Here is a 70,735-nt window from a genome sequence, read left to right on the forward strand (position 1 = left end):
CTTTAACAATACATCGGGTAGAACAGAAAGTAGCAGCCGCTGCAACAGAGCGGCTGGGCAAAACGTTGAGGGCGGATGAAGAGGCCAATCCGTACCCCCTCCCTCCGTCGGTCCAACAATTCACCATGAAGGCACCCGGGGGATGGGGAGAGGGGGCACGACCCAGTGCACCTCCTCTACCCCTGGAAACTCCCGAGGGAGAGGCGGCAGGCGAGGGGAGAAATAAGAATCCATTTTTGAAAGATATGCGACTCGAATCAGGGGGGTCGGAGAGAGCAGGACTCTGGGCAAAAATAGCAGGGGAGGCGTTACGTGAAGGTGATGTGGGGGCAGCGACAGAGCTTGTAGGCGCCTTCCCCGTGGTGTACTCTCCACCAGACGCCCAGGGCCAGATAACTGTTACTATGACAAATCTGGACTGGAAAATACTGACCCAATTGCGTGCCACGGTAAATGAGTCAGGAATACGTGGGGAGCCAACGAAACAGATGTTAGACTATCTGTGGTCCACTAACGTGTTGCTCCCCGGCGATATTCGTAATATCATGAAACTAATACTGACGCAGCATCAGATCCTGCTGTTTAATGCCCATTGGCATTCAGCTTGTCAGGAGGCAGTCGCGGTGCAGCGTCAGCCCGGAGATCCATTATACGGGGTCACGCTGGAGGAGCTTTTGGGGGTCGGTGCATACAATCGCTTGGAGGCCCAGGCCCTAATGGGGCCGGATAAGGCAAAAGCGACCATGACGCTAGCTAGGAGAGCACTGGACCAAATTAGGGAGCCTGGAGGAATGCCCTCCTATATGTCCATCAAGCAAGGGCGAGACGAAGCGTTTGGAACATTTATTGATAGGGTTGCCGCAGCTATACAGGTAGCTGGGTTACCCGAATATCTCAAAGGCCCTATTCTTAAACAATGCGCCCTTCAAAATTGTAATCAAACCTCTCGAAATGTTCTAAATACGCTGCCCAGTACCTGGACTATAGAAGAGGCTCTTGATCGATTGTCGCGGATACCGATAGGCTCGCAAGCGCTATTGGTTGACGCTATTCGAAAGGTAGGGGAAAGTATTACTCAGGGACTGCAGGCTAGTCAGTCGCAGGTATTCGCCGCCCTTGCCCCCCTGCAAAGTGGAAAAGGACCTCACTCGTCGAGAAGACCTGCACTACGCTGCTATCGGTGTGGCATCGCGGGTCATATAAAGAGGCAATGTGGGACGGCTAATGTGTGGTGTCCCTCTTGCCGATCTGATACGCATAATGAAACCGCTTGCCGGCGGAAGACCCAGGGAAACGGGAAGACCAGCGGGAACCGCCGCCCCGCGATGACACAAAAAGCGGCTTTCCCCTCAACAGCGGCGGCAGCTGCGGAGACTCCAACCGAGACGAATCCTTTCACCTCCAACCAGCCACCAGAGGGAGCCTGGGGATTGGACTTGGCAACCGCAGTAAATGTGACTTTGATGGACAATAAGCCTGTTGGGGTGAAAACAGGCGTTATGGGACCTGTAAAAATTAATAATGAGCCTGTTGGAGCACTTCTGATTGGAAGGTCATCGGCGACATTAAATGGGGCTTTAGTGTTAACAGGACTTATTGATAAGGACTTTACTGGGGAGATACAAATTATGGTATCAGCCATGTTCCCTCCGCTACATATACCGAAGGGAACTCGATTGGCTCAATTCTGCCTGTCTCTTGCCAAAGCGACTGATCCCTTCCGCACCTGTTTGTTCGGGGTCCCAATAGGGAACAAGGAGGAGCTGAAACAACTGTTAGCACCATATTCCGCAAGTACTGATTTGTTCGATCTTTCGTCCAACCTCTCCGACGCCGTTGTGGCGGCGCTAGTGGCTCTGAACACGAGCTTGCCATGGGATCCCCAGGAACTGGATTTGTTGGGATCAGTGGCGGTAGGGAACACCAGTAATAACTGGACACAGACGTGCTTTATGTGGAATAAAGGAAAACAAAATATGACTCAATGGACTAATGTGACCTCTCACACAAGGGGGTTCGAAGCTAATAGCAGCTATTGCGGGTACAACGACACCACCAACACCACCATGGGGGCATACGGGAACAAGTCAAGCACATGGCCAAGGCAAACTGCTAAGGCCTTACCACCTGGTATATTCCTGATCTGTGGAGATCGAGCCTGGCAGGGAATCCCAGCAAATGCGCACGGGGGGCCATGCTATTTGGGACGCTTGACTTTGTTTGCCCCTGACCTACACAGTCAAGAATTGCGAAACATTACTCAACAATGGAAACGACGGACGAGACGCAGTCTCAAAAACTTTGGGGAGTGACTGCGATAACCAGGTCGAACTCTGGGGTCCTGCTGAAAGGTTCTTTTCAGCGGCACTTGTGCCTGGAGTGGCTGTGGCTCATGCTATGGCTAGTCTAGGGAAACTAGCTTGTTGGGCTGTAAAACAAGCAAATGTGACATTTGAAAAAAAAAAAAAAAAAAAAAAAAAAAAAAAAAAAAAAAGGGAGAGAGAGAAACTAGCTTGCACATTTTAGGTCTGTGAAATTTTGTGAGAATTTTTTCCTGCACTGGACAGTTGAGAGAAAAAAAAAAAAAAGGAAAGAAAAAAAAAAAAAAAAAAAAAAAAAAAAAAAAAAGCACATAGGGAATTATGTTAATTGTGTTTGTGTCTTTAGGCAAAGCTGTGGAAGTCTTGAAATGTCACAGTAGTAAATAACTTTTATTACTTTGGCTAATTCTTTTTCTGTTGGAACACTGAATTCTGTGCATATGTATATATGAACACAAATTGAAGGCCTCTACCTCCTGGAGTATACAACTTGGTTTGTTTACCTCCACATGATTTTTTTTTTTTTTTAAGTTCAGTGTGGAGACTTGAAACTTGAATGTCCCTTCCAACTTTTATATTTAAAACAAGACTAGAAAATTGAAGACTGTTTTTCACCTGTACATAGAAATATTAAAGGGTGGTCTTAAAATTTGAACATTGGTCTGGAGAAAAACCATGGTGTTTGTTATGGACAATTAACTGTTAAAGTTATTGTAAGTTATCTGTATTTAGCAGAGTATTTTCAACGAGTGATCTGAGCTGAAATTGGAGACTATTAGTAAGTTATGTTTGGAAGTTTTAACTTCAATGAAGTAATTATTTGCTGTGAAAGAGACGAACATTGAATGACTGAACAAAGAGGGTGCAATATCTTTGTTTTTTATGAGGCTCCTGAGAATAAAACCAACTGAAGCATTTCAATTCACTTGAATGAGAAACGTGTTTAATTAAAAGAGCCCAAGAAGACACTGGTATGAAAGGTAAAATCTCAGAGGTTGGTCAGTTAATGTGGCACACTTGCTGGTCACTTTGTAAAATGTAGATTTGAAGTACAGTGGTGAAAACATTAAATGTGACTACGCAGATGCTCACAGAAATGGCCCAGGACCTGGACAGCTTGCGACACGCTGTGTTACAGAACAGAGCGGCGATTGATTTTCTACTGCTGGCACAGGGCCACGGGTGTGAAGAGCTCGAAGGAATGTGCTGTTTTAATCTCTCGGACCATGGCGAGTCAATCCACGAGCAACTGAAATGGCTGAGAGACCACACCAAGAAGATAGTGGTCCAAGATAATTGGCTTGATAGACTGTTTGCAAATTGGTTTGGGAACATGGGGGGTTGGATATTGGGTCTGATAAAAGAAGGGCTACGCTTACTGCTAATAATTGTCCTAATTATAGTAGCGGCGCGAGTAGTATTTAGTTGCCTAATAAAAAGGCTCGAGCAGTTAACTAGTAGGGTTTTTCTAGCAACAGTAATAGCATGTGTAAGGTGTAATTGCTCGAAAAAGAAAAAAAAAAAAAAAAAAAAAAAAAAAAAAAAAAAAAAAAAAAGGGGTCAATGCCACACGTGCTCCTTATTGCAATGCATCTCTTTGCTGTCATTATACAAACTATAATAGCATCCTTCCTTGCGCCAGGAGCCGCTCTGCTCGGCTGTGGGATCGACTGTGGAACGGACGCCCCTAGGTGCACCCCGAGCATTTTTTCCTCGGAGGGGTCTCCACTCTCAGCCGCTCACCACGGGAGCAGACAAGGACCTCCTGAAGCTGCACACAAATTATTTTCAGTGATATTGTCTTGTGGTATGAATGAGAAGTGCAAGAGGCCTCTCTGCGTGATTGTGTGATTGTGTGATTGTGCTGTGCGAGTAAGAAGCAGTATCGCTGCGAAGCAACATTCCTAGCGCTTAGTGGCTTGTTGACTGATGTAGATTCTAGTAGGCACACTACTTTACAATCGTAGTTCTGCATGAGATTTTTGACCCTGTTGCTTATTGTACCTTGCTTATTGCAGTGTGTGCGGTGATTGATAGAAAAATCTATAGAAAGCTTTTGGTTCAAAATAAAAACGGGGGAATTGTTGAGGACTGGCTCGCTGCGCGTAATCACATTGATATCATGCAGCTGCAAGATAAGGAAATGGCGGATTACCGCACCCAGCTGGTCTAGAAAAACAAGAGCAAAGGCACGTACGCAAGGCTTGTCTGGGAACTCTTGTGAGAAATCCCAGGCAGCTTGTCTGGGAACTCTTGTGAGAAATCCCAGGCAATTAGAAACAATGATAGTAGAGGGCATACTGCCCTGGGAGTTATAGTTAGATTAGAAAGGGGAACTAGCGGATAGAAGAATGCGGAACTAACAGATAGGGCAGTAGATGACGCTTACCAATAAGGAGCTTGGCTTTTGCAATATGTATGAGCTAATTATCCTGTACACGATAAAAGACAATTGAGCTATCCATTAAAGCTGAAGCATACTTAACACTCATATTGAGCGTTTGTGTCTTCCCTCCGTCGACAACAAGTCCAGAGAGTGCACTAGCACCACTGGGGAATGCAGTGCAGTGAGTCCAGTGAGTACACTGGCACCAATGGGGATGCAGTGCAGTGAGTCAAGAGAGTGCACTGGCACCACTGGGGATGCACTGCAGTGAGCCCAGAGAGTGCACTGGCACCACTGGGGATGCGGTGCCGGGAGTCCAGAGAGTGCACTGGCACCACTGGGGATGCAGTGCAGTGAGTCCAGAGAGTGCACTGGCACCACTGGGGATGCAGTGCAGTGAGTCCAGAGAGTGCACTAGCACCACTGGGGATGCACTGCAGTGAGTCCAGAGAGTGCTCTGGCACCACTGGGGATGCAGTGCAGTGAGTCCAGAGAGTGCACTGGCACCACCGGGGATGTGTTGCCGGGAGTCCAGAGAGTGCACTGGCACCACTGGGGATGCAGTGCAGTGAGTCCACAGACTGCACTGGAACCACTGAGAATGCACTTCAGTGAGTCCAGAGAGTGCACTGGCACCACTGGGGATGCACTGCAGTGAGTCCACAGAGTGCACTAGCACCACTGGGGAATGCAGTGCAGTGAGTCCAGTGAGTACACTGGCACCAATGGGGATGCAGTGCAGTGAGTCAAGAGAGTGCACTGGCACCACTGGGGATGCACTGCAGTGAGCCCAGAGAGTGCACTGGCACCACTGGGGATGCGGTGCCGGGAGTCCAGAGAGTGCACTGGCACCACTGGGGATGCAGTGCAGTGAGTCCAGAGAGTGCACTGGCACCACTGGGGATGCAGTGCAGTGAGTCCAGAGAGTGCACTAGCACCACTGGGGATGCACTGCAGTGAGTCCAGAGAGTGCTCTGGCACCACTGGGGATGCAGTGCAGTGAGTCCAGAGAGTGCACTGGCACCACCGGGGATGTGTTGCCAGGAGTCCAGAGAGTGCACTGGCACCACTGGGGATGCAGTGCAGTGAGTCCAGAGAGTGCACTGGCACCACTGGGGATGCAGTGCAGTGAGTCAAGAGAGTGCACTGGCACCACTGGGGATGCACAGCAGTGAGCCCAGAGAGTGCACTGGCACCACTGGGGATGCGGTGCCGGGAGTCCAGAGAGTGCACTGGCACCACTGGGGATGCGGTGCAGTGAGTCCAGAGAGTGCACTGGCACCACTGAGAATGCACTTCAGTGAGTCCAGAGAGTGCACTGGTACCACTGGGGATGCAGTGCAGTGAGTCCAGAGAGTGCACTAGCACCACTGGGGATGCAGTGCAGTGAATCCAGTGAGTGCACTGGCACCACTGGGGATGCAGTGCAGTGAGTCAAGAGAGTGCACTGGCACCACTGGGGATGCACAGCAGTGAGCCCAGAGAGTGCACTGGCACCACTGGGGATGCGGTGCCGGGAGTCCAGAGAGTGCACTGGCACCACTGGGGATGCAGTGCAGTGAGTCCAGAGAGTGCACTGGCACCACTGGGGATGCACTGCAGTGAGTCCAGAGAGTGCACTGGCACCACTGGGGATGCACTGCAGTGAGTCCAGAGAGTGCTCTGGCACCACTGGGGATGCAGTGCAGTGAGTCAAGAGAGTGCACTGGCACCACTGGGGATGCAGTGCAGTGAGTCCAGAGAGTGCACTGGCACCACTGGTGATGCACTGCAGTTACTCCAGAGAGTGCACTGGCACCACTGGGGATGCGGTGCGGTGAGACCAGAGAGTGCACTGGCACCACTGGGGATGCAGTGCAGTCAGTCCAGTGAGTGTACTGGCACCACTGGGGATGCACTGCAGTGAGTCCAGAGAGTGCACTGGCACCACTGGGGATGCAGTGCAGTGAGTCCAGAGAGTGCACTGGCACCACTGGGGATGCACTGCAGTGAGTCCAGAGAGTGCACTAGCACCACTGGGGATGCACTGCAGTGAGTCCACAGAGTGCACTAGCACCACTGGGGATGCAGTGCAGTGAGTCCAGAGAGTGCACTGGCACCACTGGGGATGCACTTCAGTGAGTCCAGAGAGTGCACTGGCACCACTGGGGATGCAGTTCAGTGAGTCCAGAGAGTGCACTGGCACCACTGGGGATGCAGTGCAGTGAGTCCAGAGAGTGCACTGGCAACACTGGGGTTGCAGTGCAGTGAGTCCAGAGAGTGCACTGGCACCACTGGGGATGCAGTGCAGTGAGTCCAGAGTGTGCACTGGCACCACTGGGGATGCAGTGCAGTGAGTCCAGAGATTGCACTGGCACCACTGGGGATGCAGTGCAGTGAGTCCAGAGAGTGCACAGGCAGCACTGGGGATGCAGTGCAGTGAGTCCAGAGAGTGCACTGGCACTACTGGGGATGCAGTGCAGTGAGTCCAGAGAGTGCACTGGCACCACTGGGGATGCAGTGCAGTGAGTCCAGTGAGTGTACTGGCACCACTGGGGATGCACTGCAGTGAGTCCAGAGAGTGCACTGGCACCACTGAGAATGCACTTCAGTGAGTCCAGAGAGTGCACTGGCACCACTGGGGATGCAGTGCAGTGAGTCCAGAGAGTGCACTGGCACCACTGAGAATGCACTTCAGTGAGTCCAAAGAGTGCACTGGCACCACTGGGGATGCACTGCAGTGAGTCCAGAGAGTGCACTAGCACCACTGGGAATGCAGTACAGTGAGTCCAGTGAGTGCACTGGCACCACTGGGGATGCAGTGCAGTGAGTCCAGAGAGTGCACTGGCACCACTGGGGATGCAGTGCAGTGAGTCCAGAGAGTGCACTGGTACAACTTGGGATGCAGTGCAGTGAGTCCAGTGAGTGCACTGGCACCACTGGGGATGCACTGCAGTGAGTCCAGAGAGTGCACTGGCACCACTGGGGATGCACTGCTGTGAGTCCAGAGAGTGCACTGGCAGCAGTGGAGATGCACTGCAGTGAGTCCAGAGAGTGCACTGGCACCACTGGGGATGCACTGCAGTGAGTCCAGAGAGTGCAGTGGCACCACTGGGGATGCAGTGCAGTGAGTCCAGAGAGTGCACTGGCACCACTGGGGATGCACTGCAGTGAGTCCAGAGAGTGCACTGGCACCACTGGGGATGCAGTGCAGTGAGTCCAGAGAGTGCACTGGCAGCACTGGGGATGCAGTGCAGTGAGTCCAGAGAGTGCACAGGCACCACTGGGGATGCACTGCAGTGAGTCCAGAGAGCGCACTGGCACCACTGGGGATGCAGTGCAGTGAGTCCACAGAGTGCACTGGAACCACTGAGAATGCACTTCAGTGAGTCCAGAGAGTGCACTGGCACCACTGGGGATGCACTGCAGTGAGTCCAGAGAGTGCACTAGCACCACTGGGGAATGCAGTGCAGTGAGTCCAGTGAGTACACTGGCACCACTGGGGATGCAGTGCAGTGAGTCAAGAGAGTGCACTGGCACCACTGGGGATGCACTGCAGTGAGCCCAGAGAGTGCACTGGCACCACTTGGGATGCGGTGCCGGGAGTCCAGAGAGTGCTTTGGCACCACTGGGGATGCACTGCAGTGAGTCCAGAGAGTGCACTGGCACCACTCAGGGTGCAGTGCGGTGAGTCCAGAGAATGCACTGGCACCAATGGGGATGCAGTGCAGTGAGTCCAGAGAGCGCACTGGCTCCACTGGGATGCAGTGCAGTCATTCCTGTGAGTGTACTGGCACCACTGGGGATGCAGTGCAGTGAGTCCAGAGAGTGCACTGGCACCACTGAGAATGCACTTCAGTGAGTCCAGAGAGTGCACTGGCACCACTGGGGATGCAGTGCAGTGAGTCCAGAGAGTGCACTGGCACCTACGGGGATGCACTGCAGTGAGTCCAGAGAGTGCACTGGCACCACTGTGGATGCACTGCAGTGAGTCCAGAGAGTGCACTGGCACCACTGGGGATGCACTGCAGTGAGTCCAGAGAGTGCACTGGCACCACTGGGGATGCACTGCAGTGAGTCCAGAGAGTGCACTGGCACCACTGGGGATGCACTTCAGTGACTCCAGAGAGTGCACTGGTACCACTGGGCATGCAGTGCAGTGACTCCAGAGAGTGCACTGGCACCACTGGGGATGCACTTCAGTGACTCCAGAGAGTGCACTGGCACCACTGGGGATGCAGTGCAGTGAGTCCACAGATTGCACTGGCACCACTGGGGCTGCAGTGCAGTGAGTCCAGAGAGTGCACGGGCACCAGTGGGGATGCAGTGCAGTGAGTCCAGAGAGTGCACTGGCACCACTGGGGATGCAGTACAGTGAGTCCAGAGAGTGCACTGGCACCACTTGGGATGCACTGCAGTGAGTCCAGAGAGTGCACTGGCACCACTGGGGATGCACTACAGTGAGTCCAGAGATTGCACTGGCACCACTGGGGATGCAGTGCAGTGAGTCCAGAGAGTGCACTGGCACCACTGGGCATGCAGTGCAGTGAGTCCAGAGAGTGCACTGGCACCACTGGGGATGCACTTCAGTGACTCCAGAGAGTGCACTGGCACCACTGGGGATGCAGTGCAGTGAGTCCAGAGAGTGCACTGGCACCACTGGGGATGCTGTGCAGTGAGTCCAGAGATTGCACTGGCACCACCGGGGCTGCAGTGCAGTGAGTCCAGAGAGTGCACTGGCACCACTGGGGATGCAGTTTATTGAGTCCAGAGAGTGCACTGGCACCACTGGTGATGCAGTACAGTGAGTCCAGAGAGTGCACTGGCACCACTGGGGATGCACTGCAGTGAGTCCAGAGAGTGCACTGGCACCACTGGGGATGCACTACAGTGAGTCCAGAGATTGCACTGGCACCACTGGGGATGCAGTGCACTGAGTCCAGAGAGTGCACTGGCACCACTGGGGATGCAGTGCAGTGAGTCCAGAGAGTGCACTGGCAGCACAGAGGATGCAGTGCAGTGAGTCCAGAGAGTGCACTGACACCACTGGGGATGCAGTGCAGTGAGTCCAGAGAGTGCACTGGCACCACTGGGGATGCAGTGCAGTGAGTCCAGAGAGTGCTCTGGCACCACCGGGGCTGCAGTGTAGTGAGTCCAGAGAGTGCACTGGCACCACTGGGGATGCAGTGCAGTGAGTCCAGAGAGTGCACTGGCACCACTGGTGATGCAGTACAGTGAGTCCAGAGAGTGCACTGGCACCACTGGGGATTCACTGCAGTGAGTCCAGAGAGTGCACTGGCACCACTGGGGATGCACTACAGTGAGTCCAGAGATTGCACTGGCACCACTGGGGATGCAGTGCACTGAGTCCAGAGAGTGCACTGGCACCACTGGGGATGCACTGCAGTGAGTCCACAGAGTGCACTGGCAGCACAGAGGATGCAGTGCAGTGAGTCCAGAGAGTGCACTGACACCACTGGGGATGCACTGCAGTGAGTCCAGAGAGTACACTGGCACCACTGGGGATGCAGTGCAGTGAGTCCAGAGAGTTCACTGGCACCACTGGGGATGCAGTCCAGTGAGTCCAGTGAGTGCACTGGCACCACTGGGGATGCAGTGCAGTGACTGCAGAGAGTACACTGGCACCACCGGGGATTCACTGCAGTGAGTCCAGAGAGTGCACTGGCACCACCTGTGATGCAGTGCAGTGAGTCCAGTGAGTGCACTGGCACCACTGGGGATGCAGTGCTGTGACTCCAGAGAGCACACTGGCACCACTGGGGATGCAGTGCAGTCAGTCCAGTGAGTGCACTGGTACCACTGGGGATGCAGTACAGTGAGTCCAGAGAGTGCACTGACACCACTGGGGATGCACTGCAGTGAGTCCAGACAGTGCGCTGGCACCACTGGAGATGCAGTGCTGTGACTCCAGAGAGCGCACTGGCACCACTGGGAATGCAGTGCAGTGAGTGCAGAGAGTGCACTGGCACCACTGGGGATGCACTTCAGTGAGTTCAGAGAGTGCACTGGCACCACTGGGGATGGGTTTCAAGCCAACTGCATTAACCGCTCATGCTTCTTTCTTATGAGACGTTAGTAAACCAATTACATAGCCTTGTCAAGACTAAATCACAGGTAAAAATCCTGTACATCTCATGTGGCCAACCACTCCCAACTAGGATTCCAAGAACCAGGAGTTTCGGTGAAAATAGGGCTAGTGCTATTAGAGGGGTGATTATTAGGGTAAGCCCTAAGCTGTCTTTAATGGAGAAGTATGGGTGGAATGGGATTTTGTCGCAGTCTGATACGATTCCTAGTGGGTTATTTGAGCCTGATTCGTGTAGGAAGGTTAGGTGGACTAGGGTGATTCCTGCAATTAGGAAGGGCAGTAGGAAGTGGATGGCGAAGAATCGGGTTAAGGTTGGATTGTCTACTGAGAATCCTCCTCAGGCTCATTCTACTAGAGTTTGCCCAATGTACGGGATGGCTGAGAATAGGTTGGTGATTACGGTGGCCCCTCAGAATGACATTTGTCCTCATGGTAGGACATACCCTACGAAGGCAGTTGCTATTAGGGTGAGTAGGAGGATTACTCCTGTGTTTCAGGTTTCTTTGTATAGGTAGGAGCCGTAGTAGAGGCCTCGTCCGATGTGTAAGTAGATGCAGATAAAGAAGAGCGAAGCACCGTTGGCGTGGAGGTTGCGGATGAGCCATCCGTACTGGACGTCTCGGCATGTGTGAGCTACTGAGGAGAAGGCGAGTGAAGTGTCTGCGGTGTAGTGTATGGCTAGTAGCAGGCCTGTTAGGATTTGTGTGGCTAAGCAGATGGCTAGAAGGGAGCCGAAGTTTCATCAGGCAGAGATGTTGGAGGGGGCGGGTAGGTCGATTAGGGAGTTGTTGATTATTTTTAGTAGGGGATGGGATTTGCGGATGTTAGGGGCCATTAGTGAGTCTGTGTGTTATTAGGATTATTACCAGGATGGAGAGGGCGAAGGATCCTAGGTAGGCCTTAATTAGCCCTGTGTGTATTGAGGTTGCGGCTTTGCTTGCGGCTACTTGTAGTTCAGCAAGGCCCTCTGGCCCTATTTTTTTGAGTCAGGAGAGGTCGATCAAGTGTAGGGCAATGTTTTGTCCCTTTTCTAGTAGGTTTTTGGAGAAGAATCGGTGTACTAGGGGGTTGAAGTACCCTAATGCAGAGGAGAAGTTTATGAGGGGGTTTGGTTTGGGGTGAGTGAGGGTGTGTGTTATGTTCGATAGTTCTAGGGCTAGGATGATTCCTAGGATTGTTATGAGGATGGCAGCAGTTTTGGTGATAAGGGGTATGGTTATTGGGGGGGTTTTGGTTGGTGTGATGAAAGAGGTAATGATTATTCCTGCTGTAATGCTGCCTAGGGCGAGTCGGGTTAGGGGGGCGGTGATTAGTGGGTTGTTTTCGTTTATTGATACTATTGGGGGGATTCGGGTTTGTCCAGCTTGGACTAGGATGGTTATGCGGATGCTGTAGGTTGCGGTGAATGCTGTGGCTATAAGGGTTAGGAGTAGGGCTCAAGTATTTAGGTATGATGTGTTTAAGCTTTCGATGATGAGGTCTTTTGAGTAGAATCCGGCTAGGAATGGGGTTCCTATCAGCGCCAGGTTTCCGATGGTTAGGCAGGAAGTAGTGACTGGGAGTATTTTCTGTAGGCCTCCTATCTTTCGGATATCTTGTTCTCCGTTTAGGTTGTGGATGATAGACCCTGAGCATAGGAATAGTATGGCTTTAAAGAAGGCATGGGTTGAGATGTGTAGGAAGGCTAGTTGTGGGAGGTTTAGTCCGATAGTGACTATTATTAGTCCTAGTTGGCTGGATGTTGAGAAAGCAATGATTTTTTTGATGTCATTTTGGGTTAGGGCGCATGTGGCAGCGAATAGGGTTGATAGAGCACCTAGGCATAGGCAGGCAGTTAGGGCTGTCTGGTTGGTGGCTAGCAGGGGGTGCATGCGGATGAGCAGGAAGATTCCGGCTACTACTATGGTACTGGAGTGCAGTAGGGCTGATACTGGGGTGGGGCCTTCTATTGCTGCGGGCAGTCATGGGTGGAGTCCAAATTGGGCGGATTTTCCTGCGGCTGCGAGGATTAATCCTATGAGGGGGAGGATTGGGGTTTGGTGGGGGTGTACGGCTTGTTGGATCTCTCAGGTGTTGAATGTTGAAGCTAGTCATGCTATGCTCAGGATCAGTCCGACGTCTCCGATTCGGTTGTAGATTACGGCTCGTAGGGCGGCGGTGTTGGCATCTGCTCGGCCTTGTCATCAGCCGATGAGAAGGAAGGACATGATTCGTACTCCTTCCCAGCCTACGAATAGGAGGAATATGTTGTTTGCGGTTGTTAGGAGGAGTATGGCGACTAGGAATGTCAGTAGGTAGGTGAAAAATTTTGTTACGTATGGCTCTGAGGCCATGTATCATATGGCGAATTGTAGGATTGATCATGTTACAAATAGGGCGATTGGAAGAAATGTTATTGAGTATTGGTCTATTTTTAGGCTCAGGGGGATTTTAAAGTTTATAATGAATTTTCACTCCCAGTGGCAGGTGACAGATTCTACTCCCGAGTAGATGAATGCGGTTGTAGGGGCTAGGCTAATTAGGAATGCGGTTTTAACAGCGCGGGTGGTGGCTTGTGGGGTGTTTTTAAAGTTTTTAAATAGAAATGGCAGGATGATTGGGGTTAGGAGGATTGTCAGCGTGAGTAGTGTGAGGGAGTTGATTAGTAGTGTGGGGTTCACTATTTTTACTTGGATTTGCACCAAGATGGGTGGTTCCTAAGACCAGTGGATTGCTGTTATCCTTTAAAAGTAAGGGGGCTGAGGTTTTAGGCTCAGATGTAAGAGTTAGCAGCTCTTGTTGGTTAAACCCTCCCCTCGGCAGGTAAGAAGGTTTGAACTTCTATTCTTAGAATCACAGTCTAATGTTTGGTTTAAACTATACTTGCATGAGGGGATTCCGGAGATCAGTTCGGGTTTGAGGATTAGGAGGAATATTGGGATAATGTGGAGTGTTATGAGCAGGTGTTCTCGCGTGGTTGAGTTTTGCATAGATGTGATGTGGGAGGGGATTGAGCCTCGTTGGGTCATTAGTAGTATGAATAAGGTGTAGGAGGCGGTTAGTAGGGTTGCGATTCCTGTTAGGATGATCGTGAAGGCAGATCAGTTGAATAAGGTGATTATAATGGTTAGCTCTGCTATGAGGTTTGTTGTTGGGGGTAAGGCTATGTTTGTTAGATTGGCCAGCAATCATCAGGTAGCTATGAGTGGTAGGAGAGGTTGTAGGCCTCGTGTGAGTAGTAGAATTCGGCTGTGCGTACGTTCATAGTTTGTGTTGGCTAGGCAGAATAGTATGGAGGAAGTTAGTCCATGGGAAATTATTAGGATCATTGCCCCTGAGAATGATCAGTGGGTTTGGATTATTCCTGCGGCGATAACTAGGCCTATGTGGCTAACGGATGAATAAGCGATTAGTGATTTTAGGTCTGTCTGTCGTAGGCAGATTGAGCTAGTCATTAGGGCGCCTCATAGGGCCAGGGTTAGGAAGGGGTAGTGCAGGAGGTTGGACAGTGGGCCCATAAATAGAGTGACTCGTATAATTCCGTATCCTCCTAGCTTTAGTAGTAGGGCGGCGAGGAGTATTGAGCCTGCGATGGGTGCTTCTACGTGGGCTTTTGGCAGTCAGAGGTGTAGGCCGTATAGTGGGGCTTTTACTATGAATGCTATGAGCAGTGCTAGACCTGATAGTATTCCTGTCCATGAGGTGGATAGGGTTGGGTGGGTTAGTTGTAGGGTTGGCAGGTGCAGGGTGCCAATTTTCACGTATAGGTGTATGATTGTGATTAGCAGGGGTAGAGAGCTTACTGGCGTGTAGAATAGCAGGTAGATGCCAGCGCTTAGGCGTTCTGGTTGGTTCCCCCATCGGGTGATTAAGATTAGGGTGGGAATGAGGGTTGCTTCAAATGAGATGTAAAATAGTGCTAGTTCTGTGGTGGAAAAGGCTAGTAGGATGAATGGCTGGACTGCGACTAAGGTTGAGATAAAGATTCGTTTGCGTTGTAGGGGTTCTTGTTGCAGGTGGTTTTGGCTTGCTATGATTATGAGTGGGAGTAGTCAGCAGGATAGTACTAGGAGGGGGGATGAGATTTGGTCAATTCCTGTTCAGTTGGATAAAAATTTGTAGGGGTAGTAGGTTGGGATTAATCACTGTAGGCTTAGGGCAGCGATTAGGAGGCTGTATAAGGTGGTGTTAGTCCATAGAAATTTTGGTGGAGACAGCAGGGCTGTTGGAAGAAGTATGATTGTGGGTAGGATGATTTTTAGCATTGCAGGAGGTTTAGGTTGTGTAGATGGTCGGAGCCATGTGTGCGGGTGGAGGCTACTAGGATGGCCAGGCCTGTGCCCGCCTCACACGCTGAGAAGGTTAGCATGAGAATTGGTACCATGGTGAATGAGGAGACTTGGTTTTCGATGGATCATATTGATAGGCCTACGAATATCGATAATATTATGCTTTCAAGGCATAGTAGGGCGGATACTAGGTGGGTTCGGTGGAAGGCTAGCCCTAGTCCGCTGAAAATGAAGGCTGAGTAGAAGCTTAAATGTAGGGGCGACATAAGAAAGTTACAGGGTTGGCTGTAATCTGCTGGGTCGAAACCAGCTATCTTTTTGGTTAGACTAACTTTCTGTTATTCTGCTCATTCTAGGCCCCCTTGAATTCACTCGTAGGCCAGTCCGAGTGTTAGGAGAAGGAGGATCACTACAGTTCAGGTGAGGGTCATTAGGGGGGATTGGAGTTGGACGGCTCATGGCAGGGGGAGTAGGAGGGCGATTTCTAGGTCGAATAGGACGAACAGGATGGCTACTGAGGAAGAATCGGACTGAGAATGGTAATCGAGCAGATCCAAGTGGGTCGAATCCACATTCGTACGGTGAGAGTTTCTCTGAGTCGGGGTTTATTTGGGCGAGTCAGAAGTTTAATGCGGTTAGGGCGGCGCTTAGGATTGATGATAGGGCGAATATGAACATGAGTGCGTTCATTGCTCTCCTCTGGGTTTATACCAGATTCTAGAGATTGGAAGTCAATTGTAATTAATATACTAGAAGAGCAAGATCCTCATCAGTAGATGGTTATGTAGAGGAATAGTCAGATGATGTCTACGAAGTGTCAGTATCAGGCTGCTGCCTCGAATCCGAAGTGGTGGTCTGATGTAAAGTGGAACTTGATCAGTCGGAAGAGGCAGACGGTCAGGAAGGAGGATCCGATGATTACGTGGAGTCCGTGGAATCCAGTGGCAACGAAGAAGGTAGATCCGTAGACGCTATCGGCGATTGAGAATGGGGCTTCGTGGTATTCTATTGCTTGTAGGGCTGTGAAGTAGAATCCCATGAGGATCGTTAGGGTTAGGGCGTGGATGGCGTGTTTTCGGTTTCCTTCTGTGATGCTGTGATGGGCTCACGTTACGGTAACGCCTGAGGCTAGTAGGATGGCTGTGTTTAGTAGGGGGACTTCTATCGGGTTGAGTGGTTTAATTCCTGTTGGGGGTCATTGGCCTCCTAGTTCTGGGGTTGGGGCCAGGCTCGAGTGGAAGAACGCTCAGAAGAACCCTAAGAAGAAGAATGCTTCGGATGTGATGAAAAGGATTATGCCGTATCGTAGGCCTTTTTGGACTGTGGGAGTGTGATGGCCTTGGAAGGTGCTTTCTCGTACAATGTCTCGTCATCATTGGAGTATTACTAGGAGTATTGAGATGAGGCCTAGGGTTAGTAGTATGGATGAGTTGTAGTGGAATCACATGATTAATCCTGAGGTTGTGAGTAGGGCGGCAGCTGCCCCGAAGATTGGTCAAGGGCTTGGGTCAACTATGTGGTATGAGTGTGCTTGGTGTGCCATTAGATGTTTTCTTGTAAGTATAGGCTTAGAAGGAGCACGAAGACGTAGGCCTGGATTATGGCTACTGCTACTTCTAGGATGGTTAGGAGTAGTAGGATGATTATTGTTAGGATGGATACTGCAGGAAGGGTGGGTATTAATGCAATGGAGGCTGTAGAGATGAGTTGGATGAGTAAGTGTCCTGCTGTAAGGTTGGCTGTAAGGCGGACTCCGAGGGCTAGGGGGCGGATTAGTAGGCTGGTTGTTTCGATCAGGATTAGTGCGGGGATTAGGGGTGTAGGGGTACCTTCGGGTAATAGGTGGGCTAAAGAGGCTGATGGTTGGTTTCGTAGGCCTGTTAGTAGTGTGGCGAGCCATAGTGGGAAGGCTAGGGCTATGTTCATAGATAGTTGGGTGGTTGGGGTGAATGTATATGGAAGGAGGCCTAGAAGGTTGATTGTAAGAAGTATGATTATTAGGGATGTAAATATTATGGCTCATTTGTGGCCATTTTTGTTGAGTGGGACTATTAGTTGTTTTGTGATTAGGTGAAGGAGTCATGTTTGGATAGTAGAAAGGCGGTTGTTGATTCATCGGTTGTTTGGGGACGGGAATAGTAGGGCTGGGAAGAGTAGGGATAGTAGGATTAAGGGGATGCCGAATAGATTGGGGCTGGAAAATTGGTCAAAGAAGCTTAGGTTCATGGTCAGGATCATGGTGTGGGTTTGGTAGTGAGGGAGGTCTTATTTGATGGGGGGTTGGTTGTGGTGAAGGCTAGTAGTTTTGGTTGGATGAGGAGTGCTAGGGTTAATCAGGTTATAATTATGATTGAAAATCATGGTGCGGGGTTAAGCTGTGGCATATCATTAAGGAGGGGGAAGTCCCTCTTTGGCTAGCTTAAAAGGCTAGTGCTGTTGCATAGCTTCTTAATGATTAGGATGATGATAGAAGGGACGATCAGGCCTCGAAATGTGGGAGTGGGGTTGATTCTACTACAATGGGTATGTAGCTGTGATTAGCCCCGCAAATTTCTGAGCATTGTCCGTAAAAAATCCCAGGCCGGGTGGTAATGAATGAAGTTTGGTTTAGTCGGCCTGGGATTGCGTCTGTTTTAACTCCGAGCGTTGGGACTGCTCAGGAGTGGAGTACGTCTCCTGCAGTAATGATCACGCGGATGGGGGATTCTATTGGGATAACTACGCGGTGGTCAACTTCTAGCAGTCGGAAGTGGCCGTTGGGTAAGTCTGGGGTGGGCACTATGTAGGAGTCGAATGATAGGTCTTTGAAGTCTGTGTATTCGTAGCTTCAGTATCATTGGTGGCCGATGGCTTTTAGGGTGAGGTCTGGTTCATCGATTTTGTCCATTATGTAGAGGATTTGTAGGGATGGGAGGGCGAGGAGTACCAGGACGATAGCAGGTAGGATTGTCCAGATCAGCTCTACTTCTTGGGCGTCTACAGCATTGGACGAGAGTTTTTCTGTTAGTATGTGGGCTAAAAGGTAGAGAACTAGGCTGCAGATAGCTAGGGCAACGATTAGGGCGTGGTCGTGGAATTCAACGAGTTCTTCTATGATGGGTGATGAGGCGTCTTGGAATCTGTTGTGGTTTAACCCGGCTGGCAGCTAAACACCACACAGCCGTTCGCTCACCCTCCCCCCTCCCTCTCTGGGATGGGGGAGAGAAACGGGAAAGTGAAGCCTGTGAGTTGAGATAAAGACAGTTTATTAAGACAGGAAAATAATAATAACAATAATAATAATAATAGTGATAATGGTAATAGTATTAACAATAATAATGTGTAAGAAAACAAGTGATGCACAATGCAATTGCTCACCACCCGCTGACCGATGCCCAGCCTATTCCCGAGCAGCCGGCCCCCCCACCCCGGCCAGCCACCCCTATATATTGTTTAGCATGACGTCAGATGGTATGGAATACCCCTTTGGCCAGTTTGGGTCAGCTGTCCTGGGTCTGTCCCCTCCCAGCTCCTGCTGCACCCCCAGCCTGCTCGCTGGCAGGACAGAGCAAGAAGCCGAAAAGTCCTTGGCCTGGTGTAAACACTGCTCTGCAACAATTAAAACATCAGCATGTTATCAGCGCTCTTCTCATCCTAATCCAAAACATAGCACCCTACCAGCTACTATGAGCTACTTAACTCTGTCCTAACTGGAACCAGGACAGATATCCACCCCTTATTCCATACCATTTATGTCATGCTCAGGTTACACTCTGTCCAATACATTCTAATTAATCACCATTTTCATCTATGATATATAGCAATCATGGTAGTGATGACATACATTATTATATAATAATTAACATACTACAATTCAACTCATGGGCTATTCTCACCCAGTATCAAATCCCCTTGAGGTACACACCGGACCTCCCCATTCTTTTGCATTACCCACCAAGTGCATCCAGGTCCCTGAGCAAAAGCAATTCCACGAATGGGTTTGCCTTTTCCTGAGGCAGGAGTAGCCCAGACTGTTTTACCCAGCATGTTTCTTACGTGCACTACAGGAACTTTATCCCCTTCTACAGTGCGTAACAGGTTTGATTGGGCAGGTCCAGCTCGGTTGGCAGATCCCCTGGTATTGACTAACCAGGTGGCCTTTGCCAAATGTGTATCCCAATTTTTGAATGTCCCAGCACCCATTGCTTTCAGTGTAGTCTTCAACAGTCCATTGTATCGTTCAACTTTTCCAGAGGCTGGTGCATGATAGGGGATGTGATACACCCACTCAATACCATGTTCTTTGGCCCAAGTGTCTATAAGGTTGTTTCGGAAATGAGTCCCGTTGTCTGACTCAATTCTCTCTGGGGTGCCATGTCGCCATAAGACTTGCTTTTCAAGGCCCAGGATAGTGTTCCGGGCGGTGGCATGGGGCACAGGATATGTTTCCAGCCATCCGGTGGTTGCTTCCACCATTGTAAGTACGTGGCGCTTGCCGTTGCGGGTTTGAGGGAGTGTGATGTAATCAATCTGCCAGGCCTCTCCATATTTATATTTCAGCCATCGTCCTCCATACCAAAGAGGTTTTGACCGTTTGGCTTGCTTGATTGCAGCACATGTTTCACAGTCATGAATAACCTGTGCTGTAGTGTCCATGGTCAGGTCCACCCCTCGATCACGAGCCCATCTGTAGGTTGCATCTCTACCTTGATGGCCTGAGGTGTCATGGGCCCATCGGGCTATAAATAATTCACCTTTATGTTGCCAGTCCAGGTCCACCTGAGCCACTTCAATCTTAGCAGCCTGATCCACCTGCTGGTTGTTTTGGTGTTCTTCAGTAGCCCGATTCTTGGGCACATGAGCATCTACATGGCGTACCTTTACAACCAGGTTCTCTACCCGGGCAGCAATATCTTGCCACAATGCCGCAGCCCAGATGGGCTTGCCCCTGCGCTGCCAGTTGTTCTGCTTCCATTGCTGTAACCACCCCCACAGGGCATTTGCTACCATCCATGAATCAGTATAGAGATAGAGAACTGGCCACTTTTCTCGTTCAGCAATATCTAAAGCCAGCTGAATGGCTTTTACTTCTGCAAACTGACTCGATTCACCTTCTCCCTCAGCAGCTTCTGCAACTCGTCGTGTAGGACTCCATACAGCAGCTTTCCATCTCCGATGCTTTCCCACAATACGACAGGACCCGTCAGTGAACAAGGCATATTTCTTCTCATTTTCTGGTAGCTTGTTGTACAGGGGGGCTTCTTCAGCACGAACCACCTCCTCCTCTGGTGATATCCCAAAGTATTTGCCTTCTGGCCAGTCCATAATCACCTCCAAGATTCCTGGGCGACTGGGGTTTCCTATTCGAGCCCGCTGAGTAATCAGTGCAACCCACTTGCTCCATGTAGCATCAGTTGCATGATGCGTAGAGGGGACCCTTCCTTTGAACATCCAGCCTAGTACCGGCAGTCGGGGTGCCAGGAGGAGCTGCGCTTCAGTACCGACCACTTCCGAAGCAGATCGAACTCCTTCATATGCTGCCAATATCTCCTTTTCAGTTGGAGTATAGCGGGCTTCAGATCCTCTGTATCCCCGACTCCAAAACCCCAGGGGTCGACCTCGAGTTTCCCCAGGTTCTTTCTGCCAGAGGCTCCAGGTGGGACCATTCTCTCCGGCTGCGGTGTAGAGCACATTCTTTACATCTGGTCCTGTTCGGACTGGCCCGAGGGCTACTGCATGAACTATTTCCTGCTTAATTTGTTCAAAGGCTTGTCGTTGCTCAGGGCCCCATTCAAAAGCATTCTTCTTACGGGTTACTTGGTAGAGCGGGTTTACAATCAGACTGTAATTTGGAATATGCATTCTCCAAAACCCCACGACACCTAGGAAAGTTTGTGTTTCTTTTTTGCTAGTTGGTGGAGACATAGCTGTTATTTTGTTGATCACATCCATTGGGATTTGACGGCGTCCATCTTGCCATTTTATTCCTAAAAACTGGATCTCTCGTGCAGGTCCTTTAACTTTATTCTGTTTTATGGCAAAACCAGCCTTCAGAAGGATTTGGACTATTTTCTTCCCTTTCTCGAAAACTTCTTCTGCAGTGTCACCCCACACAATGATGTCATCGATGTACTGCAGGTGTTCAGGAGCTTCCCCCTGCTCCAGCGCAGACTGGATCAGTCCATGGCAAATGGTAGGGCTGTGTTTCCACCCCTGGGGCAGCCGATTCCAAGTATATTGGACTCCCCTCCAAGTGAAAGCAAACTGTGGCCTGCACTGTGCTGCTAGAGGGATGGAGAAAAATGCATTAGCGATATCAATTGTGGCATACCACTTGGCTGCCTTTGATTCCAGTTCATACTGGAGTTCTAGCATGTCCGGCACTGCAGCACTCAGTGGTGGCGTGACTTCGTTCAGGCCACGATAGTCCACTGTTAGTCTCCACTCACCATTAGACTTTCGCACTGGCCATATGGGACTATTAAAAGGTGAATGAGTCTTGCTGATCACTCCTTGGCTCTCCAGTTGACGAATTAGCTTATGGATGGGACTCAGGGAGTCTCGGTTGGTGCGATATTGCCGCCGGTGCACAGTTGTGGTAGCGATCGGCACTTGCTGTTCTTCAACCCTCAGCAACCCCACAACAGAAGGGTCCTCTGAGAGACCAGGCAAGGTAGACAACTGTTTAATGTCCTCTGTCTCCAAAGCAGCTATGCCAAAAGCCCAGCGGAACCCTTTTGGGTCCTTGAAATATCCTCTTCTAAGATAGTCTATGCCAAGGATGCACGGAGCATCTGGGCCAGTCACAATACGGTGCTTTTGCCACTCATTACCGGTTAGACTCACTTCAGCCTCCAATACAGTTAACTGCTGGGATCCCCCCGTCACACCATAAATACAGATGGGCTCTGGCCCTTTATAGCTTGATGGCATTAGAGTACATTGTGCACCGGTGTCTACCAAAGCCTTATACTTCTGTGCGTCTGACGTGCCAGGCCATCGAATCCACACAGTCCAATAAACTCGATTGTCCCTTTCCTCCCCCTGGCTGGAGGCAGGGCCCCTCTAGTCCTGGTCAGAATCTTCATTTCTGTGTTTAAAGGACTGCCTGCTGGAAGTTGGAGCAGCAAACCTTTCAGAGAACTCCTTTTTCCCAATTGTTTTCCTTTGCAATTCACGTACCCGTGCCTCTAGGGTCACAGTAGATTTTCCATCCCATTTTCTCATGTCCTCTCCATGGTCACGTAGGTAAAACAACAGGGTGGCGCGGTGTGTGTGCCCACCATATTGTCTTCCTTGCATAGATGAACGTTTACCCCTAATAGCTGAGACACTGGTTTGTACAGGTGGGGAGGAAAATAAACTCTCTTTAAGTTGGTGGATCTCTTCAGAAAGTTTCTCCAAGGTATTCTCTTTTAGCTGGTGGACACTGGTTCGTTCAGGTGAAGGGGAAGATAATCTTTCTTCAAGTTGGTGGATCTTTTCAGAAAGTTTCTCCAAAGCATTCTCTTTTAGCTGGTGGACACTGGTTCGTTCAGGTGAAGGGGAAGATAATCTTTCTTCAAGTTGGTGGATCTTTTCAGAAAGTTTCTCCAAAGCATTCTCTTTTAGCTGGTGGACACTGGTTCGTTCAGGTGAAGGGGAAGATAATCTTTCTTCAAGTTGGTGGATCTTTTCAGAAAGTTTCTCTAAAGCATTCTCTTTTAGCTGGTGGACACTGGTTCGTTCAGGTGGAGGGGAAGATAAATTCTCTTTAAGTTGGTGGACCTCTTCAGAGAGTTTCTCCACAGCTGAGACACAGGCCTTTAGGGAAGAGGAGAGATTTCCTTCGTACTGCCGGAGTATTTTAGTCACTTCATTCACTGTGGGATTCTCCTCCGTTTTCCAGGCTAGTATTGCCAATGAGCTGGCATATGATGATGGTGCACTCCGTACAAACTTCCGCCACATGGGTAGTGTGCACCGGACTGCATCTGGATCTGCGGATGTTTGTGCGTCGTCTAGGTCCTTATAAATTACTTCCCGTACGGCCAATTCCCTCAGGTACTGAATTCCCTTCTCCATGGTGGTCCATTTGCCTGGTAGACATACAAGTTCTTCCTTGAAGGGATACCTTTCCTGCACAGCTGACAGGAGACGCCTCCAGAGGCTGCGAGATCGTGCTCCATCTCCAATTGCTTTGTCAATGCATGCGTCCCTAGCAAGGGATCCCAGCCGCCTGGCTTCCTTGCCCTCTAATTCCACATAATTGGCTCCGGTGTCCCAGCACCGGAGCAGCCAGGTGACAAGCTGCTCACCTATACAGCGACCAAAATCTTTTCGCACATCTCGTAGCTCACGCTGGTATAGAGTCCGGGTAGTTACTGTTGATTTTTCGACATCCCCATCCTCATCTTCAGTCTCCTGCACCTTTGATGGCCCAGCCTCGTCTTCAGTATGCCCAGACTTAGCAGAAGACTGTTTGCGTTGTAAACGACCTGAGCCTCTATACCATTTTTTCACCTTGTCTACAGGGGCAACTTGCACTGCTACAGCTCGTTTCTCTGACCCAGACACAGGGTCTGCCACAGGGGTTGGAATACCCTCTGCGGGGTCAACTTGCACTGCTACAGCTCGTTTCTCTGACCCAGACACAGGGTCTGCCACAGGGGTTGGAATACCCTCTGCGGGGTCAACTTGCACTGCTACAGCTCGTTTCTCTGACCCAGCCACAGGAGTGGGAGCAGCTGCAGGAGCTGGAGCTGCTGCAGGAGCTGGAGCTGGAGCGGCTGCAGGGGCTGGAGTGGCTGTGGGAGCTGGAGCTGGAGCGGCTGCAGGAGCCGGAACGGCTGCAGGAGCTGGAGCGGCTGCAGGAGCTGGAGCTGGAGCGGCTGCAGGAGCTGGAACTGGAGCAGCTGCAGGAGCTGGAGCTGGAGCGGCTGCAGGAGCTGGAGCTAGGTTGCTAGTAGCATCAATTGCAGCTCGATAGGCACAAGCCAGACCCCAGCACGCTACAGTGATTTGTGTCACTTTGGAACTGCCAGAGTCATGACACCTTTTTTTCAAGCATTCTGCCAGCTTTTTAGGATTTTGCAGTTGTTCAGGGGTGAATGTCCAAAACACTGGAGGTGACCACTGCTCTAGAAACCTGCCCATATCCTCCCACACTCCCTGCCACTCGCAACTATCCCGCCTCAAGAGAGATCTCCGGATGAGATTCCTGAGTAGTTGTTTAACCCTCCACAAAACCTGAAGCGCATTCAGGAGACATAACAACAAGAGCAGGCTGGTCTGAGTATCCCAAGGATATTCAACATCTCGGAGAACCACCGTAACTAGCTCGGGGGATAAGAGGGTGGTGGTGAAGTAGAAAGGGAGAGTGAACAGGTAGGGAAACATGTCTTCCCCTGTCCCCTTCACAGATTGGCTCCCTAACGAAAACAGGCAATAGGTGTAATTGCTAATAGTTTCCGAGATATGGGTTCCAAAGTATAGAGTCGACGTCAGTGCTGAGTACAAATACCAGGTTAGAGTCGTGACCAGATATTTCATCATTTCATAAGCCATTGCTACACCGCACAGTACCATAACAATCTTAAACCAGGGCCCGGAAAGGATAAACAGTGCAACAGGGAGCACATACAGAAAGTAACGCACCATAAAACTCAATTTGGAATACAGGTACAGCAGACTGGAGATTAAGGCAATCAACATCGTGACTAGCAACTATTAAGCAGGTCCAGTACTTATACCAATTTTAGTTTAACACACTCTGGTCAAATCTGTCGATATCTCAACCCTTCGAGCCCCACGTTGGGCGCCAAAAGGGCTGTTGTGGTTTAACCCGGCTGGCAGCTAAACACCACACAGCCGTTCGCTCACCCTCCCCCCTCCCTCTCTGGGATGGGGGAGAGAAACGGGAAAGTGAAGCCGGTGAGTTGAGATAAAGACAGTTTATTAAGACAGGAAAATAATAATAACAATAATAATAATAGTGATAATGATAATAGTATTAATAATAATAATGTGTAAGAAACAAGTGATGCACAATGCAATTGCTCACCACCCGCTGACCGATGCCCAGCCTATCCCCGAGCAGCCCGGCCCCCCACCCCGGCCAGCCACCCCTATATATTGTTTAGCATGACGCCAGATGGTATGGAATACCCCTTTGGCCGGTTTGGGTCAGCTGTCCTGGGTCTGTCCCCTCCCAGCTCCTGCTGCACCCCCAGCCTGCTCGCTGGCAGGACAGAGCGAGAAGCCGAAAAGTCCTTGGCCTGGTGTAAACACTGCTCTGCAACAATTAAAACATCAGCATGTTATCAGCGCTCTTCTCATCCTAATCCAAAACATAGCACCCTACCAGCTACTATGAGGAAAAATTAACTCTGTCCTAACTGGAACCAGGACAGTTGCAGTCGTGCCTGTTGCCACTGTCGAGGATCCAGGAGTGGCTTTACGAGCAAGTGAACATGCGGATAGAAGGCTGCATCATCGTGAGTATCAGCACGACCCCGCGTTACGTCGTTAGTTTGTTTTCCCTCATTCACAATCCTATTTTCTCTTGTCAAGAAAAACTAGCACAAGGGAAAAAAAATTCGTACTTCTCTAACAATTAGTCTTCATTGTCCAGCCTGGGTCAGCAAAGCTGATGATGGTTTGTGTTGTTGCTGAACTAATTGCCACTGTTGCTGCTTTCTAGGGCTTTGACGAGTACATGAATTCGGTGCTGGACGACGCAGAGGAGATTCACTCCAAGACAAAATCAAGGAAACAGCTGGGTATGTCGTGTGTCTGTGCAACCCGAGTGACGCGCGGTCTGAAACCTGCCCGGGTGAGCCTTCTAGGTAGCAGCACTGAGAGGTACCAACCATGTGACGAGCCTTGATGTTGAAGTTCCGTGAGCAATTACTGGCTACATCTCTGTCCCTGATGAGTTTTGAGCTGCTGATTTTGCTGGATGAAGGAGAATCTGTCCCTGCCTGAGGCCAGTTCTGGTCTTTGAAACGTGTAATACCAGGCGGCCTGCACTGGCTGGAGGAGTCTGGTCACAGCTCCTTTCAGCTGCATCTAAAGCCGGTGGCCCTGGGCGATTCTCACACTTGCTGTGATCTCTGAGTCAAAGCCGGGAGCCACGGTAGCGGCAGTGTTTATTTACCACCTGCTGGTGGACAGAAGCAACGATGTGCGCCCAGTGCTGGGGTTTTCAGCAGGGAGAGCGTGCTGCTGGAACGGGGACGGTGGCTGGCGTGGGACTTGTGAGTGTGGGGCAGCTGGCAGGAACAGGACTCTGCGTGATGGGCAAAACCCTGCTCAACCACACAAAATACTTTCTGAAAACATGAGATTATTCTCGGATTCTGGGCTCTCTCTAATCCCCTCTTTCCCTTCTCTTTGCTGCAGGCCGGATCATGTTAAAAGGGGACAACATCACTCTTCCACAGAGCGTTTCTAAGTAGAATTTGCCATCCTTAGAACAAAGGTGGCTGCCGTGCTGCGGAGTGACTGAGTGCCAGGGGAACGCGGCCCGCTGGTAGATAGGAAGTTGGGGTAGATAGTAACTGGGGTTGCATGCTGAGGACAAAAGTCCTTCCTTTGTGGGAGAGAGTTTTTTGTAGCTTGAAACAATACGTGATGTATTTCACAAATAAACATTTTTCACATTAACTGTAAATGTAAACCACTAATCTGCTTGTTTTCAGTCTCTTCCTTCCGTGAATGGAGAAGGAGGAGAAATATAGAAGCGTGGGCTTTTCGTTTAGCTGTGGATCTGATAAGTTTCGATAACGCTATGTGCTTTCTTGACCATTACATCTGCATTATGTGGCCAGGGTGGACTCGTTCAGGGCACGGAAGCCCCACACAGTCCTTGAGCTAGCAGGGTGCTAAGGAGGGTGTTGGAGATTTTGCATGCAATTGCAGCCCTTTGTTGCCGCAGTGACAGGTTCCTCAGATTCTTTCTAAACAGGGTTTAGCTTGTTGAGAATCTTTTTGGGAGTGTTTATTGTGGATCAATCGGTAAGAGTATCTTAGTGGGCCTGTGAGGGATTTGGGGCTGTGGTGCAGTAACCCAGCGTTTACAAGTGTTACTGCTATGCATGCTTGTCAAATAACATCTCCAGATCAGAGAGTGAGAGCGGGCAACTGGTTTGGATTAAATCTGTCACTTCTTGCTGCTTTGGACAGAGCCTGTAGATTAAACCCATGTGCTGTTCAATAAGCTGGGGTATCAGATGTGTCGGTTGGGTGTTTATCATTTGATTTATTTTTTTTATCCGTTTGGAGATCTGTCTGTTCTATTTAAGTTTCCCCAAGAGAGCTGAGTTGCTTGGTGCATCGACCAAAGATAAGTTCCCTGGCTGACTTGGGACAACCAGTCCCCTCATTTTCTGATCACAAAAGAAAAAAAAAAAAAACAAAGAAGAAAAATTTTGACTGTAACTGTAACTCAGAAACTAAGATTACCTGAATGGAGAGAAATGAATTTTGATGCACAGGCTGTGCTACAAATCTGTTAATCAGCATTCAGTTTTTCAAAACTTCCATTTGTGTATCATCATCGTGAAAATTAATAAATTCAAAGTGGGAGATCCTTTCCTGAAAGGGAAGGACAGAAATACGAGTCTTGCTGTGGGGCCTACCCAGCGCAGTTCTGCCGCTCCGAGAAGTAATACGTCAGGAGTGTCAAAGCAGACGTTCACTTGCCCTGCCCTACCCTGCTGCTCCTCAGCCCTTGCTCAGGCCTTTTGGGCCATCTGGCCGTCCGTCTGGCCGTCTATCCATCCATCTGGCTGTCTGTCCGTCCGTCTGGCCCTCTGTCCCTCCGTCCCACCGCCCTGCCCCGTCCCTGCCGTCTCCCTAGGGAAGCAAAGAGTCCCTGGGCTGCCTTCAGGGGGGAGGTTCTGCTCAGGAAATTAAAGCTTCCCCCTTAACGGGCGCCTTGCGAGTTATTTTGAGTTCCAACCTTCTGCCTTCCTTTCGTAGCAGTGCCTCTGAGGGGTGCGCTGTAAGGTAGCCGTCATCTGGCGCGCTGCTCCTGCGTTTCCCAAAGGAACTGCCTTCGGGATCTGACTAACTCTGGATGCACGCGGTTGTCACCTTAATTTCTCTGTTAGTTTGCTGAAAACAACCCGCTTGGGTGACCTTGGTGTTTGTTTCTTAAACCTTGGATCGAGGAGGTCTCTGTTTCCTTATGCTGATGTTCACGATGAAAGTGCAGAAGGGATGCTTACTGTTGCCCGGGTCAGTCCTGTTGCCAGGATGGGAATGTTTAGCCTACCGGCCCTCTGGTGCTGTTAGGCTGCACTCGGAGTGTGAGCTCTGGGCCTTATTTCGAAAAGACTGCGTTATTTGAGTGTACAAACCCGAGATATTCTGCGGATAGGTGATTCTCAAAGCACGTCAGAACCACCACTGTGGCGTGTCCTGGAGTCGGACGCACGTTTGACTGATCAGGCGGAGCAGGTGAATTGAATTTGTTGCTGGATGGCGAGGTGTTCTGGGGGAAGAGCTAGTCTAAGGAAAACTTCCTCTTACTGCCCCTTCCCATCTCAAATGGCCACTGCCTGGGGAAATTGCTTCTTTATGACATTAACTACAACGTTACAGTGAGGATGAGGAATCATCATTACTCCCATAGTTATTTGCTGCCAAGCCGCAGCGTTGATTTCAGAGACTTAAAAAAAAAAAAAGGAAAAGAAAGGAAGTATGTATTCTTTCACATACTCTCTTTTCCCTGAGAGTAAAGGTTGTAGCTTCTGCAGTACCCTTCCTCTGGAAACGATTCCCAGTGCCTGCTCAGACACTGGGGAGGAAAATGACAGAGAGAACAATGGAGGAGAGCCACCCGATACAAAGAAAGGAAAAAAGGGGTTATGGATGAACGGAAAGCCACTACATAAAAAATTGGTGCTATCTAAAAATTGGTTAACGGTTTGGGACCTGCAGGTGCTGCCTACACGTGCGTGTGTTGCAGTCGTGCCTGTTGCCACTGCGCAAAATGGAGAGAGCTTCTTTGTCGAATGCAGCATGTTAAAGCATGCGCCATTGCCTGGAAGAAATGCACGGCCTTCCCTCGTGTGGGACTTCTTCCCCATTGATCTGTGGTTTACCTGAAGGTTTACCATAACCTACATAAGTTTCAAAAGCAAGCAAGCAACCAACCAAAAAACAACACCAACATTAAAGAGTGGCAAGGCAGATGCTCATCTGGGGACTCTGACTCATCGGTGACATCACCAAGCAAAGCATTGTGAGCGCTTCGGGTCGGGGCTGCTGTGGCGAGCCTCGCAGCCGGGAGGGAGAGCAGGTACGGTTCGCCTCTGGCGGGTCTGTGTCAGCCCTCTGCCCTGGTGGCTTCGTTAGCAGTGAGAGTTTGACTGCTGTGTTCCCAGCTTTCGCTTCTGCACCGACCGTGTGGCAGAGCCCGCAAGCTGCTTCCTCAGCTGGAAGAGGAAGAGGAGTGACCTCAACTGTGCCGAGGTAAAGCAGAACCGTTGAAAAGATTTGTCAAAGATGCGGGTTGTACCAGCGCAGCCGCTGCAGCTGCAGCAGGTCCTGGAGCATTGCAGAAGCTAGAGAGGGGTTTCTTTGTGAAAAGAATGCTGTAAAAGTGTTTTCACGCCAGAAATTAGGACAAGCGCCTCTGTTGTTTGGATATCCTCTATTGACCTGGCACACTGGCATTACAGCATACCTGGCACACTCTTTGTATTGTTGGTTAAAAAAAAAAAAAAGTGTTTTAGGGCAGGCCAAAAACCTGCCTTGGCACTTCCACATCGCAGCAGTGCTTGCAGGCCGTGCATCCTGGATGCCAGGTGTCCTGGTTCCAGTTAGGACAGAGTTAAGTAGCTCATAGTAGCTGGTAGGGTGCTATGTTTTGGATTAGGATGAGAAGAGCGCTGATAACATGCTGATGTTTTAATTGCTGCAGAGCAGTGTTTACACCAGGCCAAGGACTTTTCGGCTTCTCGCTCTGTCCTGCCAGCGAGCAGGCTGGGGGTGCAGCAGGAGCTGGGAGGGGACAGACCCAGGACAGCTGACCCAAACCGGCCAAAGGGGTATTCCATACCATCTGGCGTCATGCTAAACAATATATAGGGGTGGCTGGCCGGGGTGGGGGGGCCGGCTGCTCGGGAATAGGCTGGGCATCGGTCAGCGGGTGGTGAGCAATTGCATTGTGCATCACTTGTTTCTTACACATTATTATTGTTAATACTATTATCATTATCACTATTATTATTATTATTGTTATTATTATATTCCTTATATTCCTTATATTATTATATTCCTGTCTTAATAAACTGTCTTTATCTCAACTCACCGGCTTCACTTTCCCGTTTCTCTCCCCCATCCCAGAGAGGGAGGGGGGAGGGTGAGCGAACGGCTGTGTGGTGTTTAGCTGCCAGCCGGGTTAAACCACAACACCAGGCCAGGATCTAAATCCGATGGTGCTGTTGGTAACGTGAAGTTCAGGAAGCTCTTCTGGGTTTTTCTGCTCTTCCATGTGGATTTTTGCCCTGTGAAGGTGGTGTACTGAGCTCTTTTCTTACCAACAAATAGGTTTAAAAGCAGTTACAGTTTAACATCTACATGCTTGGGTGTTATTAACACAGCATTGCATACTGAGCTGGTGCTTGGTAGGAGAAAACATAAATCTTACCTGGGAAACTCGGACACTCTCAACTACATACTGCTATGAAGAAACTCAGCTGTAAGAGTGCCCTTAATTAACACATCACCAGAGCTATTGTGCTACTGACGGTTGAAGGCACCTTTTTCCAACGCTGTCTTATTGGAAGTCGATACAGACTGGCAGTATGCAGTTGGTTCCCATCTTCTGCTCCAGCAGAAGTCCTATTTTAATTAACCAGCAGGTCCCTCTGAGTGGCTTTGCTAAAACTCCTGCAGTAGGAAGTATCCTACGAGAGCCAAGTTACTAAACTGATGTGTGGTTTTCCCTTAATCCCCTCACCCCTGACTTTCTAGCTCCTGACGACACTGCCAACGTGTGCAGTGCTAGGTGCCAGCTGCCATGGTTTATATGTACTGTAAAATTAGTGATTTGGGACTTGTGAGCACTGAGAACAGGTTAGCAATTGCTTAAGAGCTTTACTTTCTCGTTCTGCTAATGCACATGAAATTCTTCAGGAACTGCAGCACAAGAACCGTCTTGCACAGGATCTCTGGAAGCAGGAAATAGCCGCTCTGTGGACCTCTCTCTTCCTTTGATATGTTAAGGGCTCTTTAGAAGAGCAGAAGATGGAGCAGCTCTTCCTGGGAGGGAGAACGGGGCTATTCGCAGCTCGTTCCAGTGGTCCCAGGTGTCTCATGGTTGTGACATTTGTGGCTGGGGGAGACCGCTCAGTCGAGTCATTGGTCACCTCCTGGCTTTGCAGAACACAGACTTTCAGAGTAAAGGTGTCGCTGTCGCTCTGGGCCTGGGAGATGGGCGAAACATCTTAGGCTTGAAACTGATTCTCTGCAGAGTGGCGTGCTCAGATCTGAGCACATCGTCTTGGCCTGTTCTGTGCTTCGACCATGGGAAGATGAATGGTTTACCTATGCACCGTTAAATATAATTTGACACCTAGCACACAACACTTTCAGCCCGTGGGGTGCTTTAACAAGCAGGTAAATCAGCGGGGACTGTTTTGCAGCCAGGGCGATGCTGGGTGATTAAAAAGCAGGGTCAGAGCAAGGAGTTTATGGTGTTCTTTCTTGCTTGTCATCCGACTGTCCGCTTACACTGTTCTAAAAAAAAACAAAACAAAAAATCCGAAACGGGGTAAGCATCTTTAATATCTTTATTATAAATGGAAGGCACAAAACAGGCCAGCAACAGAGACTGTCCAAGAGAAATACTTTATGCTTTATAAACAAACAAGAAAGTACCCTTAGGTAGGTGTGATAATCCTTCTCTAATGCATTCTTTGGAGTGCAAAAATATTTTGTTCCCTTCTTGCTCTTCCCTCCAGGACAAAGGCAGAATAGCCAACTGGAAAGTTAGACCAGGGAGGTCAGTTTGTTCCATACTGAGAAAGACAAGCCTGTAAAACAAACCAGACAGATTTTCTTTGGACTATTTATCTTCCTTCAGCAAAGGCATGGTTTATGATACTTGTTGGCATGTATTTCCAGACCCCCAGCTACCGTGACTGTAGTGCATCTGTAATTCTTTTGTACAAAAAGAGTTCAAAATCTCGTAACGCAAAAACTTTACTAGCACCCTGGAGAAAAAAGAAATCTAAAAATCTTGCCAACTTCAATTACAGACCTGCTGAGTGCACCAGAGTTACTCATTTTTATTCAGGCTTTCAGGGGCTAGTTCAGTTGGTTTCTGTTCAGCACTTGGATCGCCATATTGGCAGATGTCAGTTAAAAAAAAAAAAAAAAAGCTTTTGAGATCTTTTTTAAAATGAGACTGCTTTTATGGCATTTAGGGCTGTGAGGTATCCTTGGTTTTTGCTTTCTTCCCATTCCTTAGACCAGATCCGTTCATATCCTGAACAGCGTTCTGGGTCTCTTCAGGAAAATGGAAGGCAACAAGCAAAATGATGAGCTCCTTGGGCATTCAAAAGAGCTCAGTCTGGAAAAGATTTCAAGTCCAACTTCCATGCTAAGGAGCACCAGTAATTTTTAGAAGTAGATGCAGAGGAACCTGCATGGCACTAAGTGTGTTTCTGAAGGTGCTAAAGGTCAGAAGTGACGATTCCTGTCGATACTAAAGAAGAGAAGGAAACCTTGCACTTAACTTCTGTTTTTATTCCCTTTGTCAAGCAGTCAAAACCAATACCTAATATGAGAACCCAACTTTTCCTCTCTTTACTTTAGATTTGGGAAAATTCCCTGCCAAAAAAATATTTCCTGGAAAATTCACTAGTGTTTGTGTGAGTAAAAGGTTCCAACCTTTTATTATTAATTTGTAAGAACTATTTCATCCGCTTTTGTCCAGAAGAGTCCGAAATAATTTGCACAGAAATGTGCAGCATTTTAATGAAAGGATTCAGAATCACTCTAATTTGAACTTTATCTGGTCTGGTTGCAGGTTTTATGACATTTAGTGTCTTAAAAAAAAAAAAATCAAAATATCTGACTTCACATCAGAAAAAAAAAACCTGCTTGCGGCTAAATAAAATCTGTTGCAGCTCTGGTCATTGAAAAATCATTGGCTGTTAAATTGGACCTAAGTCATCTTTTCTAACCTTTCATGATCTTGCAGCAATGGATGATGACGGATATATGGATTAGGGAACAGCACGTGATGGCAAACCTGCGGTATTTGCTACAGCGCAGAAAGAAAACAAATTGCTTCCAAAAAATCAAACTAATTCAAAATTCTTGGTATCATGCAGCCATGCCACTGGCAAAGTGAGCATTGCCCTGCCTCTCAAAGCTTGCTGTATCCTTGGTCTGCTGTCTTCCTGCTGTTAATTGATTGCAACTCTACGTGTCTGATCAGGGCTACGAGTTGTTCTCGATATGGATACCATACAACATATACTGTGCACGCTTGTGTGTATAGATATGTTTATCCTGTATGCATGTACATATGTATGCATATTTGTGTGTTGGCCCCCAGATCATTCATGTTATAAAGCATTGGCCTCGAAGGCATACTCATCAAAATATTTTGTAGATCCTCCATTTTTTTCTAGCTCCCTCAAAATGAGAGAGTTTTTACACGCTCTCTGCATCAAAAAGGCAAAAATTCTGATTTCCACTGTCGCTCTCGCTAACTTTCTATCACTCACTCCTCGTGTGTGTCTAAACACATATGTGTGTATGCGTATGCACATTTGTGTATTTATATGCACTGGTGCATTTTTTGCTGTACAGGTAATAAAGACGGGGAAAGGTTTTTGTCTTTTCTTAATAGGTGAAGAAATCTTGAAGACCAGAGATTGGAACATACTGAATTTTAAATTAAAAAAAAAAAAAAAAAGTTAAATTGTCCGGCTGTGGAAGATGGATCCTCATTTTTGCAGCCACTTTGAATCACGAGTTCATCTCTAAATGCGCTGTTTTTTTTTGTTTTTGTTTTGTTTTGTTGGGTTTTTTTTTTTTGGTTTTTATTTTTTGAAGAGCTAACTAACCCTGGCTGTCTCCAGTCTGAGAGAGTATTCAAATGGACTTGCTTCCTCCATTAGTTATAAGCTGTTTAAAAGCACATCCTATGTTTGAATTGTGGATGAGAGGCTCCCTTGGCAAAGTGAGGAGGCAAATTCTTCCTACCCCTTTATCATTAATTCACGGATTCAGTGTTGGTTCGGCCTCCAGGAGAAGTTCACTGGAAGTCTTTGAAGATCGATAACTTTGCTGAGGTTGTCCAGGTAGGTGAACTCGAAGACCCACAGTGACTGGAACATGCTATTTAACGCGTCATACTGCGTTCTGTAGCAGTTACTGGTAGCCATAGTTGATCATTGCCTTGCACGTATGATCAGGTGTTTTTTTAAGAAGTGACTCCATTTTCAGGCTTTTTTTTTCCATTTTTTTCACGAAGGGGTAGAGTAGGAGGAGGAAGCAGAATGGTCTTTGGTTAACGTGATAACCAGATAGATTCTGAAGTCTGATAGATTCTGGGCCCCATAGGACCCACCCCTGTGACCCCCGGAGGGCCCCCGGGCGCAGCATAGAACCCACCCCGGTGACCTGTGGTGCTTGTACACAGTGCACTGAGCTGCTTGTACACAGTAGGGGCTTGCATTTGGGGGGGTGTTGGGAGCTGCTTGTACAATATAGGGATCTGCATCTGGAGGGGGTTGGGAGCTGCTTGTACACCTTTGGGACTTGCATCTGGGGGGTGCTTCGGAGCTGCTTGTACACTGTAGGGTCCTGCCTTGTGCAGGGTTTGTAGCTGCTTCTACACCTTTGGGGTCTGCAGCTGGGGGGGGGGGGGGGTGACAGGTGCTTGTCTGCTGTAGGTGGCCACGTTGGGGGAGTTGGGAGCTGCTTGTACACTGTAAGGGTCTGGGTCTTGGGGGGGGTTGCGGCTGTTTGTACACCTTTGGGGCCTGCCTCTGGGGAGGGTGGGGAGTTGCTTGTATGCCTTTGGGGCCTGTGTTTGGGGGGGGGGTTGGAGTCTGTGCCGGGGGGGTTGGGAGCTGCTTGTACACTCTAGGGTCCTCTGGCGGGCTTTGGGGCCTCCCTTTGAGGGGGGTGGTGGGAGCTGGTTGTACACCTTTGGGGCCTGCGTCTGGGGGGTTGGGGCTGGGGCCGGGACCTGGGGCCTGCATCTGGGTGGGGTGGGGTCCAGTTCATGGGGGGGGGGGGGTTGGGAGCTGCTTGTGGACAGTTGGGGTCTGCATCCAGGTGTGGATAGGGTAAGGGGATAGGTAAGAGGATAGGTAAGGGGATCGAGGTTGTGGGAATAAAAATATTTTTGCACAGTTACATCGTTTAGAGGGAAGGAAGGTGGTATTGAGATATGCTCACAGTGATAAGAAAGCTTAACAGACAACCTTGTAAAATGCAGACAACCAGAATCCTTAGAGCAATTGGGTAGAAATCACGGTGTAAGAAACATTACCACCTCAAAGAGGAAAACAGTCAAGAAAAAAAGAAAATTGACTTGTAACAGGCCAGCAGCTGTGTATTTTCTGTGAAGCACCGGATAGATTGTGAACCTGGATTACCCAGTCAATGGGGAAACAGGGGAGGGTCCCGGTCATCAAGAGGAAAAAAAAAAATGTATATAAACTGTGTTAGGGAACTAGTAGGTGGCTTGTGGGACGCCTGCCATTGCAATCGTGAATAAAAATGCTACTTCACTGAGATCCTTGCCTGAGCCTATGGTATTGGTTACAGAGTGTTTCTAACAAGGTGTTAGGGTTTTAAGGTTTCTTTTTTTTAAGGTTAACGTGATAAGCAGCTAGATTGTGAATTCAATTGTAGCAACCTGAGGCAGTAGCACGGACGTTTTTGAGGCTGTACTATATTTTCCTTGTTGGTTTCCTTTTGGTTACAGGGAGACAACTGTTCCTTCCGCCACTGCGAAGCTGCTCTGGGGAACGAGACGGTCTGCACGCTGTGGCAGGAGGGTCGTTGTTTCAGGAATGTCTGCCTGAATGATTCAGACACATGGAAATTGATGTGAGTGCCTAAAGATGTGTTCTCAAAATAAATCAACAAAAGCATTTTTCAGTGCCGTAGGTGTGCTGATTGTGCTTTTGCAGGACAGATTCATTTGCTTTGAAATGACACTGGTTTCTGTTACCAGGAGAGGGGGTGGGAGGAAGGAGAGGGAAATAAAATCAATGCCTTAGGTACGTCTTAGCAAGATTTTCTTTTATTAGATGCCGACAGTATTTTCTCAACAGATGCAGAATAACTGCTAACTAGACTGCTAAAACCTGCTGGAGCAGGGGGGTAATAAACAGGCTGTACTAGCCTCCTGAGAGCAGGCTTGATAATGATCTATCAGGTCTCTTGTGTCCCGGAGTCCTTCAGATAATGCTGTTCTAGCTGCCTGGGCTAGGAAGCAGTGGGGAAAGTTAAAGGTGCAGAAGAACGACGTCTCCAAGAAGTAGTTCTGGATAGAGTTAACCTAGGCAATTTAAGATGTTCTTTTTCCCTCTGAATAATCCTAGTATAATCCTAGGTGTATTAGTTTAACCCACCCTAAACTGATGTCTGAGAGTGCCTGTCTTCTCAAACTGAATGATGACAAAGCTAAACGTGCATAGTGGTTACAGCTTCTGCAAACTTTGTGAATATGCCCGGAAATACTATACTTGAGTGATAAACTGACCTTTGGAATGATGTTTCAGCACTGTATTGTGACAGCCCTATCGCTGTCGTGACCTGGAACTGTGCATCTCTTTGCAAACCTTAGGTGCATGTTATCACGAGCTTGTCTTTCTTTCTGTCTTCAGAAAAAGCGCAGTGAGATTCCCTGCTACTGGGAGAAGCAGCCAGTAGGCTGTCAGAAAGCCAACTGTGCTTTTCATCACGCAAAGGGACGTTACATCGATGGAGTCTTCGTTAGAGTGAGTTTAGGTCCTTTTTCTTTAAGTATTGAGGAATTAATTTTGAATATTCCTTAGTGGGTGCCAATACTGTAGGAGACATCAGGTACCCGTTCATTTGTGAGTGCAGGAAAAGGTCTGCAGTCCTAGGTGGTCAGCTAAACCGAGTGTCCTGCTGGTGTACTGCTGGTATTTGTTTTCTGCTTTCATGCTCAGCTTCTCTCTGCTTTGTGTGATATTTGCCTTGCAGTTTGCTTTCTGTTGTTTCATCTTCTGCTGGGTGGCAGGGAGATGTGTTGTTGTTTGAAGGCAAGTCATTGTTCACGGTGTAAACAGTGGCGGGATGGGCAAAAGGAGATGCTGCATTCATTGCCTGTGCAGGTTATCTGCCTTACCTACCAATGCTCTTCGTGCATTGTGGCCAAAGTTTTAAACTGCCATGTTACTGATGATCCTCCTCTTCCTCTAGCTACACTGCCAAGTGTATCAAATCACGATGATTTGAAAGTGGCTCAGATGTCACTGCAGCAAAACAAACTTTCTGTCCAGTCCAATGCCTCTCCATAGCTAAGGGGGGTGACGAAAGTGGAAAACTCGGAAAATGTCCCAAGCCCTACACACCCTCCAGTTGTAATCAATGCTGCAGATGATGATGAAGATGACGATGGTGAGCATGCTTTGGTTCTTGGAAGGACTTTGTGCTGTAAATGAATGTATAAATCACAGATGAGCTGAGGTCTGACTAGCGATAGGGCAGGCAGTCTGGTCAGCTCGCTGGTGGCTTTGTCTGGCGGTCAGTGGACAGAACCTGAAATGCTGGAGGAAAGCTTAGAACCACTCTTGGCTTTAGCTGGTCTGTTGTGTAAAGCTCTATGTGAAAGTAGGAGGGAAATTCCTTTTTCTTCTGTCTGAAGAGTAATATGTTGTGTAGTAGTTAAAGCTGCAGAGAGAATCTAGAGTCCGAGATGTTTTGTCCTAGTGTAGTCTCCTTACGAGTTCATCAGGTCAGCGTAGCTGTATTAAAAAAAAAGAAAAAAAAAGCTTTTTTATATGAGCCATGGACTGGAGTGTCATCGCATGAGCTACATAATCATGAACAATCTGGTCTATGCATAGCTGAACAGATTTTTCCCCTTCAGACCAGCTTTCTGAGGCAGGAGAAGAAACTAAAACTCCCATCCAGCAACCAGCTGAGGAAGGCCAAAATGGATTACGGATGATTTCCACTCGGAAAGCCAGTGCTACTACTGCTAAGCAAGGTATTCCGGCACCTGTAGTAGGATAAATCGGAAGGAGAACTTGCCAATGAACTCGAAAGCAATGTGGCGTAAAAACACAACAGAATGTAGGGGTGCTGAATGGACTCGGTTATTTCCATGATCTCATTTCTCCCTAATAGCATCATGTGCCCATTGGGTCAGAAAGTTGAACTGCTTTTCTTTCCTTTTGGAGAACAAAACAGGGCCACAGCATGGAGTTTAAATGGCTGCACGTGCAGCCTGGCAACCACTGTTGAAAGCCATATCTAACGATAGAGGGATCTAATATCGTGTCAATGGATTAAAATTAAAACTACAATTTTTACCCTGAAGGGGGAAAGGAGGGGCAAAATGCCATTGATTCTACGGTTCTTTCAGTTGTGAGGAGTGTTGACGGGGTTTATTGTAAATGCTTCTGAAAGTTCCTGAGCACTAAGAAGCCTGAGGATCTGTGGTCCTCAGTGAGTGCCTCTAAGCCTTAGTCTCATTAAGTGTTTTCTGTTTTCAGAGGACGGTCTGAATTTTGGAATAAAAACACTTGAAGAAATCAAATCGCAGAAAATGAAGGAAAAAACTAAGAGACACGGTGGTGAGTTAATATTCCCTACTTTCTTACCCTGTTCACCTTCATCCCGTTTGACGTTCTTTTTTAAAAAAGAAATTCTTCCAGTAATACCGGGTAGCTGGCTATGCTTTGGTGAATCCAACTATTTGCCAAAGAAGTGAAATTTGATTGGCTTCAGAATGGCAGGTGATGGTGGCTGGGAGCTGCTTGAGGGAGAGACTTCCATTTTTAGCTGGGGGCATCGAGCAACCTGATTCTCAGCCAGCTGGTATTCTAGATGGGAATTGCAAGGGCAACCAGAGGCAAATTAGTCACCTCTCTTATTTACATGCTCTGGTCACTGTATGTTTGACAGTAACGGATAATTAAAGTTCTGTGTTCTTTGCGATAGTTTGTTATGTTTGGTAAACTTCCTTATGTTTTGCTTGCTCTGAACAGAAGGTCCTTCAAGATCTTCTCTTCCTCCCGTCGATTCTATGATTTTTCCTGCTCCGGAAAAGGAAAATGTCCGGGCAGGGGTGAGAACTGTGACGCCGTCTACAGAGGAAGGTAATAATTAATGCTTTTGTTTTGATTTCATTCCTCCTAAACTGGAAGGTTAAAACAGGAGCTCCGGAGCTCCCGGGGTCCCGCCAGGGGTCACCGGGGTGGGTCCTCGGGGGCACCTGGGGGCTTGCCGGGGGTCACCGGGGTTTGTACTCGGGGGCGCCTGGGGCTTGCCGGGGGTCACCGGGGTGGGTGCTCGGGGGCGCCTGGGGTCCCGGCGGGGGTCACCGGGGTGGGTCCTCGGGGGCGCCCGGGGGCTTGCCCGTGGTTACTGGGGTGGGTCCTAGGGGGCGCCCGGGGTTTTCCAGGGGTCACCGGTATGGGTCCTTGGGGGTGCCCGGGGGCTTGCCGGGGGTCACCGGGGTGGGTCCTCGGGGACGCACGTGGGCTTGCCGCGGGTCACCAGCGTGGATCCAAGGGGGTGCCCGGGTGCTTGCCGGGGGTCACCGGGGTGGGTCATTGGAGGCGGCCGGGGGCTTGCCGGGGGTCACCGGGGTGGGTCCTCGGGGGCGCCCATGGTCCCGCCGGGGGTCACCGGGGTGGGTCCTCGGAGACGCCCGGGGGCTTGCCATAGGTCACCGGGGAGGGTACTCGGGGGCGCCCAGGGTCCCGCCGGGGTTTACCGGAGTGGGTCCTAGGGGGCACCTGGGGCTTGGCGGGGCTCACCGGGGTGGGTCCTCAGAGGCGCCCGGGGGCTTGGCGGGGGTCACCGGGGAGGGTCCTCGGAGGCGCCCGGGGGCTTGCCGGGGGTCACCGGGATTGGGTCCTCGGGGGCGCCCGGGGGCTTGCCGGGGGTCACCGGGGTGGGTCCTCGGGGCTCCTGGGGTGCCGCCGGGGGTCACCGGGGTGCGTCCTTGGGGGCTCCCGGGGGCCTGCCGGGGGTCACCGGGGTGGGTCCTCGGGGGCTCTCGGGGCCTTGTCGGCGGTCACCGGGGTATGTCCTCGGGGGCGCCCCGGGGCTTGTTGGGGGTCTCCGGGGTGGGTCCTCGGGGGCACCAGGGGTCCCTCCGGGGGTCACCGGGGTGGGTCCTCGGGGGCGCCAGGGGTCCCTCCGGGGGTCACCGGGGTGGGTCCTCGGGGGCGCCCGGGGACTTGCCATGGGTCACCGGGGTGGGTCCTCCGGGGCGCCCAGGGTCCCGCCGGGGGTCACCGGGGTGGGTCCTCGGGGGCGCCCGGGGTCCCTCCGGGGGTCACCTGGATAGGTCCTCAGGGGCGCCTGGGGTTTGCCGGGGGTCACCAGGGTAGGTCCTCTGGGGCGTCCGGGTGCTTGCCGGGGGTCACCGGGGTGGGTCCTCGGGGGCGCCCGGGGGATTGCCGGGGGTAACCGGGGTGGGTCCACAGAGGTGCCCGGGGGCTTGCCGGGGGTCACCGGGGTGGGTCCTCGGGGGTGCCCAGGGTCCCACCAGATGTCAGCAGGAGTGGGTCCTCGGGGGCGCTCGCGGTCCCGCCGGGGGTCACCGGGGTTGGTATTCGGCGGCGCCTGGGGGCTTGCCGGGGGTGACTGGGGTGGGTCCTCGGGGGCCCCCGGGGTCCCACCGGGGGTCACCGGGGTGGGTCCTCGGGGGCACCCGGGGCTTGCCGGGGGTCACCGGGGTGGGTCCTCGGGGGCGCCCGGGGGCTTGCCGGGGGTCACCGGGGTGGGTCCTCGGGGCTCCTGGGGTGCCGCCGGGGGTCACCGGGGTGCGTCCTTGGGGGCTCCCGGGGGCCTGCCGGGGGTCACCGGGGTGGGTCCTCGGGGGCTCTCGGGGCCTTGTCGGCGGTCACCGGGGTATGTCCTCGGGGGCGCCCCGGGGCTTGTTGGGGGTCTCCGGGGTGGGTCCTCGGGGGCACCAGGGGTCCCTCCGGGGGTCACCGGGGTGGGTCCTCGGGGGCGCCAGGGGTCCCTCCGGGGGTCACCGGGGTGGGTCCTCGGGGGCGCCCGGGGACTTGCCATGGGTCACCGGGGTGGGTCCTCCGGGGCGCCCAGGGTCCCGCCGGGGGTCACCGGGGTGGGTCCTCGGGGGCGCCCGGGGTCCCTCCGGGGGTCACCTGGATAGGTCCTCAGGGGCGCCTGGGGTTTGCCGGGGGTCACCAGGGTAGGTCCTCTGGGGCGTCCGGGTGCTTGCCGGGGGTCACCGGGGTGGGTCCTCGGGGGCGCCCGGGGGATTGCCGGGGGTAACCGGGGTGGGTCCACAGAGGTGCCCGGGGGCTTGCCGGGGGTCACCGGGGTGGGTCCTCGGGGGTGCCCAGGGTCCCACCAGATGTCAGCAGGAGTGGGTCCTCGGGGGCGCTCGCGGTCCCGCCGGGGGTCACCGGGGTTGGTATTCGGCGGCGCCTGGGGGCTTGCTGGGGGTGACTGGGGTGGGTCCTCGGGGGCCCCCGGGGTCCCACCGGGGGTCACCGGGGTGGGTCCTCGGGGGCACCCGGGGCTTGCCGGGGGTCACCGGGGTGGGTCCTCGGGGGCGCCCGGGGGCTTCCCGGGGGTCACGGGGGTGGATCATCCGGGGCGCCCGGGGGCTTCCCGGGTGTCACCGGGGTGGGTCCTCAGGGGCTCCCGGGGTCCCACCAGGGTTCACTGGGGTGGGTCCTTGGGGGCGCCCGGGGCTTGCCGGGGGTCACCGGGGTGGGTCCTCGGGGGCACCTGGGGGCTTGCCGTGGGTCACTGGGGTGGGTTCTCGGGGGCTCCCAGGGGCTTGCTGGGGGTCAGCGGGGTGGGTCCTCGGGGGCGCCCAGGGTCCCACCAGATGTCAGCGGGGGAGGGTCCTCCGGGGCGCTCGGGGTCCCACCGGGGGTCACTGGGGTTGGTACTCGGGTTCGCCTGGGGGCTTGGGGGGTGACTGTGGTGGGTCCTCGGGGGCGCCCGGGGTCCCACCGGGGGTCACCAGGGTGGGTCCTTGGGGTCACCGGGGTCCCGCCGGGGGTCACTGGGGTGAGTCCTCGGAGGCGCCCAGGGGCTTCAAGGGGGTCACTGGGGTGGGCCCTCGGGGGCGCCCGGAGGCTTGCCAGGGGTCAACGGGGTGGGTCCTCGGGGGCGCCCGGGGTCCCGCCGGGGGTCTCCAGGGTGGGTACTCGGGGGCGCCCGGGGGCTTGCCATAGGTCACCGGGGAGGGTCCTCGGGGGCGCCCGGGGGCTTGCCAGGGGTCACCGGGGAGGGTACTCGGGGTCGCCCGGGGGCTTGCCGGTGGTCACTGGTGTGGGTCGACGGGGGCGCCTGGGGTCCCGCCGGGGGTCACCGGGGTGGGTCCTCGGAGGCAGCTGGGGGTTTGCAGGGGGTCACCGGGGTGGGTCCTCTAAGGCGCCCGGGGGCTTGGCGGGGGTCACCGGAGTGGGTCCTCGGGGGCGCCCGGGGGCCTGCCGGGGGTCACCGGGGTGGGTCCTCGGGGGCGCCCGGGGGCTTGCCCGTGGTTACCGGGGTGGGTTCTAGGGGGCGCCCGCGGGCATGTCGGGGGTCCCCGGGGTGGGTCCTCGGGGGCACCCAGGGGCTTGTCGGGGGTCTCCGGGGTGGGTCCTCGGAGGCGCCAGGGGTCCCTCCGGGGGTCACCTTGTTGGGTCCTCGGGGGCGCCCGGGGACTTGCCATGGGTCACCGGGGTGGGTCCTCCGGGGCGCCCAGGGTCCCGCCGGGGGTCACCGGTGTGGGTCCTCGGGGGCGCCCGGGGTCCCTCCGGGGGTCACCGGGATAGGTCCTCAGGGGCGCCCGGGGTTTGCCGGGGGTCACCAGGGTAGGTCCTCTGGGGCGTCCAGGGGCTTGCCGGGGGTCACTGGGATGGGTCCTCGGGGACGCCCGGGGGATTGCCGGGGGTAACCGGGGTGGGCCCACGGAGGTGCCCGGGGGCTTGCCTGGGGTCACCGGGGTGGTTCCCGGTGACTCCAGAGAATCCACTGGCACCACTGGGGACCCACCCCGGTGACCCCAGAGAGTCCACTGGCAGCACTGGGGACCCACCCCGGACACTCCAGAGAGTCTACAGGCACCACTGCGGACCCACCCCGGTGACTCCAGAGAGACATCTGGAACCTATGTGGACCCACCCCGGTGACTCCAGAGAGTCCACTTGCACCACTGGGGACCCACCCATGTGACCCCAGAGAGTGCACTGGCACCACAGGGTACCCACCCCGTTTACTCCAGAGAGTCCACTGGCACCTCTGGGGACCCACCCCGGTGACTCCAGAGAGTCCACTGGCACCACGGGGGACCCACCCTGGTGACAAAAGAGAGTGCACTAGCACCAAAGGGGACCCACCCCGGTGACTTCAGAGAGTCCACTTGCACCACTGGGGACCCACCCCGGTGGCTCCAGAGAGTCCACTTGCACCACTGGGGACCCACCCAGGTCACTCCAGAGAGTCCACTTGCGTCACGAGGGACGCACCCCGGTGACTCCAGACAGTCCATTGGCACCACTGGGGACCCACCGTGTTGACTCCAGAGAGTCCACTGGCACCACTGGGGACCCACCACGGTGACTCCAGAGAGTCCACTGCCACCACTTGGGACCCACCCCGGTGACTTCAGAGAATCCACTTGAACCACTGGGGACCGGCCACGGTGACTCCAGAGAGTCGACTGGCACCACTGCGGACCCACCCCGGTGACTCCAGAGAGTCCACTTGCACCACTGGGGACCCACCCAGGTGACTCCAGAGAGTCCACTTGCATCACGATGGACCCACACAGGTGACTCCAGAGAGTCCAGTTGCATCACGAGGGACCCACCCTGTTGACTCCAGAGAGTCTCCTGGCACCACTGGGGACCCACCCCGGTGACAAAAGAGAGTCCAGTTACATCACTGTGGACCCACCCCGCTGACTCCAGAGAGTCCACTGGCAGAACTGGGGACCCACCCTGGTGACTCCACTGGCACTACTAGCACCACTGGAGACCCACCCCGGTGACTCCAGAGAGTCCATTTGCACCACTGGGGACCCACCCCGGTGACTCCAGAGAGTCCATTTGCACCACTGGGGACCCACCCCGGTGACTCCAGAGAGTCCACTGGCACCACCGGGGACCCAGCCTGGTGGCTCCAGAGAGTGCACTGGCGCCACAGGAGACCCACTCCGGTGACTCCAGAGAGTGCACTGGCGCCACCGGGGACCCTCCCTGGCGACTCCAGAGAGTGCACTTGCGCAACTGGGGACGTACAACGGTGACTCCAGAGAGTGCACTGGCACCACTGGGGACGCACCGCCGTGACTCCAGAGCGTGCACTGGCGCCATTGGGTACGCACCGCCGTGACTCCAGAGAGTGCACTGGTACCACAGGGGATGCACCCGGGCGACTCCAGAGAGTGCACTGGCACCACCGGGGATGCACCCCTGGCGACTCCAGAGAGTGCACTGGCACCACCGGAGATGCACTCCGGTGACTCCAGAGAGTGCACTGGCACCACTGGGGATGCACCCCGGAGACTCCAAAGAGTGCAGTGGCATCACCGGGGATGCACCCGGGTGACTCCAGAGAGTGCACTGGCGCCACCGGGGACCCACCCAGGTGACTCCAGAGAGTGCACTGGCACCACCGGGGACCCTCCCTGGCGACTCCAGGGAGTGCACTGGTGCCCCTGGGGACCCACCCCGGCGACTCCAGAGAGTGCACTGGCACCCCTTGGGACGCACCCCGGTGACTCCAGAGGGTGCACTGGCGCCACTGGGGACGCACCGCGGTGACTCCAGAGAGTGCACTGGCTCCACTGGGGACGCACCCCGGTGACTCCAGAGAGTGCCCTGGCGTTACTGGGGACGCACCGCGGTGAGTCCAGAGTGTGCCCTGGCGCCACTGGGGACGCAGCGCCGTGACTCCAGAGAGTGCCCTGGCGCCACTGGGGACGCAGCGCTGTGACTCCAGAGAGTGCCCTGGCGACACTGGGGACGCACCCCGGTGACTCCAGAGAGTGCCCTGGCGCCACCGGGGATGCACCCGGGCGACTCCAGAGAGTGCACTGGCGCCACTGGGGACGCACCGCGGTGAGTCCAGAGAGTGCACTGGCGCCCCTGGGGACGCACACCGGTGACTGCAGAGAGTGCACTGGCACCACCGGGGATGCACCCCGGTGACTCCAGAGAGTACACTGGCGCCACCGGGGACCCAGCCCGGTGACTCTGGAGAGTGCACTGGTGCCACTGGGGACGCACTCCGGTGACTCCAGAGAGTGCACTGGCGCCCCTGGGGACGCACACCAGTGACTCCAGAGAGTGCACTGGCACCACCGGGGATGCACCCTGGTGACTCCAGAGAGTGCACTGGCACCACCGGGGATGCACCCGGGCGACTCCAGAGAGTGCACTGGCAAAACCGGGGACCCACCCCGGTCATTCCAGAGAGTGCACTGGGGCCACCGGGGACCCACCCCGGTGACTCCAGAGAGTGCACTGGCGCCCCTGGGGACCCACTCCGGTGATTCCAGAGAGTGCACTGGCGCCACTGGGGACCCAGCCTTGTGACTCCAGAGAGTGCACTGGCACCACCGGGGACTGACCCCGGTGACTACAGAGAGTGCACTGGCGCCACCGGGGACCCTCCCTGGCGATTCCAGAGAGTGCACTTGCGCAACTGGGGACGTACAACGGTGACTCCAGAGAGTGCACTGGCACCACTGGGGACGCACCGCCGTGACTCCAGAGCGTGCACTGGCGCCATTGGGTACGCACCGCCGTGACTCCAGAGAGTGCACTGGTACCACAGGGGATGCACCCGGGCGACTCCAAAGAGTGCACTGGCACCACCGGTGTTGTACCCTGGCGACTCCAGAGAGTGCACTGGCGCCCCTTGGGACGCACCCCGGTGACTCCAGAGGGTGCACTGGCGCCACTGGGGACGCACCACGGTGACTCCAGAGAGTGCACTGGCGCCACTGGGGACGCACCGCCGTAACTCCAGAGAGTGCCCTGGCGACACTGGGGACGCACCCCGGTGACTCCAGAGAGTGCCCTGGCGCCACCGGGGATGCACCCGGGCGACTCCAGAGAGTGCACTGGCGCCACTGGGGACGCTCCGCGGTGAGTCCAGAGAGTGCACTGGCGCCCCTGGGGACGCACACCGGTGACTGCAGAGAGTGCACTGGCACCGCCGGGGATGCACCCCGGTGACTCCAGAGAGTGCACTGGCGCCACCGGGGACCCAGCCCGGTGACTCTGGAGAGTGCACTGGTGCCACTGGGGACGCACCCCGGTGACTCCAGAGCGTGCACTGGCACCAGTGGGGACGCACCGCCGTGACACCAGAGCGTGCACTGGCTCCACTTGGGACGCACCGCCGTGACTCCAGAGAGTGCACTGGCACCAAAGGGGATGCACCCCCGGAGACTCCACAGAGTGCCCTGGCGCCCCTGGGGACGCACACCGGTGACTCCAGAGAGTGCACTGGCACCACCGGGGATGCACCCTGGTGACTCCAGAGAGTGCACTGGCACCACCGGGGATGCACCCCGGTGACTCCAGAGAGTGCACTGGCGCCCCTGGGGACCCACTCCGGTGATTCCAGAGAGTGCACTGGCGCCACTGGGGACCCAGCCTTGTGACTCCAGAGAGTGCACTGGCGCCACCGGGGACCGACCCCGGTGACTACAGAGAGTGCACTGGTGCCACCGGGGACCCTCCCGGGCGACTCCAGAGAGTGCACTTGCGCCACTGGGGACGTACACCGGTGACTCCAGAGAGTGCACTGGCACCACTGGGGATGCATCCCTGTGACTCCAGAGAGTGCACTGGCACCACTGGAGATCCACCCCGGTGACTCCAGAGAGTGCACTGGCACCACTGGGGATGCACCCCGGTGACTCCAGAGTGCACTGGCACCACCGGGGATGCACCCTGGTGATTCCAGAGAGTGCACTGGCGCCACAGGGGACCCACCCCGGCGACTCCAGAGAGTGCACTGGCGCCACCCGGGACCCACCCCGGTGACTCCAGAGAGTGCACTGGAACCACCGGGAACGCACCCGGGCGACTCCAGAGAGTGCACTGGCACCATCGGGGACCGACCCCGGTGACTCCAGAGAGTGCACTGGCGCCACCCGGGACCCACCCCGGTGATTCCAGAGAGTGCACTGGCGCCACCGGGGACCCACCCCGGTGACTCCAGAGAGTGCACTGGCGCCACAGGGGACCCACCCAGGTTACTCCAGAGAGTGCACTGGCGCCACCGTAGACGCACCCCGGTGACTCCAGAGAGTGCACTGGCACCACCGGGGACCCTCCCGGTGACTCCAGAGAGTGCCCTGGCGCCCCTGGTAATGCACACCGGCGACTCCACAGAGTGCCCTGGCGCCCCTGGGGAGGCACCCCGGTGACTCCAGAGCATGCCCTGGCGCCACTGGGAACGCACCCCGGCGACTCCAGGGAGTGCCTTCGCGCCACTGGGGACGCAGCGCCGTGACTCCAGAGAGCGCCCTGGCGCCACTCGGGACGCACCCCGGTGACTCCTGAGAGTGCCCTGGCGCCCCTGGGGACGCACCTCGGCGACTCCAGAAAGTGCCCTGGCGCCCCTGGGGACGAACCCCGGTGACTCCAGAGAGTGCACTGGCGCCCCTGGGGACGCGCCCCGGCGACTCCAGATAGTGCACTGGAGCCCCTGGGGACACACCCCGGCGACTCCAGAGAGTGCACAAGCGCACCTGGGGACGCAACCCGGCGACTCCAGAGAGTGCACTGGCACCACCGGGGATGCACCACCGTGACTCCAGAGAGTGCACTGGCAGCACCGGTGATGCACCCCCGGTGACGCCAGAGAGTGCACTGGCACCACTGGGGATGCACGCCGGAGACTCAAAAGAGTGCAGTGGCACCTCCGGGGATGAACCCCGGTGACTCCAGAGAGTGAACTGGAACCACCGGGAACGAACCCGGGCGACTCCAGAGAGTGCACTGGCACCACTGGGGACCGACCCCGGTGACTCCAGAGAGTGCACTGGCGCCACCCGGGACCCAGCCCGGTGACTCCAGAGAGTACACTGACGCCACCGGGGACGCACTCCGGTGACTCCAGAGAGTGCACTGGCGCCACCGGGGACCCACCAGGGTGACTCCAGAGAGTGCAATGGCGCCCCTGGGGACCCTCCCGGGCGACTCCAGGGAGTGCACTGGCGCCACCGGGGACGCACCCCGGTGACTCCAGAGAGTGCACTGGCGCCCCTTGGGATGCACCCCGGTGACTCCAGAGAGTGCCCTGGCGCCCCTGGGGACGCATCGCGGTGACTCCAGGGAGTGCCCTCGCGCCCCTGGGGACGCAGCGCCGTGACTCCAGAAAGTGCCCTGGCGCCCCTGGGGATGAACCCCAGTGACTCCAGAGAGTGCGCTGGCACCAGTGGGGATGCACCCCGGTGACTGCAGAGAGTGCACTGGCGCCACCGGGGACCCAGCGCGGGGACTCCAGAGAGTGCACTGGCGCCACCGGGGACCCAGCCCGGCGACTCTGGAGAGTGCACTGGCGACCCTGGGGACGCGCCCCGGCGTCCAGAGAGTGCACTGGCGACCCTGGGGAAGCGCCCCGGCGACTCCAGAGAGTGCACTGGAGCCCCTGGGGACGCACCCCGGCGACTCCGAGAGTGCACCGGCTCCCCTGGGGACGCACCCCGGTGACTCCAGAGAGTGCACAAGCGCACCTGGGGACGCAACCCGGCGACTCCAGAGAGTGTACTGGCACCACCGGGAATGCACCACCGTGACTCCAGAGAGTGCACTGGCACCACTGGGGATGCAGTGCAGTGAGTCCAGAGAGTGCACTGGCACCACTGGGGATGCAGTGCAGTGAGTGCAGAGAGTGCACTGGCACCACTGGGTCTTCAGTGCAGTGAGTCCAGAGAGTGCACTGGCACCAGTGGGGATGCAGTGTAGTGAGTCCAGAGAGTGCACTGGCACCAGTGGGGATGCACTGCCGTGAGTCCAGAGAGTGCACTGGCACCACTGGGGATGCATCCCTGTGACTCCAGAGAGTGCACTGGCACCACTGGAGATCCACCCCGGTGACTCCAGAGAGTGCACTGGCACCACTGGGGATGCACCCCGGTGACTCCAGAGTGCACTGGCACCACCGGGGATGCACCCTGGTGATTCCAGAGAGTGCACTGGCGCCACAGGGGACCCACCCCGGCGACTCCAGAGAGTGCACTGGCGCCACCCGGGACCCACCCCGGTGACTCCAGAGAGTGCACTGGAACCACCGGGAACGCACCCGGGCGACTCCAGAGAGTGCACTGGCACCATCGGGGACCGACCCCGGTGACTCCAGAGAGTGCACTGGCGCCACCCGGGACCCACCCCGGTGATTCCAGAGAGTGCACTGGCGCCACCGGGGACCCACCCCGGTGACTCCAGAGAGTGCACTGGCGCCACAGGGGACCCACCCAGGTTACTCCAGAGAGTGCACTGGCGCCACCGTAGACGCACCCCGGTGACTCCAGAGAGTGCACTGGCACCACCGGGGACCCTCCCGGTGACTCCAGAGAGTGCCCTGGCGCCCCTGGTAATGCACACCGGCGACTCCACAGAGTGCCCTGGCGCCCCTGGGGAGGCACCCCGGTGACTCCAGAGCATGCCCTGGCGCCACTGGGAACGCACCCCGGCGACTCCAGGGAGTGCCTTCGCGCCACTGGGGACGCAGCGCCGTGACTCCAGAGAGCGCCCTGGCGCCACTCGGGACGCACCCCGGTGACTCCTGAGAGTGCCCTGGCGCCCCTGGGGACGCACCTCGGCGACTCCAGAAAGTGCCCTGGCGCCCCTGGGGACGAACCCCGGTGACTCCAGAGAGTGCACTGGCGCCCCTGGGGACGCGCCCCGGCGACTCCAGATAGTGCACTGGAGCCCCTGGGGACACACCCCGGCGACTCCAGAGAGTGCACAAGCGCACCTGGGGACGCAACCCGGCGACTCCAGAGAGTGCACTGGCACCACCGGGGATGCACCACCGTGACTCCAGAGAGTGCACTGGCAGCACCGGTGATGCACCCCCGGTGACGCCAGAGAGTGCACTGGCACCACTGGGGATGCACGCCGGAGACTCAAAAGAGTGCAGTGGCACCTCCGGGGATGAACCCCGGTGACTCCAGAGAGTGAACTGGAACCACCGGGAACGAACCCGGGCGACTCCAGAGAGTGCACTGGCACCACTGGGGACCGACCCCGGTGACTCCAGAGAGTGCACTGGCGCCACCCGGGACCCAGCCCGGTGACTCCAGAGAGTACACTGACGCCACCGGGGACGCACTCCGGTGACTCCAGAGAGTGCACTGGCGCCACCGGGGACCCACCAGGGTGACTCCAGAGAGTGCAATGGCGCCCCTGGGGACCCTCCCGGGCGACTCCAGGGAGTGCACTGGCGCCACCGGGGACGCACCCCGGTGACTCCAGAGAGTGCACTGGCGCCCCTTGGGATGCACCCCGGTGACTCCAGAGAGTGCCCTGGCGCCCCTGGGGACGCATCGCGGTGACTCCAGGGAGTGCCCTCGCGCCCCTGGGGACGCAGCGCCGTGACTCCAGAAAGTGCCCTGGCGCCCCTGGGGATGAACCCCAGTGACTCCAGAGAGTGCGCTGGCACCAGTGGGGATGCACCCCGGTGACTGCAGAGAGTGCACTGGCGCCACCGGGGACCCAGCGCGGGGACTCCAGAGAGTGCACTGGCGCCACCGGGGACCCAGCCCGGCGACTCTGGAGAGTGCACTGGCGACCCTGGGGACGCGCCCCGGCGTCCAGAGAGTGCACTGGCGACCCTGGGGAAGCGCCCCGGCGACTCCAGAGAGTGCACTGGAGCCCCTGGGGACGCACCCCGGCGACTCCGAGAGTGCACCGGCTCCCCTGGGGACGCACCCCGGTGACTCCAGAGAGTGCACAAGCGCACCTGGGGACGCAACCCGGCGACTCCAGAGAGTGTACTGGCACCACCGGGAATGCACCACCGTGACTCCAGAGAGTGCACTGGCACCACTGGGGATGCAGTGCAGTGAGTCCAGAGAGTGCACTGGCACCACTGGGGATGCAGTGCAGTGAGTGCAGAGAGTGCACTGGCACCACTGGGGATGCAGTGCAGTGAGTCCAGAGAGTGCACTGGCGCCAGTGGGAATGCAGTGCAGTGAGTCCAGAGAGTGCACTGGCAGCAGTGGGGATGCAGTGCAGTGAGTCCAGAGAGTTCACTGGTACCAGTGGGGATGCAGTGCAGTGAGTCCAGAGAGTGCACTGGCACCAGTGGGGATGCAGTGCAGTGAGTCCAGAGAGTGCACTGGCACCACTGGGGTTGCAGTGCAGTGAGTGCAGAGAGTGCACTGGCACCAGTGGGGATGCAGTGCAGTGACTCCAGAGAGTGCACTAGCACCAGTGGGGATGCACTGCAGTGACTCCAGAGAGTGCACTGGCACCAGTGGGCATGCAGTGCAGTGAGTTCTTATAGTGCACTGGCACCAGTGGGGATGCAGTGCAGTGAGTCCAGAGAGGGCATTGGCACCAGTGGGGATGCAGTGCAGTGAGTCCAGAGAGTGCACTGGCACCAGTGGGGATGCAGTGCAGTGAGTCCAGAGAGTGCACTGGCACCAGTGGGGATGCAGTGCAGTGAGTCCAGAGAGTGCACTGGCACCACTGGGGATGCAGTGCAGTGAGTCCAGAGAGTGCACTGGGACCAGTGGGGATGCAGTGCAGTGAGTCCAGAGAGTGCACTGGCACCACTGCGGATCAGTGCAGTGACTCTAGAGAGTGCACTGGCACCAGTGGGGTTGGAGTGCAGTGACTCTAGAGAGTGCACTGGCACCAGTGGGGATGCAGTGCAGTGAGTCCAGAGAGTGCACTGGCACCAGTGGGGATGCAGTGCAGTGAGTCCAGAGAGTTCACTGGCACCTCTGGCGATGCAGTGCAGTGACTCCGGAGAGTGCACTGGCACCACTGGGGATGCAGTGCAGTGAGTCCAGAGAGTGCACTGGCACCAGTGGGGATGCAGTGCAGTGACTCCAGAGAGTGCACTGGCAGCAGTGGGGATGCAGTGCAGTGAGTCCAGAGAGTGCACTGGCACCACTGGGGATGCAGTGCAGTGACTCCAGAGAGTGCACTGGCAGCAGTGGGGATGCAGTGCAGTGAGTCCAGAGAGTGCACTGGCACCACTGGGGATGCAGTGCAGTGAGTCCAGAGAGTGCACTGGCACCACTGGGGATGCAGTGCAGTGAGTCCAGAGAGTGTACTGGCACCACTGGGGATGCAGTGCAGTGACTCCAGAGAGTGCACTGGCACCACTGGGGATGCAGTGCAGTGAGTCCAGAGAGTGCACTGGCACCAGTGGGGATGCAGTGCAGTGAGTCCAGAGAGTGCACTGGCACCAGTGGGGATGCAGTGCACTGAGTCCAGAGAGTGCACTGGCACCAGTGGGGATGCAGTGCACTGAGTCCAGAGAGTGCACTGGCACCACTGGGGATTCAGTGTAGTGAGTCCAGAGAGTGCACTGGCACCAGTGGGGTTGCAGTGCAGTGAGTCCAGAGAGTGCACTGGCACCACTGGGGATGCAGTGCAGTGAGTGCAGAGAGTGCACTGGCACCAGTGGGGATGCAGTGCAGTGAGTCCAGAGAGTGCAATGGCGCCAGTGGGGATGCAAAGCAGTGAGTCCAGAGAGTGCACTGGCACCAGTGGGAATGCAGTGCAGTGAGTTGAGAGAGTGCACAGGAACCAGTGGGGATGCACTGCAGTGTCTCCAGAGAGTGCACTGGCACCACTGGGGATGCAGTGCAGTGAGTCCAGAGAGTGCATTGGCACCAGTGGGAATGCAGTGCAGTGAGTCCAGAGAGTGCACTGGCTCCAGTGGGGATGCAGTGCAGTGACTCCAGCGAGTGCACTGGCACCAGTGGGGATGCAGTGCAGTGACTCCAGAGAGTGCACTGGCAGCAGTGGGGATGCAGTGCAGTGAGTCCAGAGAGTGCACTGGCACCACTGGGGATGCAGTGCAGTGACTCCAGAGAGTGCACTGGCAGCAGTGGGGATGCAGTGCAGTGACTCCAGAGAGTGCACTGGCACCAGTGGGGATGCAAAGCAGTGAGTCCAGAGAGTGCACTGGCACCAGTGGGGATGCACTGCAGTGAGTCCAGAGAGTGCATTGGCACCAGTGGGGATGTAGTGCAGTGAGTCCAGAGAGTGCACTGGCACCAGTGGGGATGTAGTGCAGTGAGTCCTTAGACTGCACTGGCACCAGTGGGGATGCAGTGCAGTGAGTCCAGAGAGTGCACTGGCACCACTGGGGATGCAGTGCAGTGACTCCAGAGAGTTCACTGGCACCAGTGGGGATGCAGTGCAGTGAGTCCAGAGAGTGCGCTGGTACCAGTGGGGATGCAGTGCAGTGAGTCCAGAGAGTGCACTGGCACCACTGCGGATCAGTGCAGTGACTCTAGCGAGTGAACTGGCACCAGTGGGGATTCAGTGCAGTGACTCTAGAGAGTGCACTGGCACCAGTGGGGATGCAGTGCAGTGAGTCCAGAGAGTGCACTGGCACCAGTGGGGATGCAGTGCAGTGAGTGCAGAGAGTGCACAGGCACCAGTGGGGATGCAGTGCAGTGAGTCCAGAGAGTGCACTGGCACCAGTGGGCGTGCAGTGCAATGAGTCCAGAGAGTGCACTGGCACCAGTGGGGATTCAGTGCAGTGAGTCCAGAGGGTTCACTGGAACCACTAGGGATGCAGTGCAGTGACTCCAGAAAGTGCACTGGCACTACTGGGGATGCAGTGCAGAGAGTACAGAGAGTGTACTGGCACCAGTGGGGATGCAGTGCAGTGACTCCAGAGAGTGCACTGGCACCAGTAGGGATGCAGTGAAGTGAGTCCAGAGAGTGCACTGGCACCACTGGGGATGCAGTGCAGTGAGTCCAGAGAGTTCACTGGCACCACTGGGGATGCAGTGCAGTGAGTCCAGAGAGTGCACTGGCACCAGTGGGGATGCAGTGCAGTGAGTCCAGAGAGTTCACTGGCACCACTTGGGATGCAGTGCAGTGACTCCAGAAAGTGCACTGGCACCAGTGGGGATGCAGTGCAGCGACTCTAGAGAGTGCACTGGCACCAGTGGGGATGCAGTGCAGTGAGTCCAGAGAGTGCACTGGCACCAGTGGGGATGCAGTGCAGTGAGTCCAGAGAGTGCACTGTCAACAGTGGTTATGCAGTGCAGTGACTCCAGAAAGTGCACTGGCACCAGTGGGGATGCAGAGCAGTGAGAGCAGAGAGTGCACTGGCACCAGTGGGGATGCAGTGCAGTGAGTCCAGAGAGTGCACTGGCACCACTGGGGATGCAGTGCAGTGAGTCCAGAGAGTGCACTGGCACCAGTGGGGATGCAGGGCAGTGAGTCCAGAGAGTGCACTGGTACCAGTGGGGATGCAGTGCAGTGAGTCCAGAGAGTGCACTGGCACCACTGCGGATCAGTGCAGTGACTCTAGAGAGTGAACTGGCACCAGTGGGGATTCAGTGCAGTGACTCTAGAGAGTGCACTGGCACCAGTGGGGATGCAGTGCAGTGAGTCCAGAGAGTGCACTGGCACCAGTGGGGATGCAGTGCAGTGAGTGCAGAGAGTGCACTGGCACCAGTGGGGATGCAGTGCAGTGAGTCCAGAGAGTTCACTGGCACCACTAGGGATGCAGTGCAGTGACTCCAGAAAGTGCACTGGCACTACTGGGGATGCAGTGCAGTGAGTCCAGAGAGTGTACTGGCACCAGTGGGGATGCAGTGCAGTGACTCCAGAGAGTGCACTGGCGCAAGTAGGTATGCAGTGAAGTGAGTCCAGAGAGTGCACTGGCACCACTGGGGATGCAGTGCAGTGAGTCCAGAGAGTTCACTGGCACCACTGGGGATGCAGTGCAGTGAGTCCAGAGAGTGCACTGGCACCAGTGGGGATGCAGTGCAGTGAGTCCAGAGAGTTCATTGGCACCACTTGGGATGCAGTGCAGTGACTCCAGAGAGTGCACTGGCACCAGTGGGGATGCAGTGCAGCGACTCTAGAGAGTGCACTGGCACCAGTGGGGATGCAGTGCAGTGAGTCCAGAGAGTGCACTGGCACCACTGGGGATGCAGTGCAGTGAGTCCAGAGAGTGCATTGGCACCAGTGGGGATGCAGTATAGTGAGTCCAGAGAGTGCACTGTCAACAGTGGTTATGCAGTGCAGTGACTCCAGAAAGTGCACTGGCACCAGTGGGGATGCAGAGCAGTGAGTGCAGAGAGTGCACTGGCACCAGTGGGGATGCAGTGCAGTGAGTCCAGAGAGTGCACTGGCACCAGTGGTGATGCAGTGCAGTGAGTGCAGAGAGTGCACAGGCACCAGTGGGGATGCAGTGCAGTGAGTCCAGAGAGTGCACTGTCACCAGTGGGGATTCAGTGCAGTGAGTCCAGAGTGTTCTGGCACCACTAGGGATGCAGTGCAGTGACTCCAGAAAGTGCACTGGCACTACTGGGGATGCAGTGCAGTGACTCCAGAGAGTGCACTGGCACCAGTAGGGATGCAGTGAAGTGAGTCCAGAGAGTGCACTGGCACCACTGGGGATGCAGTGCAGTGAGTCCAGAGAGTTCACTGGCACCACTGGGGATGCAGTGCAGTGAGTCCAGAGAGTGCAATGGCACCAGTGGGGATGCAGTGCAGTGAGTCCAGAGAGTGCCCTGGCACCACTGGTGATGCAGTGCAGTGACTCCAGAAAGTGCACTGGCAGCAGTGGGGATGCAGTGCAGCGACTCTAGAGAGTGCACTGGCACCAGTGGGGATGCAGTGCAGTGAGTCCAGAGAGTGCACTGGCACCACTGGGGATGCAGTGCAGTGAGTCCAGAGAGTGCACTGGCACCAGTGGGAATGCAGTGCAGTGACTCCAGAGAGTGCACTAGCAACAACTGGGGATGCACTGCAGTGTCTCCGGAGAGTGCACTGGCACCACTGGGGATGCAGTGCAGTGAGTTCAGATAGTGCACTGGCACCAGTGGGGATGCAGTGCAGTGAGTCCAGAGAGTGCACTGGCATCTGTGGGGATGCAGTGCAGTGACTCCAGAGAGTGCATTGGCACCACTGGGGATGCAGTGCAGTGAGTCCAGAGAGTGCACTGGCACCAGTGGGGATGCAGTGCAGTGAGTCCAGAGAGTGCACTGGCACCACTGTGGATAAGTGCAGTGACTCCATAGAGTGCACTGGCACCAGTGGGGTTGGAGTGCAGTGACTCTAGAGAGTGCACTGGCAGCAGTGGGGATTCAGTGCAGTGAGTCCAGAGAGTGCACTGGCACCAGTGGGGATGCAGTGCAGTGAGTGCAGAGAGTGCACTGGCACCAGTGGGGATGCAGTGCAGTGAGTCCAGAGAGTGCAGTGGCACCAGTGGGGATGCAGTGCAGTGAGTCCAGAGAGTGCACTGGCACCAGTGGGGATGCAGTGCAGTGAGTCCAGAGAGTTCACTGGCACCAGTGGGGATGCAGTGCAGTGAGTCCAGAGAGTGCACTGGCACCACTGGGGATGCAGTGCAGTGACTCCAGAGAGTTCACTGGCACCACTGGGGATGCAGTGCAGTGCAGTGAGTCCTTAGAGTGCACTGGCACCAGTGGGGATGCAGTGCAGTGAGTCCAGAGAGTGCATTGGCACCAGTGGGGATGCAGTGCAGTGACTCCAGAGAGTGCACTGGCAGCAGTGGGGATGCAGTGCAGTGAGTCCAGAGAGTGCACTGGCACCACTGGGGATGCAGTGCAGTGAGTCCAGAGAGTGCACTGGCACCACTGGGGATGCAGTGCAGTGAGTCCAGAGAGTGCACTGGCACTACTGGGGATGCAGTGCAGTGAGTCCAGAGAGTGCACTGGCACCAGTGGGGATGCAGTGCAGTGAGTCCAGAGAGTGCACTGGCACCAGTGGGGATGCAGTGCAGTGAGTCCAGAGAGTTCACTGGCACCAGTGGGGATGCAGTGCAGTGTAGTGAGTCCTTAGAGTGCACTGGCACCAGTGGGGATGCAGTGCAGTGAGTCCAGAGAGTGCACTGGCACCACTGGGGATGCACTGCAGTGACTCCAGAGAGTGCACTGGCACCAGTGGGGATGCAGTGCAGTGAGTCCAGAGAGTGCACTGGCACCACCGGGGATTCAGTGCAGTGAGTCCAGAGAGTTCACTGGCACCACTAGGGATGCAGTGCAGTGACTCCTGAAAGTGCACTGGCACTACTGGGGATGCAGTGCAGTGAGTCCAGAGAGTGCACTGGCACCAGTGGGGATTCAGTGCAGTGAGTCGAGAGAGTGCACTGGCACCAGTGGGGATGCAGTGCAGTGAGTCCAGAGAGTTCACTGGCACCAGTGGGGATGCAGTGCAGTGAGTCCTTAGACTGCACTGGCACCAGTGGGGATGCAGTGCAGTGAGTCCATAGAGTGCACTGGCACCAGTGGGGATGCAGTGCAGTGACTCCAGAGAGTGCACTGGCACCAGTGGGGATGCAGTGCAGTGAGTCCAGAGAGTGCACTGGCACCAGTGGGGATGCAGTGCAGTGAGTCCAGAGAGTGCACTGGCACCACTGCGAATGCACTGCAGTGAGTCCGGAGAGTGCCCTGGCACCACTGGGGATGCAGTGCAGTGAGTCCAGAGAGTGCACTGGCACCACTGGGGATGCAGTGCAGTGAGTCCAGAGAGGTCACTGGCACCACTTGGGATGCGGTGCAGTGACTCCAGAAAGTGCACTGGCACTACTGGGGATGCAGTGCAGTGAGTCCAGAGAGTGCACTGGCACCAGTGGAGATGCAGTGCAGTGAGTCCAGAGAGTGCACTGGCACCAGTGGGGATGCAGTGTAGTGAGTCCAGAGAGTGCACTGGCACCACTGGGGTTGCAGTGCAGTGAGTGCAGAGAGTGCACTGGCACCAGTGGGGATGCAGTGCAGTGACTCCAGAGAGTGCACTAGCACCAGTGGGGATGCACTGCAGTGACTCCAGAGAGTGCACTGGCACCAGTGGGCATGCAGTGCAGTGAGTTCTTATAGTGCACTGGCACCAGTGGGGATGCAGTGCAGTGAGTCCAGAGAGTGCATTGGCACCAGTGGGGATGCAGTGCAGTGAGTCCAGAGAGTTCACTGGCACCAGTGGGGATGCAGTGCAGTGAGTGCAGAGAGTGCACTGGCACCAGTGGGGATGCAGTGCAGCGAGTCCAGAGAGTGCACTGGCACCACTGGGGATGCAGTGCAGTGAGTCCAGAGAGTGCACTGGGACCAGTGGTGATGCAGTGCAGTGAGTCCAGAGAGTGCACTGGCACCACTGCGGATCAGTGCAGTGACTCTAGAGAGTGCACTGGCACCAGTGGGGTTGGAGTGCAGTGACTCTAGAGAGTGCACTGGCACCAGTGGGGATGCAGTGCAGTGAGTCCAGAGAGTGCACTGGCACCACTGGGGATGCAGTGCAGTGAGTCCAGAGAGTTCACTGGCACCAGTGGGGATGCAGTGCAGTGACTCCGGAGAGTGCACTGGCACCAGTGGGGATGCAGTGCAGTGAGTCCAGAGAGTGCACTGGCACCAGTGGGGATGTAGTGCAGTGACTCCAGAGAGTGCACTCGCAGCAGTGGGGATGCAGTGCAGTGAGTCCAGAGAGTGCACTGGCACCACTGGGGATGCAGTGCAGTGACTCCAGAGAGTGCACTGGCAGCAGTGGGGATGCAGTGCAGTGAGTCCAGAGAGTGCACTGGCACCACTGGGGATGCAGTGCAGTGAGTCCAGAGAGTGCACTGGCACCACTGGGGATGCAGTGCAGTGAGTCCAGAGAGTGTACTGGCACCACTGGGGATGCAGTGCAGTGACTCCAGAGAGTGCACTGGCACCACTGGGGATGCAGTGCAGTGAGTCCAGAGAGTGCACTGGCACCAGTGGGGATGCAGTGCAGTGAGTCCAGAGAGTGCACTGGCACCAGTGGGGATGCAGTGCACTGAGTCCAGAGAATGCACTGGCACCAGTGGGGATGCAGTGCAGTGAGTCCAGAGAGTGCACTGGCACCACTGGGGATGCAGTGTAGTGAGTCCAGAGAGTGCACTGGCACCAGTGGGGTTGCAGTGCAGTGAGTCCAGAGAGTGCACTGGCACCACTGGGGATGCAGTGCAGTGAGTGCAGAGAGTGCACTGGCACCAGTGGGGATGCAGTGCAGTGAGTCCAGAGAGTGCAATGGCGCCAGTGGGGATGCAAAGCAGTGAGTCCAGAGAGTGCACTGGCACCAGTGGGAATGCAGTGCAGTGAGTTGAGAGAGTGCACAGGAACCAGTGGGGATGCACTGCAGTGTCTCCAGAGAGTGCACTGGCACCACTGGGGATGCAGTGCAGTGAGTCCAGAGAGTGCATTGGCACCAGTGGGGATGCAGTGCAGTGACTCCAGAGAGTCCACTGGCTCCAGTGGGGATGCAGTGCAGTGACTCCAGCGAGTGCACTGGCACCAGTGGGGATGCAGTGCAGTGAGTCCAGAGAGTGCACTGGCACCAGTGGGGTTGCAGAGCAGTGAGTGCAGAGAGTGCACTGGCACCAGTGGGGATGCAGTGCAGTGAGTCCAGAGAGTTCACTGGCACCAGTGGGGATGCAGTGCAGTGACTCCAGAGAGTGCACTGGCAGCAGTGGGCATGCAGTGCAGTGAGTCCAGAGAGTGCACTGGCACCAGTGGGGATGCAAAGCAGTGAGTCCAGAGAGTGCACTGGCACCAGTGGGGATGCACTGCAGTGAGTCCAGAGAGTGCATTGGCACCAGTGGGGATGTAGTGCAGTGAGTCCAGAGAGTGCACTGGCACCAGTGGGGATGTAGTGCAGTGAGTCCTTAGACTGCACTGGCACCAGTGGGGATGCAGTGCAGTGAGTCCAGAGAGTGCGCTGGTACCAGTGGGGATGCAGTGCAGTGAGTCCAGAGAGTGCACTGGCACCACTGCGGATCAGTGCAGTGACTCTAGCGAGTGAACTGGCACCAGTGGGGATTCAGTGCAGTGACTCTAGAGAGTGCACTGGCACCAGTGGGGATGCAGTGCAGTGAGTCCAGAGAGTGCACTGGCACCAGTGGGGATGCAGTGAAGTGAGTGCAGAGAGTGCACAGGCACCAGTGGGGATGCAGTGCAGTGAGTCCAGAGAGTGCACTGGCACCACCGGGGATTCAGTGCAGTGAGTCCAGAGAGTTCACTGGCACCACTAGGGATGCAGTGCAGTGACTCCAGAAAGTGCACTGGCACTACTGGGGATGCAGTGCAGAGAGTACAGAGAGTGTACTGGCACCAGTGGGGATGCAGTGCAGTGACTCCAGAGAGTGCACTGGCACCAGTAGGGATGCAGTGAAGTGAGTCCAGAGAGTGCACTGGCACCACTGGGGATGCAGTGCAGTGAGTCCAGAGAGTTCACTGGCACCACTGGGGATGCAGTGCAGTGAGTCCAGAGAGTGCACTGGCACCAGTGGGGATGCAGTGCAGTGAGTCCAGAGAGTTCACTGGCACCACTTGGGATGCAGTGCAGTGAGTCCAGAGAGTGCACTGGCACCAGTGGGGATGCAGTGCAGCGACTCTAGAGAGTGCACTGGCACCAGTGGGGATGCAGTGCAGTGAGTCCAGAGAGTGCACTGTCAACAGTGGTTATGCAGTGCAGTGACTCCAGAAAGTGCACTGGCACCAGTGGGGATGCAGAGCAGTGAGTGCAGAGAGTGCACTGGCACAAGTGGGGATGCAGTGCAGTGAGTCCAGAGAGTGCACTGGCACCACTGGGGATGCAGTGCAGTGAGTCCAGAGAGTGCACTGGCACCAGTGGGGATGCAGTGCAGTGAGTCCAGAGAGTGCACTGGCACCACTGGGGATGCACTGCAGTGACTCCAGAGAGTGCACTGGCACCAGTGGGGATGCAGTGCAGTGAGTCCAGAGAGTGCACTGGCACCACCGGGGATTCAGTGCAGTGAGTCCAGAGAGTTCACTGGCACCACTAGGGATGCAGTGCAGTGACTCCAGAAAGTGCACTGGCACTACTGGGGATGCAGTGCAGTGAGTCCAGAGAGTGCACTGGCACCAGTGGGGATTCAGTGCAGTGAGTCGAGAGAGTGCACTGGCACCAGTGGGGATGCAGTGCAGTGAGTCCAGAGAGTTCACTGGCACCAGTGGGGATGCAGTGCAGTGAGTCCTTAGACTGCACTGGCACCAGTGGGGATGCAGTGCAGTGAGTCCATAGAGTGCACTGGCACCAGTGGGGATGCAGTGCAGTGACTCCAGAGAGTGCACTGGCACCAGTGGGGATGCAGTGCAGTGAGTCCAGAGAGTGCACTGGCACCAGTGGGGATGCAGTGCAGTGAGTCCAGAGAGTGCACTGGCACCACTGCGAATGCACTGCAGTGAGTCCGGAGAGTGCCCTGGCACCACTGGGGATGCAGTGCAGTGAGTCCAGAGAGTGCACTGGCACCACTGGGGATGCAGTGCAGTGAGTCCAGAGAGGTCACTGGCACCACTTGGGATGCGGTGCAGTGACTCCAGAAAGTGCACTGGCACTACTGGGGATGCAGTGCAGTGAGTCCAGAGAGTGCACTGGCACCAGTGGAGATGCAGTACAGTGAGTCCAGAGAGTGCACTGGCACCAGTGGGGATGCAGTGTAGTGAGTCCAGAGAGTGCACTGGCACCACTGGGGTTGCAGTGCAGTTAGTGCAGAGAGTGCACTGGCACCAGTGGGGATGCAGTGCAGTGACTCCAGAGAGTGCACTAGCACCAGTGGGGATGCACTGCAGTGACTCCAGAGAGTGCACTGGCACCAGTGGGCATGCAGTGCAGTGAGTTCTTATAGTGCACTGGCACCAGTGGGGATGCAGTGCAGTGAGTCCAGAGAGTGCATTGGCACCAGTGGGGATGCAGTGCAGTGAGTCCAGAGAGTTCACTGGCACCAGTGGGGATGCAGTGCAGTGAGTGCAGAGAGTGCACTGGCACCAGTGGGGATGCAGTGCAGTGAGTCCAGAGAGTGCACTGGCACCACTGGGGATGCAGTGCAGTGAGTCCAGAGAGTGCACTGGGACCAGTGGGGATGCAGTGCAGTGAGTCCAGAGAGTGCACTGGCACCACTGCGGATCAGTGCAGTGACTCTAGAGAGTGCACTGGCACCAGTGGGGTTGGAGTGCAGTGACTCTAGAGAGTGCACTGGCACCAGTGGGGATGCAGTGCAGTGAGTCCAGAGAGTGCACTGGCACCACTGGGGATGCAGTGCAGTGAGTCCAGAGAGTTCACTGGCACCAGTGGGGATGCAGTGCAGTGACTCCGGAGAGTGCACTGGCACCAGTGGGGATGCAGTGCAGTGAGTCCAGAGAGTGCACTGGCACCAGTGGGGATGTAGTGCAGTGACTCCAGAGAGTGCACTCGCAGCAGTGGGGATGCAGTGCAGTGAGTCCAGAGAGTGCACTGGCACCACTGGGGATGCAGTGCAGTGACTCCAGAGAGTGCACTGGCAGCAGTGGGGATGCAGTGCAGTGAGTCCAGAGAGTGCACTGGCACCACTGGGGATGCAGTGCAGTGAGTCCAGAGAGTGCACTGGCACCACTGGGGATGCAGTGCAGTGAGTCCAGAGAGTGCACTGGCACCAGTGGGGATGCAGTGCAGTGAGTCCAGAGAGTGCACTGGCACCAGTGGGGATGCAGTGCACTGAGTCCAGAGAATGCACTGGCACCAGTGGGGATGCAGTGCAGTGAGTCCAGAGAGTGCACTGGCACCACTGGGGATGCAGTGTAGTGAGTCCAGAGAGTGCACTGGCACCAGTGGGGTTGCAGTGCAGTGAGTCCAGAGAGTGCACTGGCACCACTGGGGATGCAGTGCAGTGAGTGCAGAGAGTGCACTGGCACCAGTGGGGATGCAGTGCAGTGAGTCCAGAGAGTGCAATGGCGCCAGTGGGGATGCAAAGCAGTGAGTCCAGAGAGTGCACTGGCACCAGTGGGAATGCAGTGCAGTGAGTTGAGAGAGTGCACAGGAACCAGTGGGGATGCACTGCAGTGTCTCCAGAGAGTGCACTGGCACCACTGGGGATGCAGTGCAGTGAGTCCAGAGAGTGCATTGGCACCAGTGGGGATGCAGTGCAGTGACTCCAGAGAGTCCACTGGCTCCAGTGGGGATGCAGTGCAGTGACTCCAGCGAGTGCACTGGCACCAGTGGGGATGCAGTGCAGTGAGTCCAGAGAGTGCACTGGCACCAGTGGGGTTGCAGAGCAGTGAGTGCAGAGAGTGCACTGGCACCAGTGGGGATGCAGTGCAGTGAGTCCAGAGAGTTCACTGGCACCAGTGGGGATGCAGTGCAGTGACTCCAGAGAGTGCACTGGCAGCAGTGGGCATGCAGTGCAGTGAGTCCAGAGAGTGCACTGGCACCAGTGGGGATGCAAAGCAGTGAGTCCAGAGAGTGCACTGGCACCAGTGGGGATGCACTGCAGTGAGTCCAGAGAGTGCATTGGCACCAGTGGGGATGTAGTGCAGTGAGTCCAGAGAGTGCACTGGCACCAGTGGGGATGTAGTGCAGTGAGTCCTTAGACTGCACTGGCACCAGTGGGGATGCAGTGCAGTGAGTCCAGAGAGTGCGCTGGTACCAGTGGGGATGCAGTGCAGTGAGTCCAGAGAGTGCACTGGCACCACTGCGGATCAGTGCAGTGACTCTAGCGAGTGAACTGGCACCAGTGGGGATTCAGTGCAGTGACTCTAGAGAGTGCACTGGCACCAGTGGGGATGCAGTGCAGTGAGTCCAGAGAGTGCACTGGCACCAGTGGGGATGCAGTGAAGTGAGTGCAGAGAGTGCACAGGCACCAGTGGGGATGCAGTGCAGTGAGTCCAGAGAGTGCACTGGCACCACCGGGGATTCAGTGCAGTGAGTCCAGAGAGTTCACTGGCACCACTAGGGATGCAGTGCAGTGACTCCAGAAAGTGCACTGGCACTACTGGGGATGCAGTGCAGAGAGTACAGAGAGTGTACTGGCACCAGTGGGGATGCAGTGCAGTGACTCCAGAGAGTGCACTGGCACCAGTAGGGATGCAGTGAAGTGAGTCCAGAGAGTGCACTGGCACCACTGGGGATGCAGTGCAGTGAGTCCAGAGAGTTCACTGGCACCACTGGGGATGCAGTGCAGTGAGTCCAGAGAGTGCACTGGCACCAGTGGGGATGCAGTGCAGTGAGTCCAGAGAGTTCACTGGCACCACTTGGGATGCACTGCAGTGAGTCCAGAGAGTGCACTGGCACCAGTGGGGATGCAGTGCAGCGACTCTAGAGAGTGCACTGGCACCAGTGGGGATGCAGTGCAGTGAGTCCAGAGAGTGCACTGTCAACAGTGGTTATGCAGTGCAGTGACTCCAGAAAGTGCACTGGCACCAGTGGGGATGCAGAGCAGTGAGTGCAGAGAGTGCACTGGCACAAGTGGGGATGCAGTGCAGTGAGTCCAGAGAGTGCACTGGCACCACTGGGGATGCAGTGCAGTGAGTCCAGAGAGTGCACTGGCACCAGTGGGGATGCAGTGCAGTGAGTCCAGAGAGTGCACTGGTACCAGTGGGGATGCAGTGCAGTGAGTCCAGAGAGTGCACTGGCACCACTGCGGATCAGTGTAGTGACTCTAGAGAGTGAACTGGCACCAGTGGGGATTCAGTGCAGTGACTCTAGAGAGTGCACTGGCACCAGTGGGGATGCAGTGCAGTGAGTCCAGAGAGTGCACTGGCACCAGTGGGGATGCAGTGCAGTGAGTGCAGAGAGTGCACTGGCACCAGTGGGGATGCAGTGCAGTGAGTCCAGAGAGTTCACTGGCACCACTAGGGATGCAGTGCAGTGACTCCAGAAAGTGCACTGGCACTACTGGGGATGCAGTGCAGTGAGTCCAGAGAGTGTACTGGCACCAGTGGGGATGCAGTGCAGTGACTCCAGAGAGTGCACTGGCGCAAGTAGGTATGCAGTGAAGTGAGTCCAGAGAGTGCACTGGCACCACTGGGGATGCAGTGCAGTGAGTCCAGAGAGTTCACTGGCACCACTGGGGATGTAGTGCAGTGAGTCCAGAGAGTGCCCTGGCACCACTGGGGATGCAGTGCAGTGAGTCCAGAGAGTGCACTGGCACCACTGGGGATGCAGTGCAGTGAGTCCAGAGAGGTCACTGGCACCACTTGGGATGCGGTGCAGTGACTCCAGAAAGTGCACTGGCACTACTGGGGATGCAGTGCAGTGAGTCCAGAGAGTGCACTGGCACCAGTGGAGATGCAGTGCAGTGAGTCCTGAGAGTGCACTGGCACCAGTGGGGATGCAGTGTAGTGAGTCCAGAGAGTGCACTGGCACCAGTGGGGTTGCAGTGCAGTGAGTCCAGAGAGTGCACTGGCACCAGTGGGGATGCACTGCAGTGTCTCCAGAGAATGCACTGGCACCACTGGGGATGCATTGCAGTGACTCCAGAGAGTGCACTGGCACCAGTGGGGATGCAGTGCAGTGAGTCCAGAGAGTGCACTGGTACCAGTGGGGATGCAGTGCAGTGAGTCCAGAGAGTGCACTGGCACCACTGTGGATCAGTGCAGTGACTCTAGGGAGTGAACTGGCACCAGTGGGGATGCAGTGCAGTGAGTCTAGAGAGTGCAGTGGTACTACTGGGGATGCAGTGCAGTGAGTCCAGAGAGTGCACTGGCACCAGTGGGGATGCAGTGCAGTGACTCCAGAGAGTGCACTGGCACCAGTGGGGATGCAGTGCAGTGAGTCCAGAGAGTGCACTGGCACCAGTGGGCGTGCAGTGCAATGAGTCCAGAGAGTGCACTGGCACCAGTGGGGATGCAGTGCAATGACTCCAGAGAGTTCACTGGCACCAGTGGGGATGCAGTGCAGTGAGTCCAGAGAGAGCACTGGCACCAGTGGGGATGCAGTGCAGTGACTCCAGAGAGTGCACTGGCACCACTAGGGATGCAGTGCAGTGAGTCCAGAAAGTGCACTGGCACTACTGGGGATGCAGTGCAGTGAGTCCAGAGAGTGCACTGGCACCAGTGGGGATGCAGTGCAGTGAGTCCAGAGAGTGCACTGGCACCACTGGGGATGCAGTGCAGTGAGTCCAGAGAGTGCACTGGCACCACCAGGGATGCAGTGCAGTGACTCCAGAGAGTGCACTGGCACCAGTGGGGATGCACTGCAGTGAGTCCAGAGAGTGCCATGGCACCACTGGGGATGCAGTGCAGTGAGTCCAGAGAGTGCACTGGCACCACTAGGGATGCAGTGCAGTGACTCCAGAAAGTGCACTGGCACTACTGGAGATGCAGTGCAGTGAGTCCAGAGAGTGCACTGGCACCAGTCGGGATGCAGTGCAGTGAGTCCAGAGAGTGCACTGGCACCACTGGGGATGCAGTGCAGTGAGTCCAGAGAGTGCACTGGCACCAGTGGGGATGCAGTGTAGTGAGTCCAGAGAGTGCACTGGCACCAGTGGGTTTGCAGTGCAGTGAGTCCAGAGAGTGCACTGGCACCAGTGGGGATGCACTGCAGTGTCTCCAGAGAGTGCACTGGCACCACTGGGGATGCATTGCAGTGACTCCAGAGAGTGCACTGGCACCAGTGGGGATGCAGTGCAGTGAGTCCAGAGAGTGCACTGGTACCAGTGGGGATGCAGTGCAGTGAGTCCAGAGAGTGCACTGGCACCACTGCGGATCAGTGCAGTGACTCTAGAGAGTGCACTGGCACCAGTGGGAATGCAGTGCAGTGAGTCCAGAGAGTGCACTGGCACCAGTGGGGATGCAGTGCAGTGAGTGCAGAGACTGCACTGGCACCAGTGGGGATGCAGTGCAGTGAGTCCCGAGAGTGCACTGGCACCAGTGGGCGTGCAGTGCAATGAGTCCAGAGAGTGCACTGGCACCAGTGGGGATGCAGTGCAGTGAGTCCAGAGAGTTCACTGGCACTACTGGGGATGCAGTGCAGTGAGTCCAGAGAGTGCACTGGCACCACTGGGGATGCAGTGCAGTGAGTCCAGAGAGTTCACTGGCACCAGTGGGGATGCAGTGCAGTGACTCCAGAGAGTGCACTGGCACCAGTGGTGATGCACTGCAGTGAGTCCAGACAGTGCACTGGCACCAGTGGGGATGCAGTGCAGTGAGTCCAGAGAGTGCACTGGCACCAGTGGGGATGCAGTGCAGTGAGTCCAGAGAGTGCACTGGCACCAGTGGGGATGCAGTGCAGTGACTCCAGAGAGTGCACTGGCACCAGTGGTGATGCAGTGCAGTGAGTGCAGAGAGTGCACAGGCACCAGTGGGGATGCAGTGCAGTGAGTCCAGAGAGTGCACTGGCACCACTAGATGCAGTGCAGTGACTCCAGAAAGTGCACTGGCACTACTGGAGATGCAGTGCAGTGACTCCAGAAAGTGCACTGGCACTACTGGGGATGCAGTGCAGTGAGTCCAGAGAGTGCACTGGCACCAGTGGAGATGCAGTGCAGTGAGTCCAGAGAGTGCACTGGCACCAGTGGGGATGCAGTGTAGTGAGTCCAGAGAGTGCACTGGCACCAGTGGGGTTGCAGTGCAGTGAGTGCAGAGAGTGCACTGGCACCAGTGGGAATGCAGTGCAGTGAGTCCAGAGAGTGCACTGGCACCACTGGGGATGCATTGCAGTGACTCCAGAGAGTGCACTGGCACCAGTGGGGATGCAGTGCAGTGAGTCCAGAGAGTGCACTGGTACCAGTGGGGATGCAGTGCAGTGAGTCCAGAGAGTGCACTGGCACCACTGCGGATCAGTGCAGTGACTCTAGAGAGTGAACTGGCACCAGTGGGGATGCAGTGCAGTGACTCTAGAGAGTGCACTGGCACCAGTGGGGATGCAGTGCAGTGAGTCCAGAGAGTGCACTGGCAGCAGTGGGGATGCAGTGCAGTGAGTCCAGAGAGTGCACTGGCACCAGTGGGGATGCAGTGCAGTGAGTGCAGAGAGTGCACTGGCACCAGTGGACGTGCAGTGCAATGAGTGCAGAGAGTGCACTGGCACCAGTGGGGATGCAGTGCAGTGAGTCCAGAGAGTTCACTGGCACTACTGGGGATGCAGTGCAGTGAGTCCAGAGAGTGCACTGGCAGCAGTGGGCATGCAGTGCAGTGAGTCCAGAGAGTTCACTGGCACCAGTGGGGATGCAGTGCAGTGACTCCAGAAAGTGCACTGGCACCAGTGGGGATGCAGTGCAGTGAGTCCAGACAGTGCACTGGCACCAGTGGGGATGCAGTGCAGTGACTCCAGAGAGTGCACTGGCACCAGTGGGGATGCACTGCAGTGAGTCCAGAGAGTGCACTGGCACCAGTGGGGATGCAGTGCAGTGACTCCAGAGAGTGCACTGGCACCAGTGGGGATGCAGTGCAGTGAGTCCAGAGAGTGCCGTGGCACCACTGGGGATGCAGTGCAGTGAGTCCAGAGAGTGCACTGGCACCACTAGGGATGCAGTGCAGTGACTCCAGAAAGTGCACTGGCACTACTGGAGATGCAGTGCAGTGACTCCAGAAAGTGCACTGGCACTACTGGGGATGCAGTGCAGTGAGTCCAGAGAGTGCACTGGCACCAGTGGAGATGCAGTGCAATGAGTCCAGAGAGTGCACTGGCACCAGTGGGGATGCAGTGTAGTGAGTCCAGAGAGTGCACTGGCACCAGTGGGGTTGCAGTGCAGTGAGTCCAGAGAGTGCACAGGCACCAGTGGGGATGCACTGCAGTGTCTCCAGAGAGTGCACTGGCACCACTGGGGATGCATTGCAGTGACTCCAGAGAGTGCACTGGCACCAGTGTGGATGCAGTGCAGTGAGTCCAGAGAGTGCACTGGTACCAGTGGGGATGCAGTGCAGTGAGTCCAGAGAGTGCACTGGCACCACTGCGGATCAGTGCAGTGACTCTAGAGAGTGAACTGGCACCAGTGGGGATTCAGTGCAGTGACTCTAGAGAGTGCACTGGCACCAGTGGGGATGCAGTGCAGTGAGTCCAGAGAGTGCACTGGCACCCGTGGGGATGCAGTGCAGTGAGTGCAGAGAGTGCACTGGCACCAGTGGGGATGCAGTGCAGTGAGTCCCGAGAGTGCACTGGCACCAGTGGGCGTGCAGTGCAATGAGTCCAGAGAGTGCACTGGCACCAGTGGGGATGCAGTGCAGTGAGTCCAGAGAGTTCACTGGCACCACTAGGGATGCAGTGCAGTGACTCCAGAAAGTGCACTGGCACTACTGGGGATGCAGTGCAGAGAGTACAGAGAGTGTACTGGCACCAGTGGGGATGCAGTGCAGTGACTCCAGAGAGTGCACTGGCACCAGTAGGGATGCAGTGAAGTGAGTCCAGAGAGTGCACTGGCACCACTGGGGATGCAGTGCAGTGAGTCCAGAGAGTTCACTGGCACCACTGGGGATGCAGTGCAGTGAGTCCAGAGAGTGCACTGGCACCAGTGGGGATGCAGTGCAGTGAGTCCAGAGAGTTCACTGGCACCACTTGGGATGCAGTGCAGTGAGTCCAGAGAGTGCACTGGCACCAGTGGGGATGCAGTGCAGCGACTCTAGAGAGTGCACTGGCACCAGTGGGGATGCAGTGCAGTGAGTCCAGAGAGTGCACTGTCAACAGTGGTTATGCAGTGCAGTGACTCCAGAAAGTGCACTGGCACCAGTGGGGATGCAGAGCAGTGAGTGCAGAGAGTGCACTGGCACAAGTGGGGATGCAGTGCAGTGAGTCCAGAGAGTGCACTGGCACCACTGGGGATGCAGTGCAGTGAGTCCAGAGAGTGCACTGGCACCAGTGGGGATGCAGTGCAGTGAGTCCAGAGAGTGCACTGGTACCAGTGGGGATGCAGTGCAGTGAGTCCAGAGAGTGCACTGGCACCACTGCGGATCAGTGCAGTGACTCTAGAGAGTGAACTGGCACCAGTGGGGATTCAGTGCAGTGACTCTAGAGAGTGCACTGGCACCAGTGGGGATGCAGTGCAGTGAGTCCAGAGAGTGCACTGGCACCAGTGGGGATGCAGTGCAGTGAGTGCAGAGAGTGCACTGGCACCAGTGGGGATGCAGTGCAGTGAGTCCAGAGAGTTCACTGGCACCACTAGGGATGCAGTGCAGTGACTCCAGAAAGTGCACTGGCACTACTGGGGATGCAGTGCAGTGAGTCCAGAGAGTGTACTGGCACCAGTGGGGATGCAGTGCAGTGACTCCAGAGAGTGCACTGGCGCAAGTAGGTATGCAGTGAAGTGAGTCCAGAGAGTGCACTGGCACCACTGGGGATGCAGTGCAGTGAGTCCAGAGAGTTCACTGGCACCACTGGGGATGCAGTGCAGTGAGTCCAGAGAGTGCCCTGGCACCACTGGGGATGCAGTGCAGTGAGTCCAGAGAGTGCACTGGCACCACTGGGGATGCAGTGCAGTGAGTCCAGAGAGGTCACTGGCACCACTTGGGATGCGGTGCAGTGACTCCAGAAAGTGCACTGGCACTACTGGGGATGCAGTGCAGTGAGTCCAGAGAGTGCACTGGCACCAGTGGAGATGCAGTGCAGTGAGTCCTGAGAGTGCACTGGCACCAGTG

General features: G+C 55.2%; 1 protein-coding gene and 1 long non-coding RNA gene across 2 annotated transcripts; both read left to right on the forward strand.

Moving 5' to 3' along the window:
• Positions 1-1,873: 1,873 nt before the first annotated feature.
• LOC308186763 (small nuclear ribonucleoprotein E-like) lies at positions 1,874-26,480 on the forward strand (the record flags this gene model as incomplete). Its single annotated transcript, XM_080608935.1, has 4 exons — positions 1,874-1,913; positions 25,429-25,517; positions 25,724-25,802; positions 26,425-26,480. The coding sequence occupies 4 exons, from the start codon at positions 1,874-1,876 to the stop codon at positions 26,478-26,480; spliced, it is 264 nt and encodes an 87-aa protein (XP_080465061.1).
• Positions 26,481-37,488: 11,008 nt separating this feature from the next.
• LOC308186765 lies at positions 37,489-39,363 on the forward strand. The gene is made up of 4 exons (XR_013944281.1): positions 37,489-37,656; positions 38,129-38,248; positions 38,757-38,837; positions 39,252-39,363. It is a non-coding gene; the product is annotated as an uncharacterized lncRNA (long non-coding RNA).
• Positions 39,364-70,735: the final 31,372 nt, after the last annotated feature.

Source organism: Anser brachyrhynchus, assembly GCF_964034855.1.
Source record: "Anser brachyrhynchus genome assembly, contig: SCAFFOLD_43, whole genome shotgun sequence".
Classification (NCBI taxonomy): Eukaryota; Metazoa; Chordata; class Aves; order Anseriformes; family Anatidae; genus Anser; species Anser brachyrhynchus.